This window comes from Chiloscyllium plagiosum, unplaced genomic scaffold, assembly GCF_037043375.1.
Source record: "Chiloscyllium plagiosum isolate Xiang-an unplaced genomic scaffold, Cpla_swu_hap1 HiC_scaffold_5, whole genome shotgun sequence".
NCBI classification, from domain to species: domain Eukaryota; kingdom Metazoa; phylum Chordata; class Chondrichthyes; order Orectolobiformes; family Hemiscylliidae; genus Chiloscyllium; species Chiloscyllium plagiosum.
The window spans coordinates 80516984-80577931 of record NW_028270143.1 but is presented as its reverse complement, the minus strand read 5'-3'; the positions used below and the strand labels follow the sequence as shown (position 1 = coordinate 80577931).

At 41.4% G+C, this 60948-nt stretch overlaps 2 protein-coding genes across 6 annotated transcripts; one reads left to right on the top strand and one right to left on the bottom strand.

Annotated features, from left to right (window-relative positions):
* Positions 1–9207: 9207 nt before the first annotated feature.
* On the top strand, positions 9208–12788 carry LOC122547137 (complement C1q-like protein 3). The gene is made up of 2 exons (XM_043685722.2): positions 9208–10216; positions 11348–12788. The coding sequence occupies exons 1-2, from the start codon at positions 9632–9634 to the stop codon at positions 11525–11527; spliced, it is 765 nt and encodes a 254-aa protein (XP_043541657.1). The 5' UTR covers positions 9208–9631; the 3' UTR covers positions 11528–12788.
* Positions 12789–13255: 467 nt separating this feature from the next.
* On the bottom strand, positions 13256–53412 carry pter (phosphotriesterase related). 5 transcript variants are annotated; one of them, XM_087987357.1, is made up of 5 exons: positions 53184–53412; positions 51979–52433; positions 42011–42276; positions 15709–15849; positions 13256–13910 (listed from the first exon to the last, which is right to left on the bottom strand). In XM_087987357.1, exons 2-5 carry the CDS (start codon positions 52408–52410, stop codon positions 13700–13702), a joined length of 1050 nt encoding a protein of 349 aa, XP_087843483.1. In that variant the 5' UTR covers positions 52411–52433; positions 53184–53412; the 3' UTR covers positions 13256–13699. The 5 variants fall into 5 exon arrangements, with proteins under 5 accessions (XP_087843483.1, XP_087843485.1, XP_087843482.1 ...); XM_087987359.1 differs by lacking the exon at positions 53184–53412 and adding an exon at positions 52805–53156 and having other exon boundaries at positions 51979–52426; XM_087987356.1 differs by lacking the exon at positions 53184–53412 and adding an exon at positions 52805–53155.
* Between the last annotated feature and the right edge of the window lie 7536 nt (positions 53413–60948).

Here is a 60948-nt window from a genome sequence, read left to right as displayed (position 1 = left end):
TCCTCTTTTGAAAAATGATGTCACATGAGCATGTTTCCAATCGTCCTGCTGCCTTTCCAGATCCAGGGAATTTTAAAAATCACAACAAAAGCATTCACTCTCTCTGCTGCCAATTCCTTTAATACCCTAGGGCACAGGCCATCAGGCCCCAGGGATTTATCTGCCTTTAATCCCATCAGTTTACTTAATACCTTTTCCCTAGTTATTGAAATTTTGCCAAATTCCTCGGTAGTGATTGCAGTCTTTGGGGAGAAATTATTGTTTTCCACTGTGAAAACAGAGACAATATATTGGTCTAGTACATCTGCCATTTCTGAAGTTCCAGCCATTATTATCCTGCCATTTTTGTCCACTAAAGGGCCAACATTTATTTTCACTCATAATGAATCAAGCCAGGTTTCCTCAAAACATTTTAAGACAGCTCAGAACCTAACTTTCCTTGGTTGTTTTAAGCAGATGTAAGGTTAATATTCCAGGAGTGATGCAGATGATCAAACCATTCGGTTTTAAACAAAACAGAATTTATTTACACATGAACAAAAGAAAACCAAACCTATAACATAACTATTTGAAAACCTAACTGACACGGAAATGCAACTTAACCAAATTCCTGCAACATTCCATAAACACACTCCTTGACAAAAAGGTAAATTCAAACATAGGTTCTTACCGGAGGGAGATTGAAGGGAGAGACAGAGTCAGCCAGAAAATGTCTGTTGAATCAGGGAACCTTTTTTTTACCCCAGCAGCTTTCTTTGACCAACAGCTTCAAGCTTACAGTTTGCTAAAACCAAACCAAAAAAATCCCTGAACTGGGAGAACTGGGCACTCCCCTTTTATTGTGCAAGTGTTTTAAACTTAAAAGCCTTTTCAAGTAGATATTCCCAGAGATATCAGAACCTCTGCCTTTATGAAATAAAGCAAAGATAAAATAACCTTGTTAAAGGGACAACATCATCACACACTATTCTCTTCCTTCTAATATATTTATAGAAATACGTATACTTCAATGGTCAGGCATACATACACCTTCAAAGCAAATCCACACATTGTATTTGGTAATGTTACCAATTCATTAAAAAATTATAAAAGACACAAATTGTTTTTCCCATCTTCAGTTCTTAAAGGTTTCATCTGATGAAGAACTCAAAAAATGTACCTAGAAAACTTTGAAAGCATGCCAAACATGAGCCAAAAATATTGAATAGTTTATGAAGTAGCATGGGCTTTGAGGCAATTGAAGTATTTCCGGATTTGGATGAATCGAAAGCTTCTCTCATTCACAATAATGCTGTGATCTGTGGCAGTCCATTGCTATTTATTTATCTATATTTGCCTACAGGTTAGACAGTATATTTATATCTGTGGTGTCAGATATCTGAGTTCTCTGATATGGACACCTGATCCCAATGTTCTACTGGAAAAGTTCTATCTGGCCATGACCAAGTTTATTAAGAAAATGGGAACATAAGAATAAAAACAGATAAGTTAGCACTACAAGTCTGTTTTACATTCATGGCTGATCTATGACCAAACTCAATTTACCACCTCTGTCCCATGTCATAGAGTCATACAGCACAGAAACAGACCCTTCCGTCATAACAGTCCATGCTGAACATAATCCCAAAATAAACTAGTCCCACCTGCCTATTCCTGACCAAAACTTTCCTATTCATATATCTATCCAAATGTCTTTTAAACATTGTAATTGTACCCGCAACCACCATTTTCTCAGGAAGTTCATTCTACACATGAACCACCCTCTGTGGAAAAAAATTGCCTCTTATGTCTTTTTTAAATCTCTCTCCCCTCACCTTAAAAATGAGTCCTCTAGTTTTGAAATTCCCCCTCCTAGGGAAAAGACAGCTATCATTAACTCTATCTATACCTCTCATTACTGTATAAACTTCGATGAGATCACCTCTAAACCCCTATGCTCCACCTCTAAACCCCTATGTCCCAGCCTATCCAGCCTTTCTTTATAATTCAAACTTTCTACACCTGGCAACATCCTGGTAAATCTCTTTTGAACTGTCTCCAGCTTGATAATATTTTAATAATAATTGATAATTATTTTGTTCATTATATTTTTGGCTAATGAAAATCTGTTGATTGCAAGTTTAAAATCAAACGTTGATTGAGCTTCAGTTGATAAAAGAACTTCAATTTATACCAGCATTTATGTGAAAAGAATATTTCTTATGTTTATTCCTGCTCTGGGTGTAAATTTCAGATTATGTCTTCTAGTCCCAGATTCCAGGCATTGAGAATGGTTTCTCCCAATTTACTTTGTTTCCTTAGTATTTAGGAAATCTCACTCAAATTTTTTATATTCCATAATGTTTAATCTCTTCTCATAGTTTAATCCTTGAAGGCCAAGCACCTGTTTCGTATATTCCCTCCAAGATCAAACAACTTTGAGATCTGCTGTCTAGAGCACACTCGGAGTTATCCAGATGTGGTCTGACCGCGGTTTTGTATAGCTGAATCATGTAGCTTGCCTCTTGATGTGTATTCATCCAGATATAAAAGTTAACATGCCATTTTGATTATTTTCTGCACTTTTTCTGTTTTTTTTTTTTGGTTCTTTTCATGACGTTTTAATGATCTATTTAGCTAGATCCTTTGGGCCTCTGCTCTTTCTAATGCTTCACCATTTCAGAAGTATCCTGTTCTATCATTTTAGTTTCCAGTACAGATGATATCACATTGGCCTACACTGAAATCTACCACAGTTTAGCCCATTCATATCATCTATCAGCATTACTTTTAGATTACTCACAATACTCCTTATCTTTGTGTCTTTGGCCAATGTGGACATGTAACTTTCTATCCTATTACCTAAGTAAATATGTTGAGGCCTCTATACAAATTTTTTGTGGATCATCAATTGTTGCATAGTGCTAATTCGAATCCTGGCCATTATCCCTAGCCTCTGCCTTCTTCCATTCAACTAACTTCTTGCCAGGATGGTAATTGCCTTCTATTTTATGAACTTCAACTTTAGCTAGCAGTCTCTTATAAAACAACCATTCACAACTCTAAACCCCCTTTCTCTTAACTGCTGATTACCTGCCTCCAACTCGATAGCAATATATTATTCCAATAAAACACTTAGTAAAATTACACCAACTTAATTTCAAAACCATACAGCGGCTGTCATCATCAGTGTCGCTTCTCGTCCAGTTGAAGATTTCCCTGGGTCGTCGTCTTTCTTTTTACTGTGAAAATGTTTCATATGAAAAGATACCTTTGATAGACAGTGTTTCAAATGGCAGTTGCTCTGCCTGACTTTCAAAATTCCTGCTTTTTTAAAACCACCAATTTCAGATCATCTCATTGGTTTGATGCTGGCAAAACAATAAATTCAACTCAATTAGGTATTAGTATCCAGAGGCATAATTTAAACTGATTGGTTAAATTCAAATTGTTGTCAAAATAGTAACCAACTCAGGTATCCATTTCACAGCTGAGTATTTACATATTTTTCAGTACAATCTGAGAATGCTAGCTAGTCATATGACAGGTGCTGGTAAGCTCTCAGTTCAAAACAGCACTCATTCTCTCTTTAAGGTACAGTACATGCCTTCAATTTCATAACGCTTACAATGGAATTTTATCAATTACCTTTGTAAATCTAAATAATCAACATCCATTCATAATTTCCTGCCCAATAGTATAATCACTTCTTCAAATTTTGTGATCAGATTTATCAGAATGCCATACTCTTTACAAAGGTCTGCTGGCTCTTTCTGATTTCCTGAATATTTTCAAGATATCCAGTTTTCCTATTATATGTCATTTCATAACCACAGATGTTAGGTTAACTGGTCTACAATTCCCACTTTACCCTTATCTTTCACAAAGAAAAGGGATATGTGCACAATTTTCCAAACAAAGTGATGGTTCATAAACTCAGAGAACATTGAAAGGGTGTAATTATAGCATTCAGAAAATTACCATCCAATTTTCTGTTGAAACACAGAAATTGAAGTTGTCTGGCCCTAGTGATTTGTTGTTCTTTAGTGTCATTAATTTCTTCATCACTGTTAGCTTGCTTTTATTAATTTTCAAACCCCTGGTCATGATTCTATGAGAATTTCCTTGGGGTGTCTGCATCCTTTATGACTGTAATAATAATATAAATTATACAGTATCTCCACCAAGTGTAAAATGATCCTTGGTAGTTTACTTTCTGAAAGTCATAATGCTTCTTCCTTGTCTCAAGCAATGATGGAAGGATATTAAGGATATAACCCCATTCCATTAACACTTTTAAAAAACTCTATAAACCCATTTGGACTATTGGTGGAATAGCATTGGCAGTGTTTTCTGAAAGTATCAAATACTGGGCATTCTAAGTTGGCTTTCTAAAAACCTTAACCACAAGATATCTGGTGATACAAAGACAGAAGTTCTTATTGGCTGGCATTAGGCTTTGGGCCTTATTTCAAAAAAGTATTGATATTATCCCTCCATATTCATAGTGCTATGACAAGTATGCCAATGTAGAATTGGATCTATTAAACCTTTTTCAGCGACAATTAATCAAAAACATCATTCATCTGCTTAAAATCCAATTATGCTGATATAACAATATAGTTTATCTATCCCAGTGTATAGCTCCTTACCAAAAGACATACTTACAAAAGAGTTTATGCAGACCTCAGTCAAGGACATATGCTAGCTGCTACCTTGATCAATCAATGCTTTAGCTAGTATAATTCTGATTGGTAGCACATCACTATAGTTTATGTATAGTATATACTGTATGAAAACTTTAGTTTTTGTTTTGTTTTCAAGAGTTTCTTTAAACTTTCCTCATAACTCAGATCTCTAAGAATGGAATCAGACTTGTGGCTGCCCTTGACACTGCTTCAAATGTTTCAATACTCCCTTGTGGCTCAGGGACTAGAACTGTATATAATATTCATGTATACTCTGAGCAGAGAACTTTGAGGCTTGATCATGACTTCTTCTGATTTGTACTTGATTGGTTTTCCTTTGCAGTTCAGCTTTCTGTTGGCTTTGTTTATTGCTGCACTTCATTAATTCGTAACATTGTGCATCAATCTTCTAAGATGTCTTGGTATTTTTCAATTGCATGCTTCTCTATTTCACCATCATTCATGGAGTAAATCTATTTTCAATTTTCCTTCCTTTGTGTAGTATTTTGCATTTTTCACTGTGCAATTTTATTTTCTATAATTTTGCCTGCTGACACATTGTGCTATTTCTGAGCATTTTCTTTCGGTTCTATGACACCACAGTTTGAACTCATTTGAAAATGTAACCAGTATGCATTAGATTTTTGAAGTGATGTCTTAACTTATATAACTTAGAAACAATAATGATCTTGGTATAAATCCCTGAAGCAATCGACTGAGTAACCTTTCCCATCACTACCTGCATTCCCTCCTCCCATACTAGTGCCTGTCTCCACATGGGTACAAAACGTGCAAGTAGTTCTTCACCCTACAAGTACTCCATAGAAAAGTACAGTACAGGTTTTGATAGTTTAAATGAAAGATAATTTTCTACCCTTCAGTCAATTTATTAACCTTATGCCAATACATTCTCTTTCAAAACCTAGGATTGCTGTTAAATATTGTGTAGGTATTTTTTTAATTTATTAACATCAATTGATTCCATGATTTTACAAAGGATTAATGGAAAACTATTGAATTTATAATCATTTTGTACCAACTTGTCTTTTTGGATATGGATACTATCTGGACTTGTTTTCAACCAGCCTTAACAGTGTCCCCTTTGTAATGATTGTCAACGCCTTACAAATAAGAGAAAGTGAAGACTGCAGATGTTGGAGATCAGAGTCGAGAATGTGGTACAGGGAAAGCACAGCAGGTCAGGCAGCATCCGAGGAGCAGGAGAATCGACGTTTCGGGCATAAGCCCTTCATCAGGAATCCTTACAAATCCTTATTTGCAAGATTCATAAACGGGAGGTAAAACTCTTCTGTATCTGGATTTTTTTTGTTAATCTTTATCCAGTTTCTAATTTTGACTGGGATGCCTCTGGGAAGAAATTCCTCACGGCTTCTTGTGAATAAAGGACGGGAGTAATGTATCGAGGGCTAGAATTTTGTGTGTGCGAGTAATCGGGAAGTTACCGTCGGAATTACACCCAAACCCCTTTGGGTGTAACATTTAACCGATGCCCATTTAGAGCCAAGTTGCCTGCCTGTATCATTCACATACATCAAGTCATAAGACGGAGCATAGACAAACAGAAATTGCATGTGCAATCGGGGCACTAGGAAAGCGTGTGGCTGCAGAGGGCTACATTGGCGTCATGTCACCAGCCGCAATATTTCCTGCCCTTACCAACGCCTTCTTCCCTGATTCTGACACCTTCATGCCCCTATCTGGGATGGGCATCCTGTTTCCCTTGTGCGTCCCCCCCCCCCCCACTCCTTGTCAGCTGCAATCTCTGCAGTGGTCACCATACATGGTGGCGCTACTGAGCTGCCTCCCCTGCCATTGGCTGACCGTTGCTGGGGCGGGCGCCCGTAATTGTAGACATCTAATGTCTGAGCGGACTGTTGAAAAATGTGGCTGGGGTGCCACAAATGGGCGGAATAGGGGAGTAGATCTGTCTGTGGGGTGGGGGTGGGAGGGTGAGAGTTGTCCCTAGTTTGGGGCCCATCGACGGGATCCCCACAGTGCCAATAAAATTCCAAACGTCTTAAGTCCAAAAAAAAATCCGCCATAAATCTATCATTCACGTGCATTGGACACAGTATGCTCCAGAACCTACAATTAGAGAAATGTTTGAATATTCAATTGGACTTTTGCCTGCACTATCAGACAGCTACTAGTGACTCAGTAAGTAAAGAGCGGGGGGGGGGGGGGGGGGAGGGGAGATCTTTCCCATTCTGGTCACTAACCAGCAACTCCTGCTGGAAATGACTCCGTCTGGACCCGTCGCCGTTTGTGTGCAGTTTAACGGGGTTCGGGTTTAACAGAGCAGCCTCTCATCAGTGTATCACCCCAGACCAATGTGGTCACTGGGGCCAGGTCTGAATCTCAGAATTCAGAGACAGCCCGTGCCTTCTGGGTGGGAGGGTCGGGGCTCAGTGTTGAGAAAGATAATCAAAAAAGAAAATTAATGAAAACGAAACATTAAATATAATAGACCGAGCAAGCGAATCACTTTCAGAGTTTCAGTAGCTGAGGTATGTGAACATTTCAGATCGGATTGAATGTAAGAAAGCGGAGTTCGTGGACATATGTTTGAACTCCCCACTGCAGGCTGAAGCCATGGAGACCGTGAACCAAATACTGTACTCTGCTTTCATGTTGTTCCTTTTTTGTTTGAAAGTAAGTTCATATTGAGCAAGCAGACAATATAATCGCATGCGCTCTGTGTTAATGGGTTCTCAGAGAAAGACAACTGGGTATTTCCAGACTAGTTCTTTCTCTGGAATTAAGTAAGGTCACTGGAGCTGAAACTCTGCTTTCTCTGCACAGATGTTGCCGGACCTGCCGAGTTTCTCCAGGAATTTCAGTTCTTGTTTTTTACTTGGTTCGTAAAATCGCGGTTTAAAACTGTGTTGCTGGAAAAGCGCAGCAGGTCAGGCAGCATCCAAGGAGCAGGAGAATCGACGTTTCGGGCATAAGCCCTTCTTCAGGGCTTCTTCAGGAAGAAGGGCTTATGCCCGAAACGTCGATTCTCCTGCTCCTTGGATGCTGCCTGACCTGCTGCGCTTTTCCAGCACCACATTTTCAGCTCTGATCTCCAGCATCTGCAGTCTTCACTTTCTCCTAGTAAAATCGCGGGGCTACACAAACGCACGACAGAATACCCCGCTCCCCAGCCACTCCCCCCCCCCCCCCCCCACACACACACAGTAAACTGGCATTTGCAGCACCCACTCAACTAAGAGATTCAAAATTGCCATCAGCAAGCAGCAACTGCGTCTTTACTGAGTGTAGTCAGCAATTACCCGGGTAAGGTGCAATGTTCAAAAATCCAGGTTTTGAGCATATGAGGGAGAGAGATAAATGGAAACGATATTTACACCTAATCTTAGTTTACCTGCGAAATAGGAACACCCGAGAATCTCTAAACATCAAACCGGCAAGATTCTAAGAGGTTCTCAGCAGCAACATCAACTCCACACTGGGATACTTCTATTGCGCTCCGCTGACTTTAAACAGACAGACACCCGTCTTTACTTAGGGCATGGAAACAGACTACATGCCTGTCTCCAGAGACAGTGTGGATCTTAATTACGATTGGAGAGATTTTAGGTTGCGTTTTTACATGAAATTCCGAAAAATAAACATGCAGCACTTCCAACATCTAACAGTAATGTTTCTCTTCAAAACAAACCCAACTATTGTCAGTTGTCATCCGTTTTGACCCGGCGAAACATAGAGGGGATGTATTCTTTCTACATACGGAACTGGCCAGCTCAGTCCAGCGCCCGCAATCGTGGGAGCTGACATTTATATTAAGGATGAACCATTGATTTAACTTTGTCCTCGACTGTCACGGTGTATGACCTGAACAGATCATGTAAAAAGAAATGTGCAGAAAGTCTGGGGAAAATATCCTTGTCCTGCCGTTGGGGAATTTCAAATAGATCCGCTCAGTATACGTTATCCACTCGACAATGCTACGCTAACTCAGATGCATCACTGATTTGGCAGGCAGTTATATATATTTATATATTATACACACAGAGAGACGCTGCCGCGAATGTCAGGAATGCATCTCTTTCTTGCCATTACACTTTCAAATGAGGGTTGGCCGGTGGGAGCCTGGAGCTGCATTACAGCGGCTTGCTTTGTGAGTGTCCAGGCAGTTGTCCCTCTCTCGCTCTCTCTCTTTCTCACGGGTTCGGGCAGGGTGCTCACACAGACAGTGTGTTGTGGTGGAGTATTTTTGGGGTGTGTGTCCCTCCCTCCGCTCCTGCTCTACTCACATAAAAAGGAACTTGCAGAGTGACTGAACTCGGAGCACTGAAGGTGTCAGCTCCAACAGGTTGCCCGAGCCGGCTCGCTGCCGATTGGCTTGTTGTGTGTGTGTGTGTGAGAGAGAGAGAGAGAGAGAGCTGGGAGCTGTCAGCTGGACAAGTCCCGTTTCATTCGATCGCCGCTCACTGGGGTTGAGGGGCTGAGAAAGGCTCAGACTTTTTTTTCTTTGTTATTGTTGTGGGGTTTTTTTTGGAGGGGGGGAAGGGGGCGTGTGTATGCTTTGAGATGATTTGTTCTTTTGCTCACACGTGAATGTAGGATCAGCACAGGTGGAAAGTGGCGTGAGAAGGAGAGAGAGGCTGTTTGGAAGTCCGTGCTATCGCTTAAATTCCTGGCGGCGTGGAGAGGCGCTTCAGTCCGCAGTTGCAGACCAGGCTGGTGCACACACACACACACACACAGACAGACAGACAGACAGACACAGACACCCAGCCCACAGACAGAGAGGCTGCACAGGGAGCCAGGCTACAGCGACTGCTCTCACTCTCTCCCAGCTCTTTTGATTTCTTCCTGGTCCAGGGATCCACTCCGCCAGCACCATTTCTTCCAAAGGCAGGCAGGACGACCGTCCAGCTCTTACCCGGGGGGTCCGTAAGAAGCGGCTGGTGGCCGCCGCGGTGGCGGTGCTGATGGTGCTGCTGTTGGTCATCCTGATCCCGGTGCTGGTCAACTCGGCCGGGACCTCGGCCCGCTACGAGATGCTGGGCACCTGCCGGATGGTGTGTGACCCTTACGGCTCCAAAGCCACCACGGCGGCGGCGGAGACGGTGAGGGACCACAGCCTGATGCCTTTACCCACTTTCATCCAGGGACCCAAAGGGGATCCCGGGCGCTCGGGTAAGGCCGGGCCCCGGGGACCCCCCGGGGAACCCGGGCCGCCTGGTTCGGTGGGGCCGCCGGGAGGGAAAGGGGAAGCGGGGAGACCGGGGTTGCCGGGTTTACCGGGACCTCCCGGGCCCAATGCGGGAGCGATCAGCGCCGCTACCTACAGCACGGTGCCCAAGATCGCCTTCTACGCCGGCCTGAAGAGGCCCCACGAGGGCTACGAGATGCTCAAGTTCGACGACGTGGTCACCAACCTGGGCAACCACTACGACCCGGGCACCGGCAAGTTCACCTGCTCCATCCCCGGCATCTACTTCTTCACTTACCACGTCCTGATGAGAGGGGGAGACGGCACCAGCATGTGGGCGGATCTGTGTAAGAACGGCCAGGTGAGCCAGCCTTGCTTTCTCCCTCAGCCCCCAACTAAAACCTAACCATCCTGGTAACCCCTCTCTCTCTCTCTCTCTCAACTAAACAAAGCCCCAAGTTGGCCGCTTTGAACTCTTTGTGAAGGTAGGTGTGAATACACAGAGCCCAGCTCCGGGGAGTTTCCGATTCATTGATGAGTTTGCCATCGAGCTGACCGGCCTCCTTTAGGCAGGAGACCGTGGAAAGAGACATTGAGGCATACAGCGTGGAAACAGGCCCTTCGGCCCGACTCGTCCATCCTGACCCGGTTTCTCAAATTGAACAGTCCCACTTCCCTGCGCTCAGCTCATATCCCCCTAAACCTGTCCTATCCATGTATCTGTCCAAATGTCATAGAGATGTACAGCGCGGAAACAGACCCTTTGGTCCAACTCGTCCATGCCGACCAGATTTCCTAAATTATTGTAGTCCCATTTGGCAGCATTTGGCCCATATCCCTCTAAACCCTCCTTTTAAATGCTGTAATTGTACCAACCTCCACCGCTTCCTCTGGCAGCTCATTCTACACACGCATCACCCTCCGCGTGAAAACGTTGCCCCTTAGGTCCCTTTTAAATCTTTCCCCTCTCACCATAATGTCTTTTAAATGTTGTAATATGTGTTGTTAAAAACATGTTCGGTTCAGGAAGCGAATCGCTTTGATGCTGTCTTTCCCCGCCATGTCAATATTAATAACGAGGTAAAAGCAATGACTGCAGATGCTGGAAACCAGATTCTGGATTAGTGGTGCTGGAAGAGCACAGCAGTTCAGGTAGCAGCCAAGGAGCAGCGAAATCGATGTTTCGGGTAAAAGCCCTTCATGAACGAAGCGGCCGACACATTTGTAAGGAAAAACAAATCCCTCATGTTACTGAGTGAGTTGGTACATTTCGGTGTGAACAAGTTCAACGGTTTATGGCAAAGAGTGTTTTGGATTAAAATGATCAATCAGAAAAACCAATTGGACTGCAGATAGGCATAGTGACCGAGAAACATATATAGGACGATGAGAACGGGCTAAACAAACCAGAGCTTAATAAACACGGAAGGTGAGGGGAGATGGAAACACCAGGTCTTGTATTACTTTGTGAAATTTCCCCACCTTTCTGCAGGTTCGAGCTAGTGCCATTGCCCAGGACGCTGACCAAAACTATGACTATGCCAGTAACAGCGTGGTGCTGCACCTGGATGCAGGGGATGAAGTCTACATTAAACTGGATGGTGGCAAGGCGCACGGCGGCAACAACAACAAGTATAGCACCTTCTCGGGATTTATAGTCTACGCAGACTGAGGGAAGAAGCGAGCAACAGGAAGAAGCAACCAAATCAAATCACCTCCTGCGTGAGCGACTGAGGGTGGGACACCCGCGGCCTGGCCTAAACAAACAAACAAAAAACAAATGGCCGCTCGCCAGATGTGCTCCTTACTTCTGGATACAATCAGCCGTTGTTTTGTTTTTAAAGCTTTTTGAAACATACTTGCGTACCTCGAAAAGACCATGCCCATGTCAATTGGTTCAGTTTGGGTTAGTGCGCCCAAAGCAATTTCTCAGTGTTATTAGCGTTGTGTTTGTGAGAGGAAGTCCGTCCAATACTGAGCACAGTGGCCAGTCTCTCTATAAAACCTCAAGATCGTGCGGGAGGATAGAAAAAAAAGAGCAAGATTTTCAAGTGTTCCTCATTTTCTGATGCTTTGGTATATTGAACTCACCGCTTTATCCATTTGGTTGTCGTGATTAGCCATTTCTCTGCTTGGAAATCCACATTAATCGCTGTGGTGAGCAACAATTTTCTAACAACTCTTCTGGTTGCATTGTTAAATGAGTATGCTGCTTTTTTTTAAAATAAGGTCAGTGTTTGCCTACTATTAGAGTTATTCATTTAACAGGCAGATTAATATAAAGACTAACGTGCGTGCAATAGATGCTGTGCAGCTTTATGATTGCTGTGGCATGAATTTCAAGTTCGATATATACATGTATATGCAATAAAATGCCATAGATTTTTAAACTAAATCTTTCGATCATATCAGTATTAAAGTGTTCAATATTCACCACGAATCCCTGCAACCTTAGCTCTTTCACATTGATCCGGCTGGCCTCAATTTGATTTTCCCTCAACATTTCGTATACACAATCCGACCTGATTAGTGGTAATAAAGAAATGGTTCAAAGCAGTCAACCTCGCGGGTTCCTTCGCAGTACACGGATGATTTAACACCATACAATCCACTTGCCCGCTGAGTACCTCCACCACACACATGACAGAAACGGTGGTATTCCATGGAAGCAACTGTGCAGCCAGCACTATCTGTGTTCCAAAGTGCTTCCAGCTATAGGCCCCAATGTTAAATTCAGTTAAACAAACATATTTTACACTTAATTACCTCCAAAACAATTTAGTTTAAGAATGGACTTGGCTGGTGTTAAGCAGACATTTGCTTTTCCAACTTATATTTTAATTCCACGCTGTTTATTAGAAAAAAAAGTTACTGTTTGGGGCCCAAATTACTGTTATACAACGTTGCTGTTCATTAAAAGAGAATACAACACCTTCAATCGTCTGGTTTGTTTTGTTTCAGCATTGAATTGCTCTTTGATTTGATGTACAAACAGCATTACGTCAACATATGAATATCAAATCCGATAATGTATAGGCAAATATTGTCTTACAGTCTGGGTCAAAGGTTAATACCAAATTGTTTTCTTTTTCCTCAAATAATTTTCAACAAATAGTTAAACCAGGTTTAAGATTCCATTGCCTCACTCGTTTAAAATAAAGATTTGAAATAATCACTTTTTTGATTACAAATGAATTGTTTATTCGGATTCGATTGCCCTTCACGCTGTTAATAACATGGTGTTCTTATTCAAATCTGAAAGTTATTGATAAGAAAGAAGCGAGAAGATTCGTTGATTAACATTTGAATTGTCTCGTCACTTTACCGGGATCTCGGGACAATTCACGCTGGTCTTCAGCAAACAAATAACTTTTAAGGACCGCCATTATTGCCGTATTGGCATGTAGTTTATCGCAGGAATATTGCATACATTTAGGCTGCATACATGATTGACGCCAGCCTTCTGCATCGCACTAATTGTCCACATTGATGAAGGCAAGCAACAAATCAAGAAACTATCGCCCGAGTTAAAATTAGCCCCCACTGGGCTGTTTAATCGCTTTAATCCCCTTCCTATTACACTAAATTGTATGATCCACCCCATTAACTTTGCTCGACGTTTCCTCACCCAAAACTATACAGCAACAGATCACCACAAAGCTCTCAACACAAGTCTTTGCCCCGATTCAACACGGTTTAAGAATATTTCATTACTTCTCCTTTATGCTGAGCATTACGATTTTATGAAGAAGGCTTAAATCAATTATAATTCAGTCTATCAGAAAACACGTTCTTTAAAATCAACTGTGAATTATTTCTAAAGATTCGGACAGCGTTCATTTAATTATTTGAACGTTAGCCAACGTTTGGGGTTTTCCACCAGAATCTTGTCGATGGCAGACTGAGGGATGCCTCTCTGCTTCATTTTCGGGACAATGTTGGTGAGAATGTGAGAGAAGCCGTGCCCTCCGTACTTAGTTAACCTGTTCTTGGTGTGAATATCATGGGCCATGAGCAAGTTATCTCCATAACCTTCATCAGTCAAGAAACGGATCCTGAAAATAATAATTGCATTTGCTGGTCAACTCAAGTCAGGACATAAAAATCGAAAGAACTGCGAAAGCTCGAAATCAGAAACATGAAATTTATGGAAAAACTCATTACGTCTGGCCGTGCAGAGAAAGCAGACTTAACGTTTCGACCCTTCTTCAGAACGTCCTTGAGTTTTTGCTGAGTTTTTTTCCAGCAATTCCTATTTTAGTTTCAAGTCAGGACATTTTTTCCTTATTCAAATAGCAACCCTTTTCTGGTGTCCCTCATGAAATCTTCTTTGTACGGTCAGGCATAGTGTCAATCCTAAAACAAAATATACATAGCGCACGAATTCCCAATCAAACCACTTAATAAAAAAAACCTAGCATTTATGCAGCGCCTTTAAGTTGGCTAAAACGTCCTATTGCACTTACATTACCCAGCAACATCTGCCATGATGCCAGAGAAGGACAAATTAGAGCAGGGGATTGTGGAGTAGTAAGGATTCTATAAGAACGAGAGAGAGGAGTGAGGTCTAGGGAGATTTCCCGAGTTGAGGACCTGGGCAGCTGAAGGCATCAGCAACCAAAAGTAAGACCATAAAAATCGATGATGCACAAGTGACCAAAACTGAGCAGCAGATATTTTAGATAGGCCAGCCAAAGTCATAAAAATAGGGAGGGAGAAGGAATTTGAAACAAAGATCAGAAATCCAACCTCAAGACATCGCTCAACCTGAAGTTAATGTCGGTCAGCAAGCACAGGGCTCATGGATAAATGGAAGCTTGTTGCGAATTATGATATGGGTAGCAGCGTTTTGGATGTATTTATGTTTACCGCCTGTCAACAGTGCACTGTAATTTAGTCTAGCGGCAACAAAAGACATGAATCATGTTTCAGTCGCAGATGAGCTGAGGCATGGCGGAGTGGGACTCTTCGAATTACCTTGAAGAGCTGGATTTCTGAAGTTGCTATCCCTCAATCCTGAGTCCTTGCAGCAAAACCAGAAGATTGATCACTGTGCAGATGCTCGTGTTGATGTTAAATTAATCGAAGGTACTATCAAAAAGACCATGGGGCTTAGGAAAAAACAGCTTTGGTTAATGCAAGACATTATTTAATCCCGGTGAAATAGTGTATACAGGAAATAATTCCCAAGCTTGTTGCATGTATTAAAGAAAAATTCCCATGTTGCAAATCCAAAGGAATCACAGCCAGTGACAATGAATGAATGTCAAGCGACATGTACATGAATTCCTCACCAGTTTTCTTTTAGGTGTTTAATGTAGTTAACCTTGCCATGAAGATATAATCCGTTATTCCTTTGGTTTAAAGTATGAGTGCGCTCAAGATTACATCTTCATCGTAAAAAGAATGAAACTTCCATTGAAGCGCGCCGCCCTCTTTTATTCTACACTCTGATGTGCAGTGAACTAACTTTGCTCTCCACGTCAAATGTTGAGCCGATTTACCAAGCAACAAGCACCGTCCACCTCTCGCCGAAAATCATGTACACTCTGCAGCGGGCAGTCAGCATGTTTCTCTACGGCAAGTTGTCTGATATCAATATTTCGCAGTAGGGCACTGTGAAAGACTTGTTCGAATGTGTATTCTACAGTTAAGAGTTCGCAAAGTAAATGCCATCATTATAACTCTGATGTCATTACGGGAAGGAAGATTACTTGGTGGAGAACGAAGGGGCAGCGCTCAGAAAGCTTGTGACTATAACCTGGTTTAACAACTGAGATTAATGCAAAGGTTAATGTTTACCTCCACTAAACATCAAAACTTTCTTTCTAAGGTGTTCGAGGCGATACCTACCAATTGATCCTTTCAATGTCACAAGGCATGTCCACAACAGGGCAAAACGCATAATTCAGCAATTCCACGCCGAATAGGTCATATTCCAGGTAACTTCCCAGTTTAGCAAACTCCAACAGTTTATCCCGCTCAAGTATGGTCCTAATAAAAATAAGGTACATATGAAAGTGCATGTCCAAACCTACGATTTCAAAAGTGAACTCTATTCTAACGTATCGCCCAGAGCCACTTCATGACCAATGTTCATCATTTTCTCTTCCCTTGCATTCGAAACTGATGTGGCTCTCAGGTAGTGTCCTATCAACCCAAATATGAAAGGTTGAATTATACTAAACCCCAGCACCTTCACGAGCCCTCTGAACATTAGAGTCTGCACCGATCCGTTCTAAGCATTAAAATAGGGCAAGTTTCACTGGACTCGACAACACCAGGGATGCTGCCTGCCCCGAAGTTCACGATCAAGAATCAAAACGATGTTCTCTATCCTTAACCTAAATATACTTTTAAAAAGTTCCTGGTGGGACATACTGGGTCACCTGGACGGTGCTCTGACATTTTTCGATCTAAACCTATCCCTCGAACGCAGTTTGCTTTCTCACAAGGTAGCGGAAGGAGTTTATATTGGTTTTGAAAGCCTGAATGGAATCCCTTTTGTCAGAATGCTACTAAAACAAGATTAATCGATAAATTCTAACAGAGCCCAACGTTTAGGGTGCGGGGTTGGGGTGGGGGCGTCCGATGTGAACAGTTTCTTGGGTGCTCAGCACGTTCTGAATACGAGCTGGTGAATGGCTAATTCTCTGCAACCAATCACCAGTTCCTGTGGTCGGGGACAAGTCGCTCATTTTATACTTTAAGAATTACAGTCTACCTAAACATTAATCGAGATAACAGATTCTCTTTATGTGTCCGCTTGCTCTGAGCGATATCAACCCATGCTTTTATTTAATAAAGCCAAACAAGTTCAAATAATGAAATGGCAGGTACACACCAGTTTCAGTAACCCCAGAACACCATAGACTGTGTGTAAACTCAATGCAAGGACTAAACCCAACAGATGAACTGTTACTTGCCTTATAATTTGGTCCACTACAGTAATTCTAACGAAAGATCCACAATGTTTAGCACAGTCCGCAGACTCTGTGCTTGGCCAGTAATGTGATATCGTCGGCCAGTTGACACATTAAAAATAAAAAAAAGTGTTTTGTTCCTAGACTCAGTAAGGTCCCAATCCCATTAACCTTAACCTGCTGTAATTAAAAAAAAATAAGTATTGCAGCAACTGCGCAGGTCTGGCAGCACCTGTGACACACACACCGAATATGACTCTTGAATATGACTCTTGTTTGGAAGCTTAAACTTGATAATGAGGGATGAAGAAACAGTGGAGAACCACATCTGCGATCCACCCGGAAGTAACCTACCCCACAGGTGAATGATCCAATTATTTCTCAAATGCAATCAGGGTTTTTGCCTTCACTGGGTCTTTTGGAAAGTCGTTTGCAAGTAGCGATTGCACTCTGCCTCAAAACATACAAGTATTGTTTACTGGTATCCACCCCATGTTCCATACCAAGTTAATGTAACATTCCATTAAACCAATTTCTTTATCATTCTTTCTTATGTCTTTTCGCACTGTCTCTAGGCTTCAATATTTGCTTAGTGTCCAAGCACATTGTAAGGTGTATTCTGGCCAAAACACTTTTTAATTATTACTTTGACTTGCGTTCTATTGCTTTGATAATGTAGCGGTTGCTCTATTTGCTGTGTTGACTGCTACTGCGCCGTCGGGATATGAATGTCCAACTTACTGTGACTTCCAGGTCCCTCTCCATTTAAGACTCTTCAACATGTTTCAAGAAATAAGCGTGATGCTTATTTTCCCATTTGTTCAGGAATACTTTACAGTTGTCTGTTTACATTAAATTTTATTTGCAATTGTTATGCCCACTCAGATTGTGCCTAGTTCATTCTGAATTCAGGGCAAAACCAGAAAATCAATGAGGGTTGACTGATGGGATAAGATAATAACTACTCCTTAGAGGAGTTAAATCATTGTGAGAGAGTCAGAAAGGTGTCTTAGAGATCGTTTTTATGCTGTTATAGTTTCTCATTTAGGAAATTGACCTGGGGTCAGAAAATGAATGAAAATGATCAAATTTGCTGATGGTATTATATGTGACAATAAAGCTAATTCATTCATTCATTCAATGACACCGCTTACAAATTACAACAGTGGGTTGTCAAAGTTCTTTGTCAAAGTTAACACATTTCTCTGAGACTAATTGCATGTTTTAAGCTCACAGATATAAAGATAGTATGCGACTCAATTGTGAGAGGTATCACATTAATTGTAATATTAATTAGACTGCAAATTAATCAGCAACATTAAATGAAAATATAAATACTTCTCAACTTCACTCTTCCTACTTGCTGGCTAATTTTAATATATTAAATCTCATTTCCTCTTTCATCACTTTATTCCTAAAATAATGTTTCAAATAAAAATACAACTCAAGATGGCAAATTTTCCAATCAATGCCACAAAATCATTTACACAGAATTCACTAATGGCATAGTCCTGCTGCTCAACCATGTGACAAATTAGGTCTCCATATGCAGATGAGATAGCCTTTGCTGTGCTAGGAAGAAACTAAAAATCAATGCAAAAGATCCTTGTATTGCAATGCTGGCAGAATTATCAATGTTCTACAATATCATACTTGGAAGACCAAGCCAAAAGAAACTAAACTCATTTATCCATTCGTCTTTTCCTCCCATTATTCGTGGTATTGCCTAATTTCTGAATGGCTCAAGTGCATTTAATGATCTACCAATGAGTTATTGAGATTAAGACAGCAGTGGCCAGGAGAGTTCCAGCTTGCCATTTACAAATAAATGAGCTAGGATCAGACGTCAGCCTCTCAGCCCCTCAGGCCCGCTCTACCATTCAATAGATCATGACTGACCTGATTACTTCACAATTCTGTCTACTTCCACTAACATTTCAGCACTTGTTTATCAATAATCTATCCAACTTTGGCTGATGAATAGTCAGACTCTGTTTCCACTGCCTCTTGAGCAAAAGAATTCCAAAGACTCAGAAATCCCTGAGAAAAAGCTTTTGTCATCTCTGTCTTTAAAGGGTTACTGCTTATTTTAAAGCACAGACCCCAGTTCTAGATTCTGCTATGAAAGGAAACATCTGGTCCACATCAGCTCTGACAAGACCCCTCAGAATCCTAACTGTTTCACTTATGTTGCTACTTACTCTTTCATACTTCAGCAGATACAGTCCTAGTCTATCCAACCTTTCCTTATAAGACGAAACATTCATTCAAATATTAGTCTAGGAAACCTTCTCTGAACTGATTCAAATACATTTCCATTCATCGTTAAATAAGTAGACCAATAATTTGTAATGTATTGTATTAGTTTTCCTAATTACTAGCTGTACCTAAGTATTAATTTTTAGTAATTCTTACAACAATGCAGCCAGATTCCTCTGCATCTCAGAGATTGTAATCTCTCACTAATTAGATAATATGCTTTTTTTTATTATTTCTGCAGAAGTAAACAATTTCATATTTTCCCACATTAGTCTCCATTTGCCAGATCATTGCCCAGTCACTTAAATAATCTAAATCCCTTTGTAGCCTCTTCCCAATTTACATTTCTATCTATTTTTGTGTTTTCAGCAAAGTTAGCAATCTTGATCCATGCTGTAATGACTCCATTTGCCTCAGATGCCAGAACTGATCCCTGTTGTATATAACAACAAAATAACAAAGACCAGTACAGCACAGAAACAGGCTCTTGGCCCATTAAGACCTGAAGCCTATGTTTCCTGGTAATTAACATTTCTACCCTGGGAAAAAGATTCAGACTATCCATTCTATCCAAGCCTCTCACACTTTTATAAATTTCTATCAGATCACCCATCTTCCTTTAACATTCAAGTGAAAACAAATCAAGTTTGTCCTATCTCTACTCATAACAATGCCTCCAAACTAGGTAACATCCTGGCAAACTGTTTCTGTACCCTCTCCAAAGTTTCCACATTCTCTGATAGTATTGTGACCAGAACTGTGCACAATATTCCAAATCTGGCTTAACTAAAGTTCTATACAGCTGAAACATGACTTGCCAATTGTGATGCTCTGTTCCCTGATTAGTGAAGGTTAAGCATGCCTTCTTGACAACTGCATCCCCTTGTGTTGCCACTTTCAGGGAATTGTAGGCAGAGATCCCTCTGTACGTTGATGCTACTAATTTATTGTAACGTGTTGTATTACATTCACTTATTTATTCTACCACTTATTGTATACTTCCCTCCTGCATTAGAGCTTCCAAAATGCATCACTTTGCATTTGTCTAGATTAAATTCCATCTGCTGTCTCTCCTCCCAAGCCTCCGTCTATCAATATCCTGCTGTATCCATTGGCAATCCTCCTCACCATCCACAGCTCCCCCAATCTTTGTTTCATCCACAAACTTACAAATCAGGCCATCTACATTCCTGATGAAGAGCTTATGCTTGAAACGTCAAATCGTCTGCTCTTTGGATGCTGCCTGACTGGCTGTGCTTTCCCAGTGCCACACGTTTTGACTCTGATCTCCAGCATCTGCAGTCCTCACTTTCTCCCACCTACATTCTCCTCCAAATCATTTTCCTATTACAAACAACAGGGTTCGAGCACTGGTCCCTGCGGAACACCACTGGTCACAGATCTCCGGTCAGAAAACACCCTTCGACCACTTCTCTTTGTCTTTTATGATTAAGACAGTTTTGTATCGATCTTATCAGCTCAACGTGACATGAATAATTACATCTTGCTAACCAGAACAATGACCCATCTATTTTTACTCTTCAGTACTTGGTAGCTGGTCAATTTTCCATCCATGTCAAAATGTTACTTCCGACATGGCAGTTACTTTTCACAATAACATTTGATGTAGCTCCTTATCAAGTGCCTTCTGGAAATCTGATTATAGTACATCAACCTCTTTCCCTCTATTCATGGTACATGTTACTTTCATAAAATATCTCCAATAAATTTGCTAACTATGATTTCCTTTCTCAAAATCATGTTGACTCTGGTGATTATCTTGAATTTTCCAAGAATCTTGCTATAACTTCATCAATAACAGCTTCCAAAATTTCATTATTACAGATGTTAAGCTAATTGGACTATAATTTCCTACTTGCTATCTCCATCCCTGCTTGAATAAAGGAGTTGGGTTTGTTATTTTCAAACCTAGTGGAAAACGCCATGAATCTGTAATTTCCTGCTTATTGTCTCCAAACCTAATGGAACATGGCCTGAATCTAGGCAATTTTGAAAAATTAAAACCAATGCATCAACTATCTCACTAGCCAACTCTTTTGTGGTAATATCGTTTTTCTTTAAGTTTAATACTATCTATAACTTTCTTATTAACCGCAAATGGTAGATCCTCCACTTGGAGTTTTTCTTTCTCATTGGAATATTAGCTGTTCTGTGTATTATGATCTAGAGGATGGTGGGAATCTGGAATGCACAACTTGGCAAGGTAGTTGAGGTGGGAAACCTTGCAACCTTTAAAAACTTAGATGAACACTTGAAATTCAAGGCCAAATACTGGAAAGGGGGGACTAGTGTAGATTTAGAATAGTTTTGTTGGCACAGACACAATGGGTCAAAAGGCTTCTTCTGTACTGTATGATACTTTGATATAATCTCTTAAATATCTAACACTGTATGTCTATTGACTTACTCCTTAACCTACTTTGGCAGTTCACTTTAGTTAGCTTTGTGATAATACTATTATTAACTTAGAGCCATTCCTCTACTATTTCATACTTCCTGTCCTTCCCAAATGTCATGTACTCTTTGACATTCAGGTTCCAATCCACATCATGCCTCAGTCATGTCTCTGTAATGATTATCTCGATCTCATACTTATCTCGATCTGTTCAACTGCTATTTGCATTCAGATTCTTCTGTTGATTTAATCATAGATTTCTACACTCTAACTTACCCTGTTAGAAATGATTTACATTCCTTTATTTTCCAATCAAATGGAACATTTCCTGAATCTAGGAAATTTGGGAAAATTTAAATTAATCCATACTATCAGTTAGTTTGTCAATCATTTTTCATAGCAATATATTCCCGCCTTACCTGTACTCTTTAATTTACTACATTTTCCCAATTTTGATCCCTTGCTCTTACTCTAAGTTTAAAACCTTCTTTCCTTCCCCAGTTATGCACACTGAACACTGGTCCTAAAATGGTACAGATATAGACCGTACAACTGTGCAAGCGCTACTTCAACAGTATGGGTCCCAATGCACAACAAACCGTAATCCATTTCTACCCCAACAGTATTTCAGCTCTGCATTCATTTCTCTAATCTTATTTATCCTATGCCAATTTGCAAATGGGTCATGTCATAATCCAGAGATTTGGTGCCTAGCTCTTCAATGACTCTTCTTGTTCTGCCTATGTCATGGGTACCTACATGGACTACAAAGACTGGATCCTCCCCCTCCTATTATATGCTCCTCTTCAGCCCTGAGGTAATATTCTAAACGCTGACACTTAGGCAGGCACTGCACTTCTGGATTCTCACTGATTGCTGCACAAAATACTGTCAGTCCCTCTCACTATACTGTCCCTAGTACTGCCACATTACTTTTTGTTCCCTCCACTTTAATTGTATCCTGTCCACAGTACCACAGTCAGTTAGTTCATCCAGATTGCAGCCAGCACTCTCATCCCGACATGCTTAAAGACTTTGAGACCTGTTGAACAATTACAAAGATTGAAGTTCCTGTGCTCTTCCCCTCTGGGTTCCCTCCTGCAGCCACACTCCCCTGCCTTGACCAAATCAGGCGACACTATCCCTACAGTGTGTGCAAAATAATGGTGGAATTTTCAGCATCCCTGATGTGCTACAGTGTCTGCAGCTTGCCCTCCATTTCAATAAATCTGAGCCTAAGTTCCAGGAGCCACAAACAATTACTTCTGACGTGATCACATTGAATCACTGAATCCAGGAGCTCCCAAATGCAACACTGATACATTATCTATGCTGTCATCCTTAATGTGTTTTAATTAGCTACTTAACTATTTCATTCAATTATTTATTTTAGAAATATAAAAACATAGAATACAGGCGCAGGGATGGGCTCTTCAGCTCTTCAAGCCTGCTGCACTATTCAATTATGATTATGGTTGATCATCAAACTCAGTACCCTGTTCCCGCTTTCTCTCCATATAATTTGATTTCTTTAGCCATAAGAAAAATATCAACATCCTTCTAGAAAGTCTTCAATCATTCAGCTTCAACATTTTCCGTGTCAGAAATTCCACATGACATTCTTTGGGTGGAGAAATTTCTTCTCATCTCTGGTTCTGGACTCCCAGGCAATGGGTACATCCTTCCTGCATCTACCCTATCTGATCTTGTTAGAATTTCCATGAGACCCCCCTCAGTCCTCTTCTCCTAACTCTCCCCATACATCTAATTCGAGTGAACCTTCGCTGAACTCCTTCCATAGCAAGAACATCTTTTCTCAGATAATGAATCCAAAACTCTACACAATACTGCTAGTGTGATCTTACCAAGGCCCTATACAATTGCAGGAAGACATCCCTGATCTTGAACTCAAATACTCTCACTACAAAAGCCTTCTTCACTCTCTGCGCTGAAGAAGGGTCACTGGACATGAAACATTAACTTTGCTTTCTCTCCACAGATGTTGCCAGACCTGCTGTGTTTTTCCAGCAATTCCTATTTTTGATACCATGTGCTTTCTTCACTGCCTATTGGTCCTTTATGTCTATTTCCAGTGACTGGTGTACAAGGACATCCAGGTCTAATTGGACCATTCCTTTGCTAATTTAACTCCATTCAGATAATACGTTTCTGCCTGCTTTTGCTTCCAAATTGGATAACTTCACACTTATCACATTATACTGCATCTGCCTACTTAATTAACTTGTCCAACGTGCACTGAAGCTTCTCAGTGTTCACCTCCCAGTAAAACCTCCTGCACAACTTCGTGTCATCTGCAACTTGGAGATATAAGACCCTAATACCATAAGACATAGGAGCGGAAGTAAGGCCATTCGGCCCATCAAGTCCACTCTGCCATTCAATCATGGCTGATGGGCATTTCAACTCCACTTACCCGCATTCTCCCCGTAGCCCTTAATTCCCTGTGACATCAAGAATTTATCAATTTCTGCCTTGAAGACATTTAGCGTCCCAGCCTCCACTGCACTCTGTGGCAATGAATTCCACAGGCCCACCACTCTCTGGCTGAAGAAATGTCTCCGCATTTCTGTTCTGAATTTACCCCCTCTAATTCTAAGGCTGTGTCCACGGGTCCTAGTCTCCTCGCCTAACGGAAACAATTTCCTAGCGTCCACCCTCTCCAAGCCATGTATTATCTTGTAAGTTTCTATTAGATCTGCCCTTAGTCTTTTAAACTCCAATGAATACAATCCCAGGATCCTCAGCCGTTCCTCATATGTTAGACCTACCATTCCAGAGATCATCCGTGTGAATCTCCGCTGGACACGCTCCAGTGCCAGTATGTCCTTCCTGAGGTGTGGGGACCAAAACTGGACACAGTACTCCAAATGGGGCCTAACCAGAGCTTTATAAAGTCTCAGTAGCACAACAGTGCTTTTATATTCCAACCCTCTGGAGATAATTGACAACATTGCATTCGCTTTCTTAATCACGGACTCAACCTGCATGTTTACCTTTAGAGAATCCTCAACTAGCACTCCCAGATCCCTCTGTACTTTGGCTTTACGAATTTTCTCACCATTTAGAAAGTAATCCATGCGTCTATTCTTTTTTCCAAAGTGCAAGACCTCGCATTTGCTTACATTCAGTTCCATCAGCCATTTCCTGGACCACTCCTCCAAACTGTCTAGATCCTTCTGCAGCCTCCCCATTTCCTCAGTACTACCTGCCTGTCCACCTAACTTTGTATCATCGGCAACTTTGCTAGAATGCCCCCAGTCCCTTCAGATCATTAATATATAATGTGAACAGCTGCGGCCCCAACACTGAACCCTGTGGGACACCGCTTGTCACCGGCTGCCATTCTGAAAAAGAACCTTTTATCCCAACTCTCTGCCTTCTGTCAGACAGCCAATCCTCAATCCATACCAGTAGCTCACCTTGAACACCATGGGCCCTCACCTTGCTCAGCAGCCTCCCGTGTGGCACCTTATCAAAGGCCTTTTGGAAGTCTAGGTAGACCACATCCACTGGGTTTCCCCGGTCTAACCTACTTGTCGCCTCTTCAAAGAACTCCAACAGGTTTGTCAGGCACCACCTCCCCTTACTAAATCCATGTTGACTTGTTCTAATCCGACCCTGCTCTTCCAAGAATTTAGAAACCTCATCCTTAATGATGGATTCTAGAATTTTACCAACAACCAAGGTTAGGCTAATTGGCCTATAATTTTCCATCTTTTGCCTTGATCCTTTCTTGAACAAGGGGGTTACAACAGTGATCTTCCAATCATCCGGGACTTTCCCCGACTCCAGTGACTTTTGAAAGATCTCAACCAACGCCTCCGCTATTTCCTCAGCCACCTCCCTCAGAACTCTAGGATGTAACCCATCAGGGCCAGGAGATTTATCAATTTTAAGACCTTTTAGCTTTTCTAGCACTTTCTCTTTTGTAATGGCAACCATACTCAACTCAGCCCCCTGACTCCCTTTAATTATTGGGATATTACTCATGTCTTCCACTGTGAAGACTGACATAAAGTACTTATTAAGTTCTCCTGCTATTTCCTTATCTCCCATCACTAGGCTTCCAGCATCAGTTTGAAGTGGCCCAATGTCTACTCTTGCCTGTTGTTTGTTTCTTATGTATTGAAAGAAACTTTTACTATCATTTCTAATATTACTGGCTAGCCTACCTTCATATTTGATCCTCTCCTTCCTTATTTCTCTCTTTGTTATCCTCTGATTGTTTTTGTAGCCTTCCCAATCTTCTGATTTCCCAGTGCTCTTGGCCTCTTTATAGGCTCTCTCTTTTTCTTTGATAGATTTCCTGACTTCCTTTGTCAGCCATGGCTGTCTAATCCCTCCCCGGATAATCTTTCTCTTCTTGGGGATGAACCTCTGTACAGTGTCCTCAATTTTACCCACAAACTCCTGCCATTTTTGCTCTACTGTCTTCCCTGCTAGGCTCTGCTTCCAATCTATTTTCGTCAGTTCCTCACTCATGCCCCCATAATTACCTTTATTTAACTGTAACACCATTACATCCGATTTTGCCTTCTCTCTTTCAAACTGCAGACTGAACTCTACCATATTATGATCGCTGCTTCCTAAGTGTTCCCTTACTTTAAGATTTTTTTATAAAGTCTGGTTCATTACATAGCACTAGGTCCAGAATAGCCTGCTCCCTTGTGGACTCCATGACAAGCTGTTCCAAAAAGCCATCCTGTAAGCATTCCATGAATTCCCTTTCTTTGGATCCACTGGCAACATTATTTACTCAGTCCACCTGCATATTGAAGTCTCCCATGATCACTGTGACCTTGCCTTTCTGACATGCCTTCTCTATTTCCCGGTACATGTTGTGCCCCTGGTCCTGACCACTGTTAGGATAACTCCCACTATGGTTTTTTTGCCTTTGTGGTTCCTCAATTCCACCCACACAGACTCCACATCATCCGACGCTATGTCATTCAGCACCATAGATTTAATTTTGTTCTTAACTAACAAGGCAACCCTGCCCCCTCTGCCCACCCCCCTGTCTTTTCGATAAGTTGAAAACCCTTGGATGTTTAGCTGCCAGTCCTGACCCCCCTGTAATCACATCTCTGTGTCACGTAGTCTATGTCACGTAGTTTCCTCAATGAGATCATTAATATATGTTGTAAGTTACTGGGATCCAAGCACTGATCCCTGCAGTACCTGACTAGTCACTGCCTGCCACCTGGAAAAAGATTTGTTTATCTGTCTGCCAACCACTTCTCAATCCATTTCAGTACACAATCTCCAATGCCTTTTGCTTTAATTTTGAATACTTCTTATCTTAATTGGGATCCTATCAAAAGCCTTTTGAAAGTCCAAGTAATCCAAATCTACTGACTCCCCCTTATCTGCTCTATTAATTACATCCTCAAAAGAATTCCAGCAGATTGTCAAGCATGACTTCCCTTTCATAAATCCATGTGGAGTCTATCCGATTCTGTCACTATCTTCTTTTTATAATGAAGTCTAACTTTGTTCCCCTCTACCAATGTCAAGATAACCAGTTCACGGTTCACTGTTTTCTTTCTTACTTCCTTCTTAAACAGTGAGGTTACATTAGCTACCCTTCAGTCCACAGGGACTCTTTCAAAGTTTGCCTTTAATTCCATGAGTATCCCCAATACCATTTCCCTGCTAATATAAATTTCTTTCAATTCCGACTTCCCATTAGGCCTGTGTTCCCCTATTTTTTGGGATGTTATTTGTAACTTCTATTGTGAAGGCAGAACAAAAATATGCATTTAATTGTCCTGCCATCTCTTTGTACTCCATTATAAATTCCCCTGCTTCGGACTGTAGGGGTCCTTATTTGTCTTTACTAACCTTTTTCTCTTTACATACCAATAGAAACCAATTTGACGATTGGTTTAGATGTTTCCTACAAGCGCACTCTCATACTCTATTTCCACCTCTTAATCAGTCTCTTTGTCTCCTCTCGTTGGAAACAAAACTGTTCCCAATCCTCAGGTCTGTGGCTTTTTCTCGGTCAATTTATATCTCTCAGCCCTGGATTGAATATCCTAATTTCCCTTGTTAGCTATGGTTTAACTACATTTCCCATTTATTTTATGTCAGATTGGAATGAGTAACTTTTACCATTAGTCAATGTTTTCCTGAAATTGTTGCCTATCTCCCACCATTCTTTTAAATGACAATCCCCAATTTATCATAGTTAGCTTGCACCTCACACGATTTCTGTTATTTAAATGCCGGACCCTAATCTCAGGAACAATTATGTCACTCTTCATCTTAATGAAGAATTATACGCTATTGAGATCACTCTTCCCTAAGGGCTCAGGCATAATTAGATTGTCAATTATTCCTTCCTTATTACATTAGCCTGTCGTGGATGGCCTTTTCTTAGTTGGCTCTTCAGCGTATTGACCAATGTTACTATTCCGTATACACTCTGAGAATTCCTTCTCAATGGTATTACTACTTATCTGTTTTGCTTATATGTAAGCAGACTGGAGTTGGCCATAAATGCAGCTATACCTTAATTACTCGCATCTCTAATTTCCTTTTAAGTGCCTTCCCTTGTATTACTACTTCAGTTTGGGGAGTCTATATACATATTTACTATTATATTCCTTCCATTTCCAAGCTCAACCCATGGAGTAATACTGTCCTAGAGATGTTCAGCACAGATCAGACCCTTTGGTCCAACTCATCCATGCTGACCAGATATCTGAAATTAATCTAGTCCCACTTGCCAGCATTTGGCCCATATCCCTCCAAACCTTCGCTATTCATATATCCATTCAGATGCCTTTTAAATATTGTAATTACACCAGCCTCCACCACTTCTTCTGGCAGTTTATTCCATACATGCACCATCCTCTGCATGAAAATGTTGCCCCTTAGATCCCTTTTAAATCTTTCCCCTTTCATCATAAATATATGACCTCTAGCTTTGGCTTTCCCTACCCTGGGGAAAAGACCTTGACTATTCACCCTATCCATGTCCCTCATAATTTTATAAACCTCTATTAGGTCATCCCTCAGCCTCTGACGCTTCAGAGAAAACAGTCCCAGTCTATTCAGCCTCCCACTATAGCTCAAACCCTCTAACCCTGGCAACATCTTTGTAAATTGTTTCTGTACCCTTTCAAGTTTATCAACATCTTTCCTATCAAAGGGAGACCAGAATTGCACGCAGTATTCCAAAAGTGGCCTGACCAATGCCCTGTACAGCCATAATATGACCTCCTAAGTCCTATACTCAATGCTCTGACCAATAAAGGCAAACGTACCATATGCCATTCTTCACTACCATGTCTCCCTGAGACTCCACTTTCAAAGAACTATGAACCTGAACTCCGTGGTCCCTTTGTTTGACAACACTCCCCATGATCTTACTATTAAATGTATAAGTCCTGCCCTGATTTGCCCTACCAAAATGTAGCATCCCATGTTTATCTAGACTAAATGCCACCTGCCACTCCTCAGCCGATTGGCCCATCTGATCAAGGTCCCAATTGACTCTGAGATAATCTTCCTTCCTGTCCACTACACCATCAATTTTGGTGTCATTTACAAATTTACTAACCACACCTTCCATTCCTGGTCACACTGCAGCTATGTCTCTGTAGTCCCCACACTATCATATTTGTTTAGATTTATTTACACAACGAATTCATCCATTGTGAATGCTCCATAAATTAAGATACAAGGCCTTAAGGCCTGTCTTTTTAGTATTCTTAGTCCAATTCATTCGAGCTCTGCACAATTATAGCCCCTGAATTCTCTGCTTATTTTCCATTCTGTCTTTTTTGAATCCTTATTTCACTGTTGTCTGTCTCTCTGTAGAGGTTCCCATAGACCCATAGAAATTGTACAGCACAGAAGGGGACTATTCAGTCCACCTTGTCCTTGCTGACCCAAAGACACCAAGATGCCTTTTCTAATGTTATCTTCCTGCATATGGCCCAGAACCCTGCAGCGTACAACACTTAGGCGCAGATCCAAGTACTTCAGGTCTCTGTCTCCACCACCAACGTAGACAGCAAATTCTAGACATTCACCACTCTCTGCAAAAAAGAAAATCTTTTCCTTACGTCCCCTCTAATCCTACTGACACTTAGCTTGAATATATCACCCCTGTTTTTTTTTTTAACTCTCTGACAGGGGAAGTCATTTTCACCCCTCATAATTTTGTATACCTCAAGTCATTATTTAAATAAAGTGGTAAGGAAAAGCTAGGGAACTATAGACTGGTGAACTGACATTGGTGGTGGGTCAGTTGTTGGACACAATCCTGAGGGACACAATCTACATGTATTTGGAAAGGCAAGGACTGATTAGGGATAGTCGACATGGCTTTGTGTGTGGAAAATCGTGTCTATTACTGGCAGTGCATTCCATGCACCCACCACTCTCTGTGTAAAGAACCTACCTCTGATATCTCCCCTAAACTTTCCTTCAATCACCTGATAAATTATGCCCCCTCCCCCTTCCCCATGATAGCCACTTCCACCCTCGGAAAAAAGTCTCTGGCTATCCAACCTATCTACGCCTCTCATCATCTTGTACACCTCTATCAAGTCACCTCTCATCCTTTATCGCTCCAAGGTTAGATCACATGGAATACAAGGAGAGTTAACCATATGGATACAGAACTAGCTCGAAGGTAGAAGACAGAGGATGGTGGTGGAGGGTTGTTTTTCAAACTGGAGGCCTGTGACCAGTTGTGTGCCACAAGGATTAGTGCTGGGTCCACTGCTTTTTGTCATTTATATAAATGATTTGGATGTGAACATAGGAGGTATGTTTAGTAAATTTAAACATGACAGCAAAATTGGAGGTGCAGTGGATAGCGAAGAAGGCTTTTATCAGAATACAATGGGATCTTGATCAGTTGAGCAAATGGACTGAGGAGTGGCAGATGGACTTGAATTTAGACAAATGTGAGGTGCTGTATTTTGGAAAGGCAAATCAGGACAGAACTTATATACTTAATGGCAAATTCCTGGGATGTGTTGCTAAACACAGAGACTTTGGACAGCAGGTTCATAGTTCTTTGAAAGGGGAGTTGCAGGTAGATAGGATAGTGAAGAAGACGTTTGGTATGCTTTCCTTTATTAGTCAGAGCATAGAGGAAGGGTTTAGATAGATATGGACCAAATGCTGGCAATTGGGATTAGATTTACATGTATTTAGAATATCTAGTCGGTATGGACGAGTTGGACCAAAGGGTATGTTTCTGTGCTGTACATCTCTAAGAGTCTATGTCACCCTTTGGCCTTGTTCTAAGGAAAACAGCTAGCCTGTAAACATTGTCGATTGTTGTAAAAATTCAACTGTCTCACTAATATACTTTAGAGAGGAAACCTTTAACTGTTCTGGCCTAAATATGACTCCAGACCCTCCAATCCCTCCTTATAGCTGCAATTATCCAGCCCTTACATACTAGTAAATCTTCTCTGCACTCACTACAGAGGAATTACATCCTTCCTGTAATGTGGTGATCAAGACCGCACACAACACTTCAGCTGTGACCTCACCAATTGTCTTAAACAGTTTCATCATTGCACCCCTATGTTCCCATCCCCTTTTTCCTTTCTTATATATTTTATTAACCTTACCATCAGTTCCTGTTCAGATTAAACATTAGCCATGGTTATACGTAAAAATGTATTATAAAAAGCTGACGTGAAGTAAAAGGTGATGAACAATGTATAAAGATTTCAGTTCGATTGTGAAAGGACAAGATTTAGTTCTTCATCTGTGACTGTCATAGCATTCTAATATTTGAACCAGGGTAGGTACACAAAATAAAATTCAGTCCTTCTGAAATGCTCCAATAGAGTTGAAACTGTTTTTTTAATCATGCCCATGTGTGTTCTTCAAAGGGAAACTGTATCCACACTTTGTGACATAATCCACAGGGATGGCTTCCTGTTGAGCAGTGGTTTGTTGGCCCCTCATTATGTTTGTGCTCACAAAAAAATCACACTCCAATCTATTTTGATGTGCCTCTTCCCCCTTTGAAAGTTGTTTGAAGTTTCTTTTGCATTTGTAAGTGTGGAATTCTGTGGGTTTTTCTCCAGATAACCAACAATATACATATTTAGCCATTTTGGCGGTATACGCCCTCATTTAAAAAAGCATATTTTGGATTTACATGTTAAAATTGTCTATAGTATTTGAGGTTCTGACCTGTGGTCATGAGCACATTTGCTAACAGGTTTTGGAGATTCACAACAGTGGACCTAAGGAACAGTTTATAATAGTAACCTTCATAATTTTTTTTAATGTTCATTCATGCCATGTGGTCATCACTGGCTAAAGCAGCATTTATTGCCTTTCCTGAATTGCCCAGAGAGCAGTTAAGAGTCAATCACATTGCTCTGGGTCTGGAGTCATATTTAGGCCAGAACAGTTAAAGGTTTCCTCTCTAAAGTATATTAGTGAGCCAGTTGAATTTTTACAACGATCGACAATGTTTACAGGCTAGCTGTTTTTATTTTTCAAAATTTTTATAAAATTGTGCAAAACACCATACTTGAAGTAGTTAGCCTCAGTTTTTAGCACTTCTGCACTATCAACATCACATGTTCCCAGGTTAGCTGTAGTAGTGTCATCACAGCCCAAGGATATATCTTAAATTATAATTATATATTCATTGAATGATGATGCACATGAGACCATTTGACCTATCATGCTTGTGCTGTTGCAAAAGGGACATCTATAAATGCTATCTAGTTCGTAAAGAATTAAAAATAAATGTATACTGTATTTGTGCATGGTTGAACTGTACTACATTAGCATAATTATGAATTTCCTGATACGTAGGTAACTGTCAAGCAAGTGCACTTCTTTACACTAGTATCTCAGCACAGTAAATCATTCCATTTAACAGGTTCACCGAACTCTCACACAGTTCTGTTGTCAAGTTAGTGTAATCGATGCATTTACATTTCCTACATCACAATAGTGACTACATCTCAAAATGATTTAATTGGATTTAAAGTACTTTGGGACATCCTGAGGCTGAGAAAGGCATCACTAAAATGTGAGTCTTGTTTTTTTCTATGTTAGGATTTATCTAATTTAACCTTTAAATTGTAATTTTCTGCATGAGTATGTTATTACATACTTCAGCGACTGTGACATTTCACTTGTTTTGTGGAGCTCAACCATTACTTTTTTCACTTTAAGCATGATTCCATAATCTCAATTAACACCACGAATGACATAAATAGCAATTACTTCTCCTGGATCAGAAGGTTAGTATTCTATTTAGCAATGCTTCAATATGAACATAAAATATGTATTTGTATTCTTTATCAGCACATTTACATAGGAACACTGTGACTGTAACTATTAAGGAATAACCACACAAAAATAAATCAGTTATGTTTAAAAATCTACACAACTTCAATGTACATGTACATACATTTCATGAATGCACACAAATACAGAAACTGGACATTTAAATCCCAATATTATAGAATTCTGTGCCATTGAATATAAGGCAATCAAATTATACAATTTGCTGGTGATTTTCCACATGGGATAAGTGGTAACACCAACATATCACCACACAGAACTTAATAATTTAGCTGTTAAATTAGGTAAATTCCAACATCGAACGATTAAGAGCTGGACTTCTATAACAAGTCAAGGTCTGGATCTGTGCCAGTTTGCTGCCATAATTCTGACATTTTTTGGAAAAGTCCGTTTCAGCATCAAGTGGCAGTCAGCAAATTTAGATTAATTAAATTTAATTTACTACCATAATAGGGTTCCTTTCCCATCCCACCCAGGATTTCCAGTCAGCAATGTGGGCAGCCCTCTTTGACTTCAACCATGTCTAGAACAACATGATGATGTCACAGTAGGAAAGGAGAGGGATCAAGACAGAACCATTCTGAAGAAGGGTTGCTGCACCCAAAATATTAACTCTGATTTTTCTACAATGATCCTGCCAGACCTGCTGAGTTTCTCCAGCAATTTCTCTGTTTTGTTGAGTAAAATTCAATTTGGTACATACCATCAGCCAGCAAATATTAGAAACAAAAATGAAGAATAAACTTTGTAGGTAAATTTCAGAAATATACTAAAACCATATAGTCGCGTGGTACAGTATATAGTTCTGATAAAAAGGACTTCAATTAGTCTCATAAAAATATATATTAAAAGCATGAAAAGAGGGGAATTATCTTGAAAGTGTATGCAAGAGAACTTTCTCAATTTGTATTTTTCTAGCATAGCAAGGAAAGAAGTAGTGTTGGCTCTTGTCCTGGATACCAACAAGAGGAGCACATTTAAGACATCATTTAGAGATCAGATAATAAATAATGCAAGGTAGTAAGGATAAAGCCTGATATAAGTCACAGTTGAAGAAGGAAATAATCCAGTGAAGGGATGCTATTTGCCAAGACCATCAAGTTTGGAGTAGAGGGAAAAAGCAAGACAAACCACTTATTGCACCAAGGAATCAGACAAGAGCAGGGAAAATTGATATCCAGAACTGTACACAATACTCCAAGTGCGGCCACACCCAGAGTTTTGTACAGCTGCAGCATAACCTCATGATTCTGGAACTCGATCCCTCTGTTAATAAAAACTAAAACACTGTATGCCTTCTTAACAACCCTGTCAATCTGGGTGGCAACTTTCAAGGATCTGTGCACATGGACACCAAGATCTCTTCTGCTCATCTATACTACCAAGAATCTTACCATTAATCCAGTACTTTGCATTCCGGCTACTTCGACCAAAGTGAATCACCTCACACTTGTCTGCATTAAACTCCATTTGCCACCTTTCAGCCCAGCTGTGCAGCTTATCCATGTCTCTCTGTAACCTACATCATCATTCGTCACTATCCACAACTCCACCAATCTTAGTGTCATCTGCAAATTTACTAACCCACCTTTCTATGCCCTCATCCAGGTCGTTTATAAAAATGATGAACAGCAGTGCACCCAATACCGATCCTTGTGGTACACCACTAGTAACTGGGCTCCAGGATGAATATTTCCCATCAATCACCACCCTCTGTCTTCTTTCAGCAAGACAATTACTGATCAAAACTGCTATATCTCCCACAATCCCATTCCTCTGCATTTTGTACAATAGCCTACTGTGGGGAACCTTATCAAACGGCTTGCTGAAATTCATATATACCACATCAACCAGTTTACTCTCATCTATATGTTTGGTCACCTTCTCAAAGAACTCAATAAGGTTTGTGAGGCACGACCCACCCTTCACAAAACCGTGCTGACTAGCCCTAATCAAATTATTCTTTTCTAGATGTTTATAAATCCTATCTATTATAACCTTTTCCAACGCTTTACCAACAACTGAAGTAAGGCTCACTGGTCTATAATTACCAGGGTTGTCTCTACTCCCCTTCTTGAACAGGGGAACCACATTTGCTATCCTCCAGTCTTCTGGCACTACTCCTGTAGACAATGACAATTTAAAGATCAATGCCAAATGCTCAGCAATCTCCTCCCTGGCTTCCCGAGGACCCGAGGATAAATCCCATCTGGCCCAGGGAACTTATCTATTTTCACACTCTGCAGGATTTCTAATACCTCTTTCTTGTGAACCTCAATCACACCTAGTCGAGTAGCCTGTATCTCAGTATTCTCCTCGACAACATTGTCATTTTCTGGAGTGAATACTGTCGAAAAATATTCATTTAGTGCTTCCCCTATCTCCTCTGACTCCACACACAACTTCCCACCACTATCCTTGATTGGCCCTAATCCTATTCTTGTCATTCTTTTATTCCTTAAATACCTATAGAAAGCCTTAGGGTTTACCCTATTCTATCCGCCAACAATTTCTCATGTCTCCTCCTGGCTCTTCCGAGCTCTCTCTTTAGGTCTTTCCTGACTACCTTGTAACCCTCAAGCGCCCTAACTGAGCCTTCACATCTGATCCTAACATAAGCCTTCTTCTTCCTCTTGACCAGAGATTCCACTTCCTTCATAAACCACGGCTCCTGCGCTCTACAGCTTCCTCCCTGCCTGACAGGTACATACTTATCTAGGACACATAGGGGCTTTTCCTTGAATAAGCTCCACATTTCTAATGTGCCTATCCCCTGCAGTTTCCTTCTCCATCCTATACTTCCTAAATCTTGCCTAATCACATCGTAATTGCCTTTCCCCCAGCTGTAACTCTTGCCAAGTGGTATACACCTATCCCTTTCTATCACTAAAGTAAACATAACAGAATTGTGATCGCTATCACCAAAGTGCTCACCTACTTTGTGGGCGGCACAGTGGCACAGTGGTTAGCACTGTTGCCTCACAGCGCCAGAGACCTGGGTTCAATTCCCGCCTCAGGCGACTGACTGTGTGGAGTTTGCACGTTCTCCCCATGTCTGCGTGGGTTTCCTCCGGGTGCTCCGGTTTCCTCCCACAGTCCAAAGATGTGCAAGTCAGGTGAATTGGCCATGCTAAATTGCCCGTAGTGTTAGATGTAGGGGTAAATGTAGGGGTATGGGTGGGTTGCGCTTCGGCCGGTTGGTGTGGACTCGTTGGGCCGAAGGGCCTGTTTCCATACTGTAATGTAATGTAATCTAATCTAATCTAATCTACTTCCAAGTCTAACACCTGGCCAGGCTCATTACCCAGTACCAAATCTAATGTGGCCCCTTGTTGGCCTGTCGACATATTGTGTCAGGAAGCCCTCCTGCACACACTGGACAAAAACTGACCCATCTATAGTACTTGTACTATAGTATTCCCAGTCAATATTTGGAAAGTTGAAGTCCCCCATGACAACTACCCTGTCTCTCTCACTCCTATCGAGAATCATCTTTGCTATCCTTTCCTCTACAGCTCTGGCACTATTCGGAGGCCGATAGAAAACTCCCAACGGGGTGACCTCTCCTTTCCTGTTTCTAACCTCAGCCCATGCTACCTCAGTTGACGAGTCCCCAAACATCCTTTCTGCAACTGTAATACTGTCCTTGACCAACAATGCCACACCGCCCCCTCTTTTATCATCTTCTCTGTTCTTACTGAAACATCTAAATCCTGGAACCTGCAACAACCATTCCTGTCCCTGCTCTATCCATGTCTCTGAAATGGCCACAACATTGAAGTCCCAGGTACCAACCCATGCTGCAAGTTCACCCACCTTATTCCGGATGCTCCTGGCGTTGAAGTAGACACACTTCAATCCAACTTCTTGCTTGCTGGTGCCATCTTGCATCCCTGAAACTTGATTTCGGACCTCCCTACTCTCAACCTTTCCGATACTCAAACGACAATTTTGGTTCCCATCCCCCAGCTGGATTAGTTTAAACCCACCCCAATAGCCTTAGCGAATTTCCCCCCCCCCCCCCCCAGGATATTGGTACCCCTCTGGTTCAGATGAAGACCATCCTGCTTGTAGAGGTCCCACCTACCCCAGAAAGAGCCCCAATTATCCAAGAATCCAAAACCCTCCCTCCTGCACCATCCCTGTAGCCACATGTTCAACTCCTCTCTCTCCCTATTCCTCGCCTCACTAGCACATGGCACAGACAACAAACCAGAGACAACAACTCTGTTCGTCCTAGCTCTAAGCTTCCATCCCTGAATTTCTGCCTTAAATCCCCATCTCTCTTCCTACTTATGTCGCTGGTGCCTATGTGGACCACGACTTGGGGCTGCTCCCCCTCCCCCTTAAGGATCCCAAAAGCACGATCAGAAACATCACGAACCCTGGCACCTGGGAGGCAACACACCAACCGTGAGTCTCCCTCGTCCCCACAGAACCTCCTATCTGTCCCCCTAATTATGGAGTCCCCAATGACTACTGCTCTGCTCCTCTTCCCCCTTCCCTTCTGAGCAGCAGGGACAGACTCTGTGCCAGAGCCCTGTGCCCAACGGCTTTCCCCTGGTAAGCCCCCCCCCCCCAACAGTATCCAAAACGGTATACTTATTGTTGAGGGGATCCCTGCACAGCCTGCCGGTTCACTTTCCATCCCCTGACTGTAACCCATCTGCCTTTTTCTTGTCCCTGAGGAGTGACTACCTCCCTGTAACTCCTCTCAATAACCCCCTCTGCTACCCAAATGATCCGAAGTTCATCCAGCTCTAGCTCCAGTTCCCTAACGCGGTTTTCGAGCAGCTGGAGTTGGGTGCACTTCCCGCAGATGTAGTCAGCAGGGACACTAGTGTTGACCCTTACCTCCCACATTCTGCAGGAGGAACATTCAACTGCCCTAACCTCCATTCCCACTATTCTAAATTCCCAAAGAGACTGTTGAAAAATAAGGAATAAAAAATAAACTCGTTACCTTACCAATCTGGCGCACAGAACCTTTTTTTGGTTAGAGGAGGAGGATGGGTGGGAGACACTAGCCGAGTAGTGTTTTAGGTAATGAAACCACACAAATATATGACTTCCCAGAAGTCCTTTGCTCCTCCCTCGCACCTCTCGGCAAAATGACAGAAATGGCAGAGACAGTAAGTCAATATTGTGCCTCAGTTGGTGGATGACACTGAAACCATCCCGATAGTAACAGCTAATGCAGAGGTTATTAGAAGAAGGAACTTAAAACATTTGCCATCACTATGAAAATAAAACTGAGTAATCTATAGGGATTAAAAGCAGACAAGTCCCCAGAGCCTGATGGCTTGCAACCTAAGGTCTTATAAGAAACAGCAGTAGAGATAGTGAGTGTACTGTTTATGACATTCTAAAATTCCTTGGATTTGGAAAGGAGGGAGGTAGGAATTAGGAAACTATGGCCAGTTAGTTTAACGTCTGTCACTGGGAAATTGTTAGATTAATTATAAAGGAAGTAGTAACATTCCAAAGTCAAAATGCAATCCATCAGAGTCAGCATGGTTTTATGAATGATAAGTCATGTTTGACTAATTTTCTGGTGTTCTTTGAAGATGCAACAAGCCAAGTGGATAATGGAGATCTTCTAAATGTAGTTTATCTGGACCTCCAAAAGGCATTTGATGAGAAGCCACACAAACGGATAATAGTATTCAAGGTAAGATCACATGGGCCTAGGGGTAATTTATTTGCTTGGATAGAATATTGGCTAAACAACAGAAAGCAGAGAGTAGGGATAAATGAGTATTTGGTTGGCAATGGTTGGCAAGCTGTAACTCGTGGAATGCCATAGACCCTAGTCCTTAGGCCCCAACTATTTGCAATCTACATTAATGACATGGATGCAGGATTAGGATGTACTATAGCAAAATTTGCAGATGACATTAAAATAGGTAGAAAGCAAGTTCCAATGAAGAATTAAGAAATTTACAAAAGGATGTGGATGGGTTGGATAGATGGGCCAAAGCTGACAGAGGGAGGTTAACATGGATAATTATAGTGTTATCCAGTTTGCATTGATGAACAAAAGACATCTTATTATCTAAATGGAAAGAGACTTCAAAATGTTTTAGTGCAGTGGAATCTTGGTGTCCTTGTGCATGAGTCGAGGAAAGCCAGGATAAAGGTACAGCAGGTAATAAAGAGGGTAAATAGAATTTTAGCACTTTTTGCAAAAGGAATGGAGTATAAAAGTAGGGAAGTGTTGTTGCAATTGGACAAAGCATTGTGAAAACTGTAGCTGGAATACTCCATACAACTTTAGTTCCCTTATTTGAGGAAGGATGTAATTGCTTTGGAGGTTTACTAGATAAATTCCAGAGTTTAGGCCTCTACTCGCTAATGTTTCATGTGATGAGAGGAGATCTAGTTGAGATATATAAGCTGCTTGTTTGGGAATCAGCAGAATGGTAGGGATGATTGAATCAAGACGCAGTGAAAGATCTGGCTGCTTTCAAACCACTTAGTGGGAACAGTTGATACAAAAATATCTCTCCATTCAACTTCAAATATGCACCTCTGAAGAAACTGTAGTCTTACACCATGTCGTCAGTTTCTCTTACACCCAGAGAAAACCAGAAGATATTTTCTTTGTGACTAGCCACTTCCTCAAGAACATTTCTCTTGTCCTTCATCTCCAATACTGAATATGAGAAGTTCACGGGGTTCATTAACTTTTTGATAATGTCTCTTGGCATTACTTTCCATCTTATCTCCAATTTCAAATTTACTTTATAATCTTCTCCCCCTTGATTCTCAATGTACTCAAGGTTCATTGTGCCTCCTGTACTCTGGATACCCTCCTAGATAGTTATCCCTCCTGATTCCCACACTACCAAAGATCATTAGCTTAAAAATAATCAACAAGGTCAAGGAAATGCACTTTAAAGAGGATTTCAAAGTGTTGCTCCAGAACTTGCCTCTCCCCTAGTCAAGCTGTTTCAGAACATCTACCCAATATTGTAGAAATTTGCTCAAGTTTGTCCTGTACGCAAAAAGCAGGACAAATCCAACCCAGACAATTATTACCCCATCAGTCATTGCTCAATCATCAATAAATTGATGGAAGGTGTCATTAACAGTGCTATCAAGCAGCACCTGCTCAGTGATGCCCAGTTTGGGTTCCACCAGGACCACTCAGTTCCTGACCTCATTACAACCTTGGTTCAAACATGGACAAAAGAGCTGAATTCCAGAGGTTGGGGGTGGGGTTTAGAATGACAGCCCTTGATGTCAAGGATGTATTGTCAAGATTGGTGTGGTGCTGGAAAAACACAGCTGGTCTGGCAGCATCCGAGGAGCAGGAAAATCGACGTTTCGGACAAAAAGCCCTTCACCAGGAATGAGGTTGGGAGCCTCTGGGGTGGAGAGATAAATGGGAAGGAGGTGGGGCTAGGGAGAAGGTAGCTGAGAGTGCAATAGGTGGATGGAGGTGGGGGTAAAGGTAATAGATTGGAGAGGAGGGTGAAGTGGATAGGTGGGAAGGAAGATTGACAGGTGGGACAGGTCATGAGGACGGTGCTGAGCTGGAAGGTTGGTGCAGAGGGCGACCACCTTCAACACATTATCTGGGCTGACACCAATTGTTAAAGTTCACCCGAGAATGTAACTTTAAAAAAAACGTTTTGTGATTTATATCTGAAAGAAGTGAAACTAACATGGTCATTCTAACAGATGAGAGACTTAACAAACAATCAAGGTATTTTTCAATCTATAATTTCAGTTACATCTCACTGCAAACTTTTGCTATAAATTCTGTGTCTTACAATTGTCTACTCCACAATCACCTGGTGAAGGAGCGGCGCTCCGAAAGTTAGTGCTTCCAATTAAACCTGTTGGAATATAACCTGGTGTTGTTGATTTTTAACTTTGTCCACCCCAGTCCTACACCAGCATCTCTAAAACAATAAAGACAACTGACCTAATTTACAAAGTTCAAGAAAAATGTACTTGTCTAACTTTGACAAACAGTATACATTAAAACCACCAGAAGACGTCGGAAGTAGAGTAAACCTTCACTCATGTGAGTTTGGCCTAAGAGTAAGGATTATTTTATAACCACAGTATTAATCTAAATTTATAAATGATATAGTTTGGTGTAGATCAGTTATCTTACTTACAGCCATAGAATCATAGAATCCTCACAATGTGGGAGCAGACCATTCAGCCCAACGAGTCCACACCAACCCTCCCACCCAGATCCAACCCTCTATCCTCTTCCTGTAACTCAATTTCCCATGGTTAATCCACCTAGCCTGCACATCCCTGGACACTACAGGCAAATTAATATGGAAAATCTACCCAACCTGCACATCTTTGGACTGTGGGAGGAAACTAAAGTACCCAGCAGAAATGGTGGGAATGTGCAGTTGACCGAGGGTGGAATTGAACTCAGGTTGCTGGTGCTATGAGACAGCAGTACTAACCACTAACCACGCCCTTTAAAAAACATTTATTGATGCACTGCTCAGTTCAGATACAGCACAAACTTGCCACTGGTCTCCAGTGTGACAGGCAGGGATACTAACCACTACACTAATGAGGGGCTGTTCAGTATAGGAATAATATAAGACTAAAACAATTTATGTATGTTATTTGCTTAGCTATCCAAAGAAGATGCACACAAACTGAAGCAGTTACTATATTTCTACTGTAACATGTTTGTTTCACAAATAATAATAAAAAAGACACAACCCTCTCTCCCTCGTAGCCCTACACACGGATGAAAAAAACCACCATTTCGACTGGGACAACACATCTATCCTGGGACAGGCTAAGCAAAGACATGCCAGAGAATTCCTAGAGGCCTGGCACTCCAACCACAACACCATAAACAAACACATAGATCTAGATGCCATCTATCAACCCCTCAGAAAATGAACAGGAAATGACATTACCACAAACTCCAGGAACCCCATCCAGGAGAAAGATATAAATAGAAAGCAGGAGACAACAGCTTCGCTTCACTTAGAGGTTGCCACTGATGATGTTACCAAGCCAGGTAATGAAACGTCTGGATATCAAACCTACAGCTCAGCGAGCAAACCTACACCCTAAATAATCATTCTTCTGCTGCTTTGCTTTCACATTCCTAAGTATACTGATATGTGGATAATTCCTACAGTGGTTAATTGCCTTACTTAGATAAGATAATTTCCAAAACGTTAAGAAGTTTGGACATAAGCTGAGTTTTTCTACAGCATTCTCCACTTACCGATCCAGATGGGACATGACTGTTTTGGAGATATCAGCCCCAGCCTCTTGGAGAATTCGGATGATGTAGAAAGGTGAATCACTATTTCTGCCCGGGTGAATGATGACAGGGCAGCCAAGCTGCATTTGTGCCTCAGCTGTAGCTTGAAGAACTTTTCGCTCACTCTCCATCATTGGCCAGGAGCAGCCAATTTCTCCAATCACTCCACACTTGATGTCAGTTCCATCAGCTCCATGGAGAATTTCATTCACCAGAATATCTGTTAGCTGCAGCAAACCAAACCTGGCAATATAATTAAATCAGCATTCCACAGGAATTAACATTTAAAAGTAGTCCTCATGACAAAGATAACTTTTGTAGATTGCCCAGAAATTTCAATATAAACCAAAATTTTCCCTAGTTACTCTCTTCACTATGTTCTCATATTGTTGATAAACCTCATCTATTGGTGTTCCTCCAACCATGATATTCACCCTTCCCCCACCAATATGAAGATTCTAGTATGTGACAAAACTACCTCCAACCACTTTATCATTTCCCTGATGATCCACACCTTCATGTCCAGCCAATTCCTTTCAACACCATCCTCTGACCTCACCATCATCTCTGAAGTTTCTCCACTTTGAACATCTGCCTCTGCATTAGAATGTTCCAAATAGTTGCACCTCTGCCACTTTTCATCTTCACTCTCAAGATTCAAAAGACTATATCTTCAGTGTAGTCTGTGACAAGCCGAGCCAATGGCCATGAGATCTGCCGTGGAAAAATAACATCTCTCTCACTTTACATCAAAATCCCTTCACTTTCCAGCATCTCTAGAGTGCAAGGCATATCTTGAACTTCATTCTCCATTGGAAACTATTCCCATGACACCAGCTTTCAAAACAATGTGTGTCCTCCTCAACTACTCCTAGTTCATCTATGCCAGTTTAAAACACAGCAGACAACAACCTTGCTCCAATTTTCATCCAGCTCTTGCCAAAATTCCTTTTCCCTAAGATCCATTTCCTGATTTTTGAATCTTCAGATGGTCCTCCTCAGTCCAATGCACATACATATCAGCAGTTGCTTCCCCTCCTCAAACAAAATATTTCCTCATCCCCTCCTTTGAAAGCTACCACAATATTTACTTTTTTGAGAAACTCTTAACTGATCAACTGCTGTCCCATCTTCAATCTTCCTTCAATCTCTAAAAGTATGATTGTGTTGTTGCCACCTATGTGTCTAACACCTTATCAACTCTTATTAAATCTCATTTGCAGCACCAAAATATCTATGTTTAAAGTTACCAACAACAGTTTGCACAACTAGGATGTGTTGTCATTCTTCATACTCTTTGATATTTCTGTTATTTTCAACGTGATCCACCAGAATTTCTTCCTCCACAATCACTTATCTACAGCTCACCACCCTTAGCATTGCACCCAAGTAGATTGCTGCATTTACAGCATTCTGCCTACAAAATGATCCCCTGTTGTTGCCGCCAAAACAATTATACATGGTCAAACAGAATCTATAGGCTACAAAGTGTGTTGGTAAATTTTGAATTTGTTGATGTTGCCACAAAAATTCATGTTATTTCTTTATTGCTACAATGACACCCACACATCTTCTGCAATAGCTTCTTTGACCCTCAATGACATAATCAATAAATGTGAGGATGAGTTTCATGTGTTATGACAACTTTTCACAATTGCAACTTTGATACTTCAAGCTTTTGCAATGCTATTGGGATGCCCTATCTGTTAAAAACCAGAATTTCTTACCAATCAACATTGGGGAAAAAAAACCTATTTAGCTTCCAGCAAAATTGCCATAGCTTGACCTGATCCTTTCACCTTCCTGAATACCACCTGAAAATTAGTACAATTGTACTTGATTGTTGCTACTTGGCTTCAAGTTAAAACAAATTGAAAAGTATTCTGTTTATCATCAAGATTATTGATTTTTCTCTCACTTTACCTCACCCCAAATGCTGCTGAAATTTTGAACTATATCTTTTACTAACTTCAAAACCCAACCATGCAACATTGCTCCTTGATTGGGCTAAGATTCATTATGGTAAAACTCTTCTCAACTTTGCTATTTAAGGCAACTAAATGGGCAACAATGAGGGACAACATTAGTGATGAATAGAGATGTGCTAAGTGTATCATACTGGCTACTGTGGACAGCTAAAACTTTGGACAAAATGTTCCCAGTCCCTAAATAGTACAGACAATGGTGAGTCCATTGGGAAATTTGACAGGATCAGAATAAATAAGATTTTGGACATTGAGAAAAGGAAGTCTAATTTTGTAACCAAGTTTTATATGATGAGATGAATCTTGCTAGTGATCGGTAAGAGGCCTATTTGCATACATTTGCATGCCAATAATACCTAATGTTGTGTAACAGTTAATGGGAGGGCAAGGAAGAACAAAAATGAAGTTTTGGAGGTGTCACCCAGACTGAGAGACTGAATCTGTGATTCATTCTGTGAAGCATGACCACTGTTGCCTTCCATCCTCATCCAAGTCACAAGTGCAATTAAAATGAAAATGGCTGTCACCACATCAAAGCTGTGTGTGAACTTCACACATTCACCCTACTATATCAACTGAAAAACCTGGCCCAAGTGCTGCTGACCATAACATTCAACATCACGAATCAAATGCTGTGGGACACAAGCAACGTGTTTCATTCTAGAAAGATTCTTGTCACTTGACAAAGTGGTAATCACCCTCCAAGGTCTTATATATAGTGGTTTATAAAATTATGAGGGGCATGAATAGAGTAAATGGACAAGGTATTTTCCCTAGGGTGGGAGAGTCCAGAACTACAGGCATAGGTTTAGAGTGAGAGGGGAAAAATTTAAAAGGGACCTAACGGGCAACATTTTCATGCAAAGGGTAGTTCATGAATGGAACAAATTGCCAGAGAAAGTGGTGGAGGCTGGTACAAATATAACTTTTAAAAGGCATCTGGAAGGGTTTAGAGGGAGATAGGCCAAGTGCTGGCAAATGGACTAGGTTCACTTAGGATACCTGATTGGCATGGACAAGTTGGACAGAAGGGTCTGTTTCTGTGCTGTTAATCTCTACGACTCTATTTAGCCTACACAAGGTGCAGGACTACTTGCTTCACATCTTGGTCCATGAAATGTCCACACCTTTGTTGTATATGCTGTACTGCTTTTCTTGGGTATAATAGGAAGAAGGGACTGGTCCTTATTATTATTGCCACACGTATAATTTGCTATGTGCGCCAAACATAACAATACACATCTGAATCAGGACAGAGGTACGCAACATCGAGGTAGAATCATCCCAACCGCCTCCTTGTTGGGGACCTCCATGTCCTAATGTTTGAAGGGAACTGTTCAAATATTCTCATGCTTGCTGTGTCTGCTGAATTATCTCATTACTGAGGAGCTATTTTGTTTCTGATATTTCCACACAGGGTTATTAGGACTGTCCCAAATAGATCCAAGCACGAAGGTTGTGGTCATCCCTGCACTAAGGGCTGCTAAATGAATGGATGAGGAATGCATGCACAAGGCCAGCATCAACCTCTGGCAGATGTGGAGTTGACCCCTAGTGTGGAGCTTCCAGCTGTAGTTGCCCTCATAACGATACAGGAAACACACATTGGTGTATCTTCCATGGGAATGCCATGCAAATGAGAGAGGGGCAGTAGCACTATACTGTGTTCAAAATGGAGGTCAGAATGCCATTTCATTTGTTCACTGTATCTGGATTGCGACACCTTCTTCCATTGGGGATAACAAACGATATAGGGTGGTCTCTTCACAGCAGGTTTCCATGCAGACCATGTCTGGGATGACTGTTCAGACAGAGGGCATTACTTGATTCTCAGAACTTCTGCCCCAAGTGACTGGAGGATACACCAAGGCTCTGGAATGGACAGTGGGATTCATGAAAGCTGCAGCATTAGTTGCAGCTAAAATGACATTACTCACACAGCTGATGATGAAAAGTGAACACATATTTACAAATGTGCGCTCTGTGTGTCATGCACAGTTACAGGTTCCCCAGTTCACCTTAAAATCCATCAGGATTGAGTGTGGCTGCGAGAATGGAGGTGGAGGGACTCTGGTGTGTTCTGAAAGGAAACTTGTGGGTAGCCTGCATGTGGTTTCTCCTTTGGCTGGGCCAGCACCACCCAATCTCCTTGTGATAAAGGGTCACAAGGAATTAGGTTAATGTCCCTTAACTTCAATGTCCCTCAAGGTGGTTGACTCTTAACTACCGTCTGGGACAGGCAATAAATCCTAGGCTAGCCAGCGATGCCCCCATTCAGTGTATGAATAAAAAATAACCTTTTGTTGTCCTGACTTTGGTGCTGAGCACAAATGGCTTGAACAATGGAGTATAAATCTGTGGTTATGCAGCAGATATTGAGTGTGTTGAACCTCCCATACTCACCAACAATCTGTGCATGGAGCCAGCCAGATGCTCACGTGCCAGAGGCAGCACAATAGAAATAAGCATGGGTGAAGTCTTCCAGTCTTCAAGTCAATTTGCCCAGTACCTCTGACAAAATGCAAAATGGGGTAGCAGTTTAGGATTATTAAGAATACCTTTACAGAAGAGGTAATGGGAGTGCCATTCAGCGTTTGACATTGATCCTTACTTGGTTGTTGGGATGTGGAGGGTTACGTATCATCACAAGAGTAGTGTCTATCCTTTGCCACTAAGGCATGGTCTGAGGAGAGAGATGTCAGGTGCTGCACCACCCTTTTTAGCTCTCTCCACCCTATTGTAGGCTTTTTTCCCCTAGAAGCAATAAAGGCAGGGATTACGTGAGATGAGAGATAAGGTGAGATGTCTGACAAAACAATTGGTGCTGATGCAGGCTTAGGAAAAATGGGGAGGGTTCCGAGTGAATGTGTAGGCTACACAGAGGTCATGCACGGTTGGCTCTGTAAGGGGCAAGGATTGTGGTGTGGGGGTTTTGCGAGGTGGGCAGAGTGAGTGAGGAAAGATGCTGAAGGCAATGGTGAAAGTGGCACAGAGAAGATGGTGGCCCTTGCCCTTGCAGATCACAAAACGTCACTCACCTTTTTGCAGTACTGCTGAGTGCATCTCCACACCGACCTGGGACGGTCTGGTGCCATGGTCTCCTCTATCTGCCCTGAGGAAAGAGGACAACTGCCATCTGCAGCACCCTTCCTGTAAAGAGCTCCAGGGCCCTAGTCAGTGAAGCAGGGAGCTAACCTCCCCTTCTCAGCCATCTCTGAAGCAATGCTTCAGACACGTGAACCATGAAGGGCATCTCCTGAATGACAGTGTGGTGCACAGTTGCATTTTAAAAATGGCACCGGTGCCAGTGCAGGGAATCCCAGGAAGCCCCAGCGATGGCGAGTAATTCTGCCTCTAGAGAGTGCAAGACAGGGTAAGTGGGCACCATTGAGGTGTGGTGCATAGATAATGAGGTGCACTGCAGAGCATAACATAAGAAATTCACAAGAACCACACACACAAACAAGCCCTCTGTGAAACTCCCTGAAATTGATGCATTGCCAGTTTTTGGTAAAATTCAACCATTTGTATTTTTATAGCATCAATACGTCATTCAAATTCATCTTCAGGCTCTGCTATGTGCCAAGATTTGTCTCAAGGCTTATTCTACAAATGTAATTAAATGCCCATGTTTCTGTTTACTTCAGTGCGATGAACAAGACTATTTCATGGTGGTGATTGAATTCTTACCAGCACAACATTCAGGCACTATCATCTATAAAGCAAAATGCACATTACTGGAATGCTTTCCTAAAGCAATAGTAAACTGATGGAGGAGAAGGATGGGGTAATAAAACACAGTCTGTAAAACCATACACACACTGGCACTACACTAATGATTTCAAAAGCTGCAGGGTCATGAAGACAGTTATGACGCTCCTTCAGTCACTTGATGGCAATGCTCCATATCAACTAAAGAAATTTGACGTCGCTAATCTTCAACTGAACTCGACATAATTAATGTAAGGAACTGACTTGATGAAGTTCCTGAGTGCACTAGAGGAAGAATGCTGAATTTAAAAAAACCTTGAATACTAGTGTTCTTCTGCTCCTAATCATTGCACTTCTGTATGTGAGTTTAATTTCACACAAATATTTTTTATTCTGAAAATATACAACTGCAATGATTGTGAACTGTGTGCTAGATTTAGCTAATTAAATTACTTATTTAGATCAGTTTTAATATTTGTCTCACCACCTATTTTATGCAAAACTATTTTGTTCTTTACAAACGATTTGAAGAAATGGGATATCATCATGCGCGTCCTTCAGAAATGCACATAAATATTTTGGGAACTACCTTAACTGTGTTTAGTACAAACAATGAAGTCTCACAATTCCAAAATCTATTTGACTACTGCACAGAGCAAACACACTATACATGCTATCTGACTCACTCCTGCCAGTTCAGGAGATAAAAATCAGTCCCAATCGAAGGAGTATCGGGTTAGCAGTGTAATTGGAGGCAATCTGCTCCTGCCAATTGTACATCCCCACTGAAAATGACCTTCCTATCAGTTTCACAACACTTCAAGACTTAAATAATGCCCTTCAAACTTATTAGCCCTGCAAAAGTATTTTAACAAATTTTAACAACTGAATGATTCATTCAAAATTGCGGCAATCAGTTTTCATTCCGGTATCTAAGTAATTGCATTGGAAACAAGTGGACAGACTTATAATTGGCAATTTTTAGATGTAGACATTTTTGAAAAGCATTTGTATCTATTCAGTTTGTTTCTAGATTTGTAAGACTTACAAGTCGATTACGACAGGAAGCATTCAATGAAGCAGTAATGTGATATGTCATATGGTACACTTCGTTATGTTTCACTGATTTCTTTTGTATTAATGGTGGATCAAGAGCAGCAGCTCGGTCAGTTGAACTTTTATATCATTAGAATGTGATAGCCTTCTGTGACACTCAGAAGAGCCATCCTCCACAGACATAAAAGGCCATCAATTACCAATATTACTTTTACACCATGAATACTTGATACACATTGGGAACATCACTGTATCCTGGGTGACAGTGCAAAGACCAAACTAATGAACATTCGCTATGTCTAACATGATCTCGGTAAACTCCTGGTACTCTCTTCAAACCTTTGACATCCCTTCTGAAGTGTGGTGATCAGAATTATATATAATACTCAAGCTGAGGCCTAAACAATCATTAGTTTAGTACAACTTCTTACTTTTAGTTTTCAATCTCACTATTTTAAGAAAAAGCATCCAATTTACTTTCTTGATGAACTTATCAACTTGCTCTGTCATCTACAAAGATTTGTGAAGAAACACTTCCACAGGGTAGATGTCTATGCTTTTGCACCTTTCTTAAAAGTACACCAAATAGATTATATCACATCTCCAAGTTGTTCATTGCAAAGTGCATCGCTGCACCTTAGCATAACTGGAAAAGCAAAAGTCTTAACAATGATCCCTGGAAAAGAATGCATCCTTCTCTCCAATCAGGACACATTCATTTACCATTATCCTCCATTTTCAATTCCTTCATCAATAGCATGCTCAAGGTACCACTATCACTTTGTTTTTTTTTAAATAATCTGTTATGTGGTATTTTATTGAAGACCAAGTATTCTGAAGAGATACTTTGAGGTGCCCGAAGAGTGGAGGTTGGCTAACGTGGTGCTACTGTTTATGGAAGGTGGTAAGGCAAGCCAGGGAACTATGTACCAGTGAGCCTGACATCGGTGGTGGGCAAGTTGTTGGAGGGAATCCTGAGGGACATGATTTACATGTATTTGGAAAGGCAAAGACTGATGAAGGATTGTCAACATGGCTTTGTGCATGGGAAATCATGACTCACAAACTAGATTGAGTTCCTTGAAGAAGTAACAAAGAGGATTAATAAGGGCAAAGCAGTAGATGTGATCTGTATGGACTTCAGTAAGGCATTCGACAAGGTTCCCCATGGGATATTGGTTAGCAAGGTTAGATCTCATGGAATACAGGGAGAACTAGCCAATTGGATATAGAACCTAGCTCAAAGGTAGAAGACAGAGGGTGGTGGTGGAGGGTTGTTTTTCAGATTGGAGGCCTGTGACCAGTGGAATGCCACAAAGATCGGTGATGGGTCCTCTGCTTTTCATCATTTATATAAATGATTTGGATATGGGCATAAGAGGTATAGTTAGTAAGTTTGCAGATGACACCAAAATTGGAGGTATAGTGGACAGCGAAGAAGATTACCTCAGATTACAACTGGATCTTGATCAGATGGGCCAATGGGCTGAGAAGTGGGACATGGAGTTTACTTTAGATAAACGTGAGGTGCTGCATTTTGGAAAAGCAAATCTTAGCAGGACTTATACACTTAATGGTAAGGTCCTAGGGAGTGTTGTTGAACAAAGAGACCTTGGAGTGCAGGTTCATAGCTCCTTGAAAGTGGAGTCGCAGGTAGATAGGATAGTGAAGAAGGCGTTTGGTATGCTTTCCTTTATTAGTCAGAGTACTGAGTACAGGAGTTGGGAGGTCAAGTTGCAGCTGTACAGGACATTGGTTAGGCCACTGTTGGAATGTTCTGTGCAATTCTGGTCTCCTTCCTATCAGAAAGATGTTGTGAAATTTGAAAGGGTTCAGAAAAGATTTACAAGGATGTTGCCAGGGTTGGAGGATTTGAGCTATAGGAAGAGGCTGAACAGGCTGGGGCTGTTTTCCCTGGAGCGTCAGAGGCTGACGGGTGACCTAATTGATGTTTGTAAAATCATGAGGGGCAAGGATAGGGTAAATAAGCAAAGTCTTTTCCCTGGGGTGGGACAGTCCAGAACTAGAGGGCATAGGTTTAGGGTGTGAGGGGAAAAAGGTATAAAATAGACATAAGGGGCAACTGTTTCACGCAGAGGGTGGTACGTGAATGGAATGAGCAGCTAGAGGAAGTGGTGGAGGCTGGTACAATTGCAACATTTAAAAGGCATCTGGATGGGTCAATGAATAGGAAGGGTTTGGAGGGATATGGGCCAGGTGTTCGCAGGTGCAATTAGATTGGGTTGGGGTAACTAGTCAGCATGGAAAAGTTGGACCGAAGGGTCTCTTTCCATGCTGTACATCTCTATGACTCCATGACTCTATGAATCCTGAGATCAGTCAGGTAGTGTTTTAGACAGTGTTTGCCCTTTGTTAATTATGAAGAAATTCGGCTGAACATTCCTGTCTGATTATATTTAACTGATTGCTGATAATAAGTTATCCTTTTCTGTCAGGTTTTGCTGGGGCAGATGGAATGGTTTTCACAACTAGTTTGTACTGACTTGCAAGATCAGCAGAGCTTGGCTTTGGTTTTCTGAGTTGGCTGAACCAGTGCAGCAAGTGGAATCATGCAAACAGTGTTGAGGCCTGGGGGCATAAAATGCTCGTGGGTGAGAGCTGATAAAGGGCTTTTGTCCGAAACGTCGATTTTCCTGCTCCTCGGATGCTGCCTGACCTGCTGTGCTTTTCCAGCACCACTCTAATCTCGAATCTGGTTTCCAGCATCTGCAGCCCTTGTTTTTGCCTACGAGAGTTCGACCCAGCCGTCTGGGATCGATCGGTCCCAGCACAGTCTGAACTTTCCCACTCAGCTCTGACATCTTCCTGAGGGCATAAAGAGATTGGAGTCTCCCACGACTACTTTTCCGTCTCCGTTAAAGTAAAATCCCGTTCTGGCTAAAAACTAAAACCCTAATTGACAGCGTGTTTCAATAGTAGCAATCCATTAAGGAAAGAGTACTGTAAGATCAGCTGTTTACTATCCTGCTGGTAAATGTCCAAATGTTACTTTCCTTACTGTCCCTGTTGAACGAAACCTCTCCAAATGTTCTCAACTTTCTTTCCCAGATCAGTTGCAATTGGTGATAAAAGTGGGGAATGAATTGTATCCATCCCGGTAGTGTGAAGACCCTTTTCTGCCTACGGTACTGATTTACCCCTGTTCTGTGCAGTTACCTTCTCCACAGATGTACTCCGCGTTTCAGATGAATGAGTCTCGGCCACATAGAATCCTGCCCCCGCAATGATCTGAACTCCAGTTTCTTCAGAAAGGCGCCGGAGAGCCTTCACATCCCTGCATATCCCAGTGGTGGTATTTTCCACGATGGTCCCACCGCCCACTTCCTTAAAGTGCAGGAGTTCCCCTTTAACCGCCTCCACTTCCTCGTTCAACAGCAGATTGGCCCTGTGACTGTAGGGGTTCTGTTTGAGCCAGTACAGGTTATTCATGGTAATCGGCATTTCAGAGCAGGCTTCTTGACCCGGGGGTGGCGGCGTGTAACAGAAAGCGAAAGACATGGTCAGATGCTCATGGGTGAGGGTTCGACCCAACCGTCTGGGATCCATCACTCCCAGCACGGTCTGAACTTTCCCACTCAGCTCTGACATCTTCCTGAGGTGCTACCTGCAAACTAAGAACAAGCAAACGATTAGCTGCAGCCTGACTGCCAGCTCGTCCCCACTAATGAGAAAAGGTTGCCCTGAACTCTGCACATAACAAGGAGGCAGCTTTTTCCGGAGTCGCTTAAAGTCATACCAGACGGCTGTAAAATATTGCTAACTCAGCAGATTTGGAAACCTTTACAAGCTCCAGATTAAAACCCACGTGATAAAATCCCACAATTTGCCAACTCTCAGAATAGTTCCGGCACCTGATGATAACTCTCTCTGACACTCATTTGCCTGCAGAATCCTGCAATGTTGCACTTTTAATTGGACTGAGTCACGTCAGCGTTATGAAAGATCCAAAAACAGTAAAGATCCCATTGCCTGAAATTCGTACCGAGTCGGGACAGTCGATTCACGAATCGAGGTGCAGTCCAGCTATCAGATACCAAGGTGCCTGGTCAAGTTTCAATCCAGCTGTCAGTCAGCAGCCCATTACAGTTTTCTCTTCCGTGATCCGTGCAGCGCACATTCTCGCGAGGTCCTATCTGCACTTTGCCCCTTTCACTTTGCCATATGTTGATGTTGTACAGGAACTATCCAGCAAGACTTTCAAGTTAGGCAGTGTTAGTGCACATTCGTGTGTGAGTTTGATTACAAATGTTGAAGTAAACCACGTCACCAAATTCAGAGACTGAATACTGAAATGTTACTGTATTCGATCGCACCGTGAGCGAATGTTTATATATTTCTTTATAAATCAACACTTCATTTACCACGAATGCTGTACGTTGCTCGTACATTCGCATGTTCTCCTCCAGAGCTCATTGTCAAAGTATCGCAGAGAGAGCAGAAGGAACACAGGACAATATCCACCCAGTTACAATAGCTGTCCTGGTCCGAGGTGGCAGAGGTTGTAGTTTGGAAGGGGCTGTTGAAGGAACCTTGGTGATCTCGTGCATTACGTCTCGCAGAGAGTACGCATTCCTGCCCCTGTGGTAAAGGGAGTGAATGTTGAAAGCAATAAATGGGATGTCAGTCAAATAAACTTTTTTCCTGGATGGTATCAAACTTGTTGACGGTCAAGGGCAGATACTCTTACCTCTGAAGTCCAGCTCCTTTGTCCACATTTGGACCAAGGCTGTAAGGAGAGCAGCGCCCGAGCAGCCCAAGCGGAACCCAAACTGAGTGTCAGTGAGCAGGTTATTGTTGAGCATGTCACGCGTGTTAGCACTGTCACTGACCACTCCCATCGTTTTGTTGAAGATTGAGAGTAGACTAATGGTTTGATGGTTGGCTGGGTTGGACTTAACCTGAGTTTTGTGGACTGGACATACCTGGGCAATGTTCCACATTTGTGGGCTTGCTATACTGGAACAGTTTGGCCAGTGGTATGCCTAGCTCTGGAGCACAAAGCCTCAGAACTGTTGTTGCAATATAGTCAGGGCCAATAGTCTTTGCAGTATTCAGTGTCATCAGCTGTTTCTTAATGTCACATGGCATGAATCAAATTGATTGAAATCTGAAATCTGTGATGCTGGGACGTTCAGCAGGAGGCTGAGAAAGATAATCCACTCAGCACTTCTGGCTGAAGATGGATGCAGAAACTTCAGTCTTATCTTTTGCACTGGTATGGGAGCTCCTCCCAATGTTGAGGCTAGGCCTATTTATGGAGCCTTCTCCTCCAGTAAGTTGTTTAATTGTAAACCATTATGTTGGTTATGAAATTGTTTCTCATTCCTGAAGAAGGGCTTATGCCCGAAACGTCGATTCTCCTGTTCCTCGGATGCTGCCTGGCCCGCTGTGTTTTTCCAGCACCACATTTTTCAACTCTGGTCTCCAGCATCTGCAGTCCTCACCTTTTCCCTATGAAATTGTTTAGCCCATCTATCACTTGCTCCTTATGTTATTAATATGTACATAGCCCTGTTTTGTAGCTTCATCAAGTTGACACTTCATTGTAAAGTATACCTGGTGCTGCGCTTGGTATTTGCACTTATCATTTCTCAGGTTGGTGGTAATGGCAGAGTGGAGAATATACTGGGCCATGAGGTTACAGATGAGAGGACCAAACAATTTTTCTTCTGTTGATGGCCCACAGTGCCTTATGGATGTCCAGTTTTGAGCTGCTAGATTGGTTTGCATGCTGTCCTATTCAGTGCAGTTGTAATGTCACACATGATGATGGATGTTCTCCTCGAAGTAAAGATAGAACTTTGTCTCCAAAGTCACTATGTGGTTGTCATGATACCATGACACTATTGGTATTGACACTGAGATCTGCAACTCTGAGTACATTCTGTAACTTTGCTGCTGTCAGTGTTTCCAAGTAGTGTTCAGCATGGAGGAATACAATTCATCAGCCGAAGTACGTGATAATTAACAAGAGGTTTCTTTGCCCATGTTTGACCCAATGCCATGTGACTTAATGGGGTCAGAGACAATGTTGCGAACACCCAGAAGAACTCCCTCCTTACTCTACTCCACTGTTCATTCAGGATAGAACATACCCAGGGATGGTGAAGGAGGTGTCCATGACATAATCAATTAGGCATTGTTCCATCAATGACTGTATCAGGTTGTTGTTGACTGGTCTGTGGGTCAGCTCTCCTGATTTTGGCACAAGCCCCATTTCATTTAACATATCATTTCCATTAGTTTTATTCCATTATTTTTAACCAAAATATAGAACTTAATACTTATAAGACTCAGATTCCATCTGCAGTTTTTATTTGCCTATTGCTCCATCTTGTCAAAATCTTTTAACTTCTATTTTTGAAATAATCACCAACACTTTTTAACATGTTATCAGCTGCAAAATTTACCTGATTCCTTTAGGCATATATTCAAATGACTTAGATGAACTGTAGGACTTCATTACCTACTGCCAAAATGATTGAAAATCTGATCATAAACAATTCTGTATCGTTTTATCCATTCATAGAATGTGGGTGTCACTGGCTGCCCAGCATTTGTTGTCCATCCCTAGAGACCCTTGAGAAGGTGGTAATGAGCTACCTTCTTGAACTGCTGTAGCCCATAAGCTGTAGGTAGACCCACAATGTTGCGAGGAAACAAGCTGCAGAAATTTTAACCCAGTGAAAGTGAAGGGATGTCTATATATTTCCAAGTCAGGATGGTGAGTAGTTTGGAGGGGAATTTGCAGGTGGTGGGATGTTCCCATATATCTGCCACCCTTGTCCTTTCACATGGAAGTGGTTTCATGTTTTGAAGGTGCTATCTAAGGATCTTCGATGAATTTTTGCAGTGCATCTTGTAGATGGTACATACTGCTGATATTGATTGTCAGTTGTAGATGGAGTGGATGTTTGTGGATGTGGTGTCAATCAAGTGGGCTGCTTTGTTTGGGATGGTGTCAAACGTTTTGAGTACTATTGAGTTGTTAAGGACCAGAACAAAGCCCCTCAAAATATATTTAGAAGATAACCTAGACCCCAACTTTGTTTCATTTTTAAAGGCAAGTGTAAGGCATTGTGTTTTGATTGCAATTTGATGAGTCAAACTCCCAAGCTTAAGGCAAAACACACTTTATTTTTATATTATAGTTAAAATATAAACAAAAGACAGAAGAATTGGAATAACTTAATTATATTGGAAAACTTAACAGAATAATAGATGATTTAATTACTAAGCATGAACTGTTCCAATATAGTAGCATCCAGAAACAGATCTTTCGCAAAGGCAAATTCAGCAAAATAGATTGTCTCACATGCAATTCTTGAAGCAGGAAGTGAACCCAAGCTTTTAGCTGTAACAGAGAGAGGAATAACAGCTTCCACATCCAGCCTTGAGACCATAGCTGAAAGTTAAACTAAAATTCTGATTCGGTGGGAGCTTGACTCCACCCATTCGTGCTGCTTCTGTTGTTCCAACTTTAAAAAATCCCAAGGCCTTACAAGCTGTTTACTTTATTTACTTGGAACACACCATTTGGCACCTCTGTTCAACCTATCTTCGGAACAAGAACAGGACAAAATACCCATCTAAAAGCCATAGCATCATCACAGAGCTGTACACATCCAGGCATGTGGGGAGTATTCCATCACACTCGTGACTTGTGCCTTGTAGATGATGGACAGGCTTTGGGGAGTTTAGAGGTGAGTTACTAATCACTGTACTCCTAGTCTCCAAATTGCTCTTGTAGCCACTGTGTTTATATGGCGAGTCAAATTGAGTTTCTTGTTAATGATAATCCCCCAGGATGTTGATGGTGTGGATTCAGTGATGGTAACACCATTGAATGTCAAGGGGCAGTGGTTGCATTGTCTCTTATTGGAGATGATCATTGTCTGGCATTTGTGTGGCACAAATGTTACTTGCTACTTGTCATCCCAAGCCTGGATATTATCCAGATCTTGTTGCATTTGAACATGGAATGCTTCCGTATCTGAGGAGTCTCATTTGGTGTTGAACATTGTGCAATCATCAGTGAACATCCCCAGTTCTGACCCTTATGATGGAAGGAAGGTCATTTTTGAAGCAGCTGAAGGTGGTTGCGTCTAGGACACTACCCTGAGGAACTCCTTCAGAGATGTCCTGAAGCTGAGATTATGAATCCCCAACAACTACAACCATTTTCAAATGTGCCAGGTATGACTCCAACCAGCAGAGAGTTTGGCCCCAATATTCATTGATACAGTTTGTCTCGTGCTCCATGATGCCACACTCAGTCAAATGTGGCCTTGATGTCAAGGGCTGTCACACTCACCTCACTCTGGATTTCAGCTCTTTTATCCATGTTGAACCAAGGCTATAATGAGGTCCAGAGCTGAGTGGCCCTGACGGAATCCAGACTGGCCATCAGTAAGCAGATTATTGCTGAGCAGGTGTTGATTGAAAGCACTATTGATGACACCTCCCATCACTTTACTGATGATCAAGAGTAGATTGATGGGGCAGTAATTGGCAGGGTTGGAGTTGTTCTACTTCATGTGTACTGTAAATACCTGGGCAATTTACCACATTGTTGAGTACCTGTGTTGGAAGAGCTCCATGAGTGGCAAGTTCTGAAGCATATGTCTTCAGTACTATTGTTGGAATGTTATCAAGGTCCATAACCTTAACACTATCCAGTGTCTCCAACAATTTCTTGATATTGCTTGGAGTGAATCAAATTGGCTGAAGACTAGTATTGGTGATGCTGAAGAGGTCAAATGGATCAATCAATTGACACTTGTGGCTGAAGATTTGTTGAAATGCTGTGCTGTTTCTACCATTGAGGATCCTGTCCAGTGAGTGGTTTAATTTTCCACCACTACTCATGACTGAATGTGGCAGGACTGCACACCTTAGATCTGATCCATTAATTGTGACATCCCTTAGTTCCAGCTATCACTTGCTGTTTATGCTGTTTGGCATGCAAGTAGTCCTGATTGCTTGCCTCGCTATGTTGACACCTAATTTAAAACCAAATATAAAATGTGTTCACTTCCTCAATTTCACACCCAATCATTTCTAACAAAGTTCTGCATGGTACTTACTCAAAGGCTTTGCTGAAGACCATATGCACCAAATCCACTACCATTCCTACCATCTGCGATGTCTGCTACTTCTTCCAATACTGCACTGTTTATCATGCACACTCATCCATGTAATGTCTGGGCTGGCTACTTGCTCCTTATTTTTATGCATATTACCTTCATACTTAATGCACACAAAACTCGATCTTGCCATAGATATTAATTAACTGGCTTGATATTATTTTGAATAGTGCAGCCTCATTTCTAAAATTGATCTCTATACATGCAACCTTCCAATCCTCTGGCATGTAAAACCTCACCAATTTTCTCTCCTATCTATTTTAGGATTATAGGATCAGACCTGGTACCTTATCATCCTTTAAACATTTTATCTAAAATTTGCTTTTACCCATTTAATATTGCTCATTTATTTCTTAACCACTTCAGCATTTACCTGTATTCCATATCCTTTTCTTCAATCCAAAATTATTAATACCTAATTAAAAATTCCATAATCACTATCTACAAAGAGACAGTTCTGTTTGCTCAGCAAGCATCTTATTTGTAACAACACTTTTTATGGGTTTGCTGGGTTTTTTTCAATTGTTTACCCTATACTCACACTTAGTTTACCTTAGCCTGATCTTGGCCTCTTTCCTCATTCTCTGATAGATGTTCCCGTTATTGATATGTTAGACCTTATCAATTGTATCATTCAATTTCAATTGGTTTCTAACCTCCTAACTGGCATCCTTTAACTATTCAGTTTCTTTCTTTTTTAATTAAAAATACTCATTCAGTACCTTTGCAATTTTTTTAAAAAAGGATGTGCCTTTGTTGTTCTCTAATACTGTCTACAAATTTCTCTTTCCAACCATCTACAGCTGGTTGACTCATCTTTCGAAAATATGCCCTTGAGTTTGTACACTTTTTTCTTATTTCTGTTGGATCTTAGGCTTTGTCTAAGTGTAATCACCAATCTCAAGATGTTTTCCTGCATCCATTCTCCCATTCATCTAGTTGACCTATTTCATTACTCATAATTGGATTTACTGATGTTTCCTCTGTGTAGACAGAGAAACATAATTGCTTGAATAAAGAATTGGGAGCATATCTTGGAATTCTGTCCTTTTTAAACCCTTTCTGTACCACACAGTCATGGATAAATAAAATCTTAGAGGACATCAATTTTGCTATTCCTGTTCCTCTCCCTAACCTGCCTGCAGACTTCCTCTCCATTTTCCTTCCATAGTTCTGAAATCTGTAATACAAACCCTCAAATAAAGATTCACACTTATGTAGCCCTTCCACAATCTTAGGATGTTTCAAATTCTTTATAGTAAATGATCTATTTTCAAAGTCCAGTCACTGTTGCAGATTGTTCCAGATACTACTAATGCTTCATAGTAAAGCTTACAAAAAAGTACAAAATGATATTTTAAATTCTCAATTTTTCCAATCTCCTCATAGCTTCACCCCTCCCGTCATTTGTACTCTTCGACAATGATCCTAAAAACTGGGGCCCCTCTACTTTTGGCCTCTTGTGCATAGCCAGTTTTAATGGCACCGTCATTGGTTTCTGCAAATGATCTAGGCCCCAAAGCTCTGAAATTTTCTTAAAACTTTTTTTAAAATCAAAGTTCCAACAATTTGCACTCATATTTCCCTGTGTAGCTCAGTGTCACATTTTGTTTTAAAATGAGAGGCAATTTGGGACATTTTACTACATTAGAAGCACATAAATCCAAAGTGTGGTTTTTAGAAGTTATCTTCAAGAAATATTTACAATGTAAAGACCACATTTTTATTTCTCTAATTTTTGGATGGTGGAATAAAAAGGTAAGATACTACTTTATACTCAGGAGACTCTCAAGAAGTGGCTTCAATTTAAAAAATCTTGTTTCATGGAGCACATTGTCAGTTGTATATAATTTTGGATTTTTCCAGTGAGGGAAAAAGCAACCACTATGGAGCCAATAGGGTCTGTACTAAAGGAAAACTGCTTGACAACAATATTCTAATTGGTTCCTGACTAGATTACCAAAGCTTGTGTGGGAGCCAGTGCAGGAGAAAGTTACCAAGCCTACAAAGAGAAAGATTTGAAAAATCTCTGGTGTCACACTGTTATAGGGAGGTACAGCTTTGTCTCCAGTAACAGCCAGCTGTCTTCTTCTCATCGCTCTCTCCAAATTCCTGATTGAAGTAGAATGAGACATTTTTATAGATAGTGAAAGGCTCAATTCTCAACAAGTGAATAAAATTATTGCTTGTTAGACACTTTGTTAATGGTACAGCTTGCCTCATTAATATCTATTTTAACAAACTTGCCAAATAAGTTTGACATCGGATAAACTCAACCAGAGTGAGCATCTGGTGGATTCCACTCACTGTTTGGTTTGAATCACTTCATGTTGCCTATGACTAAATCACAACTCAGGTCACACTGCACGTTCACTCATCATGAGTCATACAGATGTACAGCATGGAAACAGATCCTTCGGTTCAACTCGTCCATGCTGACACCAGATGTCCTAAATTAATCTAGTCCCATTTGCCAGCACCCGGCCCATATTTCTCTAAACCCTTCCTATTCATATGCCCATTCAGATGCCTTTTAAATATTGTAATTGTACCAGCCTCCATCACTTCCTCTGGCAGCTCATTCCATACACGTAACACCCTCTGCATGAAAACGTTGCCTCTTACCTCCCTTTTAAATCTTATCGCTCTCACCTTAAAGCTATGCCCTCTAGGTTTAGATTGCCCCAGCCTGGGGAAAAGACATTGGCTACCTATGCTCCTCATGATTTTATAAACCTCTATAAGGTTCAGCCTCCGACGCTCCAGGGAAAACAAGCCTCTCCCTCTTCCCATTGCCCTATTCCTCCAACATCCTTGTACACCTTTTCTGAACCCTTTCAAGACTCACAACATCCTATCCTCCAATGTCTTGTGCAGCCAGGATCTGGACTCTTAGTCAAGCAATAATAGCACTAGGTATGATCTCCCCATGCAGGTGGGTTAGGTGTGGACTTGGGGAAGTGTGAAACCTATGGACTTT

Coding starts and splice junctions, on each gene's coding strand:
- LOC122547137 (XM_043685722.2), top strand. CDS start 9,632: ATGGTGCTGCTGTTGGTCATCCTGATCCCGGTGCTGGTCAACTCGGCC. Junction 10,217..11,347: donor ATCTGTGTAAGAACGGCCAG/GTGAGCCAGCCT, acceptor ACCTTTCTGCAG/GTTCGAGCTAGTGCCATTGC.
- pter (XM_087987357.1), bottom strand. CDS start 52,410: ATGTCAGAGCTGAGTGGGAAAGTTCAGACCGTGCTGGGAGTGATGGAT. Junction 42,277..51,978: donor GGAGTACATCTGTGGAGAAG/GTAACTGCACAG, acceptor GGTTTGCTGCAG/CTAACAGATATTCTGGTGAA. Junction 13,911..15,708: donor GACATTGAAAGGATCAATTG/GTAGGTATCGCC, acceptor TATTATTTTCAG/GATCCGTTTCTTGACTGATG.